At 39.6% G+C, this 72,089-nt stretch overlaps 1 protein-coding gene across 4 annotated transcripts; it reads right to left on the bottom strand.

Moving 5' to 3' along the window:
- Window positions 1-5,731: 5,731 nt before the first annotated feature.
- On the bottom strand, window positions 5,732-40,909 carry CPSF6 (cleavage and polyadenylation specific factor 6). Of its 4 annotated transcripts, none has more exons than XM_084878896.1 (11): window positions 40,765-40,909; window positions 31,579-31,788; window positions 28,934-29,037; window positions 25,116-25,261; window positions 24,035-24,208; window positions 23,795-23,905; window positions 22,854-23,358; window positions 21,430-21,545; window positions 20,397-20,550; window positions 17,742-17,931; window positions 5,732-10,529 (listed from the first exon to the last, which is right to left on the bottom strand). In XM_084878896.1, exons 1-10 carry the CDS (start codon window positions 40,822-40,824, stop codon window positions 17,745-17,747), a joined length of 1,767 nt encoding a protein of 588 aa, XP_084735022.1. In that variant the 5' UTR covers window positions 40,825-40,909; the 3' UTR covers window positions 5,732-10,529; window positions 17,742-17,744. The 4 variants fall into 4 exon arrangements, with proteins under 4 accessions (XP_084735022.1, XP_084735021.1, XP_084735024.1 ...); XM_084878895.1 differs by having other exon boundaries at window positions 17,742-17,934; XM_084878898.1 differs by lacking the exon at window positions 23,795-23,905 and having other exon boundaries at window positions 40,765-40,908.
- Window positions 40,910-72,089: the final 31,180 nt, after the last annotated feature.

Here is a 72,089-nt window from a genome sequence, read left to right on the forward strand (position 1 = left end):
AACATTATTCACTATAGCCAAAAGGTGAAAACCCAAATGTTCACAGGTAGATAGAAAAATGAAACTTGGTAATATACATACTATAGATTATTATTGAGCCATAAAAATAAAATTGATACATGCTACATAGATGACCCTTGAAAACATTATGCTAAGTGAAATAAGCTGGCCACATAGGAACAGATATTGTAGGCTTCTCCTTAGGTACATGAGGTACTTAGAAGAGGCAAATCCTATCTAATAGAGAGGGAATATGCTGATCATCTCTCCATCACAAAGATGGCTGCACCCACAGCTGAGGCCAAGTTCCCATAAGGAGCCTTAACGAGCAATCAGCAGGGACCTGAGGTTTCGCCCTCCCCCACTCCCTTGGAGTTAACAAGGGACCTCAGGCCATGTCCCCACCCAGCAGGGCTTGACAGGGGACCTCAAGGTGTGCTTCCCGTCCTGGTGTTGGGCTAGGGAACCTGAGGCCACGCCCCTGGCCTGGCAGGGCTTGACAAGGGTGGGACTGGCAAGGTCTGGATCTAGCCCAATGGGGTGGGGGAACCAACTGGGGCTGGGGTCTCACACAATTTTGAGGTGCATGTGGGTTGGCGGGGACTTGAGTCTGGGTCCCATGGTGAGCCCAACTCTTGACAGGAAGGTTTTTATATACATTTCATTAATTTTCTTTAACCTCTTGACAGTTCTATTATAGAGAAAGGGCGGATATTGTTTCCTCTAATTAATCCCTGTTTAATATGCACAAATTTTGTGTACCGGGTCACTTGTGTACCACCTCACACCCGTCAGAACAGCTATCATCAACAGTAAAGGTTGGCAGTAGTGAGGAGAGAGACAAGAATGGGAAATTACTGCTTAATGAGAACTTGAAAGTTCCCAGCCTGTCATGGTGCCTGCCTCCAGAGTTCCCCAGGCCCTGCAAGCAAACCTCAGATGGTGGATGCCCAGGGCCAGCCAAGGCTTGCGCTGCCGGCAGTGGCAGCAGCAGAGGTGTGATTTTTTGCATCGCCTTGCCATGATCACTGGGTCACCTCCTGCCCATGAGGGCTCCTGGACTGTGAGAGGGAACAGGCTGGGCTGAGGGACAACCCCCCCCCCCCCTCCATTGCATGAATTTTCATGCACCAGGCCTCCAGTTAATACATAAAAGCTATGAACAGGAAGAGTGCCAAGAAATTAAGATTAAACTTAAAAGGTTAGAGGAGACACAGGATGCATGAAATAATGAAAATGATTCCTAACTTTACCTGACTATTTATGCTAATGGATCAACTTCTGATAAGAGCACGTTTTAGTCTCAATAGTCATGTAAGCAGGGACTGAGGTAAAAATTGGTGGAAGATAACTTTAGGTAGATTACTGCCAGGTACTCTCAAAAGGAACGAGACAAGTATTCCACAACAGATACACTATTAACATGTTAAACGCCCAGCCTGTTTTGCCTTCCGGACGGAAAGTATAGTGTCAGACACCAGTGACTGACATGGTGCTTAATTAACTATAAAAATAGCCATCTGTGAATCACATTCTGCAAAATCACTTTCTAATAAACTGAGCATATTTTTGGATGCTTAAGAATTCTTATGTTTTCATCTAAGGTGATTTCTACCCCTACTTGGGGGAAAGCTGAAGATAGAGGTAATAATGTAAAATGACTCACCAGTTTATGGTTTTGATTTTTTGTTTTTGTTTTTTTCGTGGCAGGGGGAAGTAGGGAGGGCAGAGAACTCAAGTGTCATACAGTGGTATTCAGGTTTCTAAACCGTAATGGGGTGGGGCCCAATTCCTGAGTCAATGACAAAATTTTCTTTTCACAAAGTTGAACTACTTATAAGATAGCTATTATGTAAGTAGAACCTGAGCAAGTTATCTATGAGACATTTAAAAAAAGCCTGGCCCTAGCTGGTTTGGCTCAATGGATAGAGCATCAGCATGCGGACTGAAGGGTCCCAGGTTCGATTTGGGGCATATGCCCAGGTTGCAGGCTTGATTCCCAGTAGGGATGTGCAGGAGGTGGCCGATCAATGATTCTCATCATTGATCTCTCATCTCTCTTCCTTCCTCCTTGAAATTAAAATAAATAAATAAATAAATAAATAAATAAATAAATAAATAAATAAATAAAATAAAGTGCAGCCACTGTGGCTCAGAGGCTGAGCATTATAACAGGTCATGGTTAGATTCCCTGTCAGAGCACATACCCAGGTTGCGGACTCCATCCTTAATAGGCGGTGTGCAGGAGGGAGCAGATAAATGGTTTTCTCATCAATGTTTCTCTCCCTCCAACCTCTTCTCTGAAGTCAACAGAAATAGTTTAAAATAAAATTAACAAGATGCCACTGAAGTTACAATGGCCTGCCGAAACCGAGGCTCAGTGGCTAGAGCCTCGGTCTGCAGACTGAAAGGTCCCAGGTTCGATTCCAGTCAAGGGCATGTACCTTGGTTGGGGGCACATCCCCAGTAGGGGGTGTGCAAGAGGCAGCTGATCAATGTTTCTCTCTCATAAATGTTTCTAAATCTCTATCCCTCTCCTTTCCTCTCTGTAAAAAAAAAAAAAAAAAAAAAAAAAAATCAATAAAACATAAAATGTAAAACAAAAGCTAATGGATTAACACACACAAAAAAAAATACACAGAAACCATATGGCCACACAACTACTTGCTATTTCTTGGATTTCAAACATACTACATCCTGCCTCCACATCTTTTCCTAGTATCCCATTTCAGTTGATGACAAACCATTTAAGTCATTCTTTGTGCCTTGTTGTATCCAAATTTCCACTTAATTTATCAACTGTGCTTAAGTCTTTCACGAAGTTAATTTTTCTCTCTATTATCCCCTTATCACCTGTGATTGGAGACTAAGTTTTACTGGTTTACCTCATTTATTCTTTCCTTGGTTAAATATAAATAAAAGCATCAAGGTAATCTTCGATTCTGGTCAAGGGCATTTAAACTTGGTTGCGGACACATCCCCAGTAAGGGGTGTGCAGGAGATCGATGTTTCTAACTCCCTATCCCTTTTCCTTCTCTGCAGCGAAGAATTCTTAAATGTTATTACTTATGACAATCTTGTTTAAAAGCTTTTGGTTTCAGAGAATGGAAGAGAAACATTAATGATGACCATTAATAAGCTGCCTCTTTCAAGCCCCCAACTGGGGACCGAGCCTGAAACCCAGGCATGTGCCCTTGACCGGAATAGAACCCTTCAGACCATAGGCTGACGTTCTGTCCAATGAGCCAAAACAGCTACAGTGAGACTGTCTTGAATGTGACTTATGAGCCCTGAAGAGTCCGGACTCTTGCCTTTTTCTTCAGCCCCATGCACAGGCTATGACAGTCATTCCCTACATCAGCCTAACTGGCATTCTTCTTGTTCCGACTAATATGCTAGTCCCTCCTGTGTGTGAGGTAATTCCCTTCCATATGCACCAAGTCTTGTTTTTTCTTTAGGTACAAACATAACACTAAAGACACATTAAGGAAATAAACTCTAATTTCTGAATGTAGCTTTTTGAAAGCCAAAAAATGTATATATCCTTTACCTGACACTGACGGCTGATTAGAACAGATGTAACATAAAAATGCATAAACTGTTAGCAATAGAAGACACTTTGTCCTGTGCCTGTCTCATACATTTGGTAAACCATTTCTAGTACTTATTTGTTTCATGGTAATTGTTAGGAAATAAAACTGAGACTGGAAAAATAAAAAATAAAAAATAATAAAAAAAAGTGTGTATAACTCCTTCAAAAAAAACCTTATACTAAATCAGGCCTTGACTGACTTTATAAAAAAATATATATATTTCATTGATATTTTACAGAGAGGGAGAGGGAGGTAGAAACATCAGAGAGAGAAACATCGATCAGCTGCCTCCTGCACACACCTTATTGGGGATATGCCTGAAACCAGGGTACATGCCCTTGACTAGAATCAAACCTGGGACACTATCCACTGTTGACTCATGAAATTTTGTGTGGCATCTGCCTTAAAGATTAGTAATAATCTTTTTTTATTAATCCCATTTTTAAGAGAGTAGAAGAAAAACATCAACATGAGACATCTATTTGGCTACCTCCTGCATGCTCCCCACCCCAGCCCCTTATGCCGGGATGGAGCTTACAACCAAGGTATGTGTCCTTGACCAGAATCGGGGGACCCTTCAGTCTATAGGCTTATGCTCTAGGGCCCTAATAATCTTTTCTTTCAAAGAGTCTCAATTAATTCAATCTCAATGAATGGAATCTTCTTAAAAATGTAAATATATAACAAAAAATTATAGAGAAAAACTAACAAAACCTGAACCACAATTTGAATTGGAATATGAAAAAGAATCCCTATAATGATAATTTGTTATTTCTCATGGTCATTTCACCTTGAACATACTTTGAAACAACAATTTTAAGAAATTTGGGGCCTGTATTATAATACACAGAACTGAAAAAAACCTCATTGAAATCACAAATTTTCTAATCTTTATTGTTAAATTACACGTTTCCTTTTATCCCATGACCCCTTCTAGCCTGCCCTGTCCTCTGCCCCAGCCCTTGACCACACTATTCTCTGAAGCCATGGGTCATGCACTGAAATAAAAATGTTAGTTTTAAAAGTTTCTATATTGCCGAAACTGGTTTGGCTCAATGGATAGAGCATCGACTTGGGGACTGAAGGGACCTGGGTTCGATTCCGGTCAAGGGCATGTACCTTGGTTGCGGGCACATCCCGAGTAGGGGGTGTGCAAGAGGCAGCTGATCGATGACTCTCTCTCATCGATGTTTCTAGCTCTCTCTCTCCCTTCCTCTCTGTACAAAATCAATAAAATATATTTTTAAAAAAGTTTTTTTTAAAAAAGTAGTCTATATTACCTTCAAGCTAGCTGGTGAAATGTTTTTGCTGTTCTACATTTATTTGATTAAAATCTAGTAAGATTAATAATCACGTAAAACTAGACAAATGGCTCTAACTAGTTTGGTTCAGTGGTTAGAGCTTTGGCCCGTGGACTGAAGGGTCCCAGGTTCGATTTTGATCAAGGGCATGTAAACTTGGTTGTGGGCATATCCCCAGTAAGGGGTATGTATGAGGCAACCGATTGTTTCTAACTCCCTATCCCTCTTCCTTCTTCTCTGTAAAAAATAAAAAATCAACTCAATATATATAAATAAAAAACTCAAGAAATGTTTACTGAACTTTATATTTGACAAAAGAGCCCAGAAATCTTTTAGGTTTCTAAATCTTCATTTCAGTCAGATACCATCGCTTTAAGGACCACCAAATGCCAATACAGATGAAAATAAATCACTTATCTAGGAGGCTGGCTTAAAGACAAAAAGTCTGACCTTTGTTATATTACATACTAGAGGCCCGGTGCACAAAATTCATCCACTCGGGGGTTGGGGGTCCCTCAGCCAGGCCTGTGCCTTCGCAGGAGCCCTTGGGGAATGTGACTGCTTCGGAGGTGGGAGACGCTCCAGCCACCGCAGCTGAGCAGCACTCCTGGTGGGAGCACAATGACCACCAGGGGGCAGCTCCTGTGTTGAGCATCTGCCCCCCACCCCAACCCAGTGGTCAGTGCACGTCACAGTGACTGGTGGTTCTGCCACTTGATCAATTTGCATATTAGCTTTTTATTATATAGGATAGAATGGCCAATAGATAAAAATTCTTCAAACCATTATACAATGGTTAATAAATTATAAATCAAGCAAAAAGAACAAACTGCAAAGTATTATAAAAACTGGTTTATTTTCAATACAAGATAAATACCATGCTTGTTATTAATGCAGTTTAAGGCCAACAATGGCCATATAGTAAACTGCTGAACAATCACCTAAATGCTAAAGAAAGAAAAGACAGAAAGTAAACATTAAACACAAAATTGCAATTACAAACACTTTAATAAAATGGAATGAACTTTCTAGTAGAAGCAAATATGGAAGTCTAGTTATCATGGACACCAAAAATATGTCATTTGATTACCTTACCTTTTGCACAGAAACCTTATTGTGTGAAGTCACCATAGAGTCTCAATAGCTAAAATTTCAAGACTATCTTTGGCCTTCTGGTATTAGACAAATTATTTACAAACCATGGATACTGGAATATGATACAATAATTTTGTTAAGGTCTTTCCATCAAAATTGTGAAACAACTTTGTAAGGCTGTACAAGGCTGTAAACTACTTTGCTAATATACCAATGGATGAAGAGGAAGAAGGAATAATAGACCTGTTTTAAGGCTAAAGTCATCAATGTTATAGATGCATTCCTTGGAATACACTATTACCCCAAAAATTCCTTTCCCATTAAATACCACCTGAGTACTTCAATTTTCAACATAAAAAAATAAACATGAATCCACCATTGTATTTTAAAATAACTTACAAAATGCTGAGAAGTGTTACATAGTAACAATGTAACAAGAAAAATCTTCAAAATGAAATGTTTACTTTCATTTGAGTCTAATTATGAAATTAATGTAAAACATTTACAACCATGGCAGAGTTTTGGAATACTACTCACACATGGAATGGAAAACTCTCTGTAGTACATACTATCTGCAGAAAACGTTTTAAAATTTGTGTGATTTCAATAAAATCCTACCTAATATTTTAAAAGACTCCCATTACAATTTTAATATAGCAGGAAGTTTTAAAAACTTTAAAAACCATACTAGCTGAATACTCAAAGTGATTGCCAAAAACCTGAAATTTAAAAAAAACATTGGTTAAGACAAATCTAAATCTGAACAGGATACAATTGCCTCAATATTCTGAATATTCATAAAAGTTCATATTGCTTCTTTCTAATGCCAAGAAAGAAGAGTATAGGAACTTCCTCCCAGAAGCCTAGACATTTAAGCACATTTTCTATTTCAATTTAATGAAACTTTAATCCTGAATCTTCTGATTTCTCTAAATTAAAACTCTCATATTACTACACAAAGAATGCTATATGTAAGGCCACATTTTAATAAATTTATAATTTTTGGTTGAGTATTTATTTAAAAATTAGTCTAAGGCTTCTAAGAGTCAAGTTGCTAAAAAATAAAAAAATAAAAAAATAAAAATACACCAGTGTTTAAACTGAAAATTAATGTAAAAAAAAAAAAAATAGTAAAACACCACCACACACACTTTAAGAACAGAAAAATAGAATGTAAAATCCCCACTTAATGTATTTTAGCACAAAAATGTCAGATACGTACAATGGATAAGCGTGCAATTAAGTACATACAACTGTGGGAAACATTTACAGATGGCTATGGGATGCAAATGAACTTAATGGATTAAAATTTAAAGGGTAGGTATTTGCAAAGTGCCAAGAACTTTAATACTATATTCTTGGTAAAGAATCAGAACATAAACTTCCTCTAAAAATAACAAGCTGAACCTTAAACACAAAATTGGGGCCATCTTATAAGATACAGAAAATGCAAAGATCATTCAGGTAAAAAAAAACAAAAACACAAAATGTCGAGAGCACTCTAACAGAAAGTCTTGTAGTAGCATCTCATTGTACAAAACAGTATGTATTTATTTAATTATTGGCACATTTAAATACGTAAGGGAAAGTCTTTACCCTTCCAACAATTTCCCCCTTCACTATAAAATGTTATTCAACATTAAAACCTGCGTTTAAGAACTGAACTTAAACTAATTTAAAAACAAAAACGCAATGTTCTCCATAGGAGAATTAAATTAAAAAAATACTTTAAGCTACAATCCATAAGTTACTTGTGAACTCCAAATTGTAGTTAACTGCTTAAGAATATCCGAGGTAAAGGGAACATTAGATGAACTAAACTATGATCACCAGCCACCTCAATGTAGTCCAAATCTTGCTTATCAAAACTGACAAAATAAACTGGAATATCTTTTCTACAACAAATGTCCTTTAACTAAAAGCAGCACACTTCAATTCAAAGTGTTGTTTCAAGAAGCAATACTATTCAGGTGCTGTCATCACACACATAACTTTACTGACTAAAAGGAATGTGGTTGCATAGCATTAATAAATGCTGTGGTTTAAAATTAAACTCAGATTTGTTTTCATATCCACTGTAACTAAGAAAAAATTGAAGGGTCTATGGACACACACACTTTTTTTTGTGTGTGTGTGTGTCTATGTCAATCAAGATTTATCTCTTTGGATTGTTTTTATACATAAATTTTGTTTCTTTCAAATCACATCAGCCCATAGACAACAGAAAGAATATGAATAAAACAAGGATTGAAATTTTCACCTTTACATCTGTACATTCATATGTTATCAGGCAGAACAAGACTGTGAAATTTAATTAGTAAAACCAAAAAGTTATTTACTTCTGATGACACTTAAAAAATAATGAAATAGTAGCAATTAATTCTAGTACACTCACACTGTCTGCAATAAGTCACACAATGAGATAAGACATGTAGGGAGAAGAGTGACATAGATGAGCAATTAAAGGGTTCCACTGATAAAAAGTGAGAAAGTAAATGAAGGATTTAATTAGCATAAAATTTCCAGTTTCATTTCAAGTTCAAACATCGATTTCTATGATTCCATTTTAACAATTTTCAGAGAAATGTTTATTCTCATGGATATTTACTTACCTTTTTAAGATTACTATTAACTAATTCCCCTTGTAATAGATTTATGTCCGTACTTTGCATTAGGACATTATAATTAAAATATAAAAAACTAGGAAATGACAAAAAGGAAAAACCACCTATATACAAAACAAGAAAATCGATTTTGATACAACTCTCAAATAACGTTTGATACAACTCTCAAATAATGTGCATTTCAACAAGATAAAACACTTTTAAGAATTTGAGAGCAAAGAGTTCTGATAAACACCAATGATCCCATGCATAAAAACTCAACAAAATGTTTTAAAATAAAACTGGCAGTAATATGGTATAAATCATTTGAAACAGTTAATTTTGAAAGAACTAGTGTGACAGCACACAGATTAAGTGAAGAACTGCAGTGCAAATCTCAGGAGGGTTCTACAGTTGCACATGACATAATATCTAGGGCACCTAAACTTTAAGCATTGTCCTAAAATTTGGCGATACTCTTAAAAAACCAATGTGTATTATCAGAAAACTTCTCAAACTTTAAAAATATTAAAAGCAATTTATAACCTGCTTAAGGATTTTCACTCAAGTTTCTGTAGTGATTCAGAATAACCTTTCTATAAAATAACTAATCAAGGTGACACTGCCTATGCTAATTTTGCAATTAAGAAGATATGCTAGGCAAGTGCTTACACTGTGGGCCTTTATGCAAGGCAGATTTTGGGGGAAAATTCTTTGATTAACTAAGTAACTCTAGCATGAATCATCAGGTTGCATAAAAATACATAGAATTCTTTAACTATGAAGATAGATAGGGTTTACCTATAATCTCCCATTACACACATGGGAGAATACAACCTGATGTTAATAAACATTATACCCTTCAGAAATCTATATAGTAACCAGAAAATAAAACTAAGGCTCTCTTTACTCAAATTTGTCTGCTGCATGACTGTATTTACACTGCCCATGGCTTCAAAAATTAACCATTAGCACTATCAATATAAAACCACAAGTAATTGCCGCATCAAATAGAAATTGTCAAAATATTTCTTCAATGCCTTAAGTTTACAATTAAGCATTTCAGTACATTTGTGTTGTACTGTTGCTGTATTACTATAGCAAATAATGCATGGATTTTAACTAAAATGTTAAAACCACAAAACTGTTTTGACCCCAACACGCTGCCTGAATTGCTATGTCTGTGAAATTTCAGTTTATAGGTTTACATACCATTCAGCAAAACCACAAGCTAACTAGGTAAAAAGAGCTAGAAAAGCAGAATATAGAAATATTAAATGTCCGTGTAATTACCTATCCTAATATCAAACTAAGGGCAACAGACACTTAATTAGTATGTTTAATTCACTGAATGCAAGATTAGATTGATGCATATCCAAAAATGCTATTGCAATGCCTTTTTAGAGGACAGTATAAATGTCATAATAACATTATCTTTAGATATTGCTAAACACAAGACTTTCCCTGAGGTGTAAACATCAAATAACTTGAACAGCTTTACACATCAGCCCCATTAAACAGTTTATTACAACACTACATCTATTGTAATCAAAGTGGTGCTGTTTACAGACATTATCATATGAACATTTTTAACAAGAACAAACTACTATAAAAACAAGCATTTACTTGACATTTGTTTCAATTGCTTGCACATTATAATAGCCAAAAAGTATATAACCAGTAATAAAGTTGCAAAAGCTATAACTTTTAAATCACACAGGTTTTCCTCAAATAAAAACAGTTAAGCAACATAAAAAATAAAAGGAGAGCTACTGGTTACCATTTATGCAGATTTGCTTTATTCAGATCTATTCCTGTTCATTTTATCCATGAATCCTTACAGGTTCAGTTCAATCACAAGAAGCAAACTGCTGGACAAGCGTCATGTTTCCCTCATGAAGACTGCTTTGTCTTGGAAGGTGTTCCTCTTCCTTCAGCTGTAATGTGTCAAAATTTGTGATGTAGATTTTGCTATTCCCCATATACACAGAAAAACGCTGGCTTAACTATACAAACACAAGTCGTGCATCTATTTCACTGTTATGTATTCTAACACAAAGTAAGAATTAATTGAAACAGTAGCTGCCTTTGTGGTGGAGAAATGTTCCCAATATATGTGATGATTAAAACTTGAAGACATACTGATTTCATTATTTTTGGACCTTAAGTCTTATAAATTTAATGACTAAAACAGAAAAGAAAAAAATATAGCAGCTACTGTTTCTGTGACGCTAGAAACATGTCATTTTCTAAAATATGCATACTACAAAAGTAATTTTTCAATGCTTGATTTTAATGTAAATATTTTCATCCAAACACATATCAATTCTATAGAATGGATTAACAATTAAATGCGAAGTGAATATAAAATGCAATAAATTATTTTACAAATTAGTTGTATTTATTTGACAGTGTACAGGAACTTTTGCAAATGTTATCAACCAAAGGGTCCTCCATGTTACAAAATTTATAAATATATAGCTTAGTATGCACATTTAAATAAAGATAACATCCATGTACAAATTTTGACATAATACAAATTTAAAACATTTACTTTACTTTCACTCTAATCCTCCTATATATTTAAATATCTAATGGAATAAACTAACCAAAAACAAGCTAAATAGGGATCCACAATAAATTTCATTGAAAACGCACATAAAGAAAAACCAAATTTGATAAACTAAAATTTTAAGAATACATAAATGTGCACACTTCAAGTAGAGATTCACAAAAAAGCCATTCAATTTACTTGGATAAGTGATCACTGAAACATCAGTTATTTAAAATATAAACCCCACAAGAGCACTTCAATAATCAGAGGCAAAAGAGCACAATATTTAGTGATATTTTGCCATAAGAAAAATTTTTGCTGTATAATTATGAGTACTTAATATTCTATCAAACTATAAATTTTATTTATGTTCTATCCTCTCCACTAGGCTCTAAGAATTTTAAGAGCATCAGTACACATATCACATTCACACTGCCTAGCAGTAAAAACCTAAATTGTATAACTGCAAAAGGAAAAAGCAATGTTATAATCTTGAACTTTTTGTTTTAAATAGTTTCTATTTGCCCGTTTTTCAAAGAGATAATTACGCCATTTCTAATGTTACCTGTTACAGTACCCTTATCTTATTGTTGATGAACCTTTTGATGGAATTATTTCATGAAAAAAAAATCTAGAAAGGCAGCTTTAATATTTTATTTTTATTATTTGCAATGCACTTTTAAAAACTAGTATAGTTTTAAAGAGACAAGGAATATATATATATAAAAAAAAGATTACTGAAAAAGTAATAAATCTTATTGCAAAAAAATGCTATCACCCTATATTTTTATTATTCTGGGAGAGATGAATCATTAAGAGGGAAAAGTTATTTAAGGTCACAGTGAACAAAATAAAAACAACCAACCCATCCAAATATCATAATATACACTGCAACTTTATATCATTCATCACTCCCAATGGAGAATTTTACTGCTTTTAATGTAGAAAATTCCGTTCATGAAATTTTAACATACACCTTTATCTAGGACGAATGCACTCATCTTTTGCATAATTATACTTTATAGCTAGATCTTTACTATTAGTAAGTTTCTCAGTTTCACCATACAGACATAAAATCTGGGGGATACTCTAACAGTTTTTATTTCTATTTCTAAACACTTTACAGTTATCCATTTAGAAATACAAAATATACAATCCCAAATGAAAGCAAATTTGAAGGCAATACAACCCATTTCCAATAATCTGATTCCATATTATAGTCTCAAATTTCTATGTAGACATCTACATAAACAAAGGTATCAAAAAGAAGCTTAAAAGCGACAAATACATTCAATGCTTTTGTTTTGAGAATAACATTTGGTCAAATCTTTTCATGTCAAAGCCACACAATTACTTGCTTTATCAGTTATAAAATTTCAATAGAGAAGCATCTGCATTTTGAGATTAATGTAAAATTAAGTCAATAGTAAAAACTCAAATTATGAATGTTTGTTAGAAACTAGGCAGATTTGTTACCATCAGTATCTTAAACCCATGGCAAATTCATCTGTCAAGTAAAAGATGCAAGTGTATATTTGATATGGCTCTTTTATAAGTTTTTACATTAGTATATTTAATTTAAAGAATGCTAATATGCCCTAGCTGGTTTGGCTCAGTGGACAGAGCATCGGCCTGGGGACTGAAGGGTCCCGAGTTAGATTCTGGTCAAGGGCACATGCCTGGATTGCAGGCTCGATCCCTAGCAGGGGGCATGCACGAGGCAGCCAATCAATGAGTCCCTCTCATCATTGATATTTCTATCTTTCTCCCTCTCCCTTTCTCTCTGAAATAAATAATACTTTTTAAAAAGAATGCTAATATAATTTTAGAGAACCACTTTTAATTAACCCAGTGAAATTAAATTCACTTTTACCTCAAAAATTTTCCTTAATGAGAGGAATGAACAAAAAAGAAGTCTCTAAATATAAGTTAAATCATTTTAAAAATAAAATTCATTCCTGCATTGACATAGATATATCATACAAAATTCTGTCTACTGTAGATGTTTTCAAAAAGTTCCCTTACTACCAAAACATTTCATATTTTTGGCTTTCTACCTTTAGAGTTGGTACTTACCTCATTTAAACTAAAGCCTTTTATTACACTATAAAACCTTTATATGATGTTAATCTAGGCAGTTCACTAAATAGTAGAAATGAACTTTACCACAAACAAAACTCAGCTTTGTCCTCAAAATTTCACAAAATGGACATTTCAAAATAAGCTTATGTCATTTAGAATTCACTGTGAGAGTTAAAACATGCTACCACAGAAAGCAAATTAGTAAATTTGGATAGCATATATGGCAAACTTAGCCCTTTATTGGTTATTAAGTTCTTGTTAAACAATGCTAACTAAATATTCATTCAAAACCATCTAATTTACAAACTAAAACAATGATAATAAATTCCACATTAAAATGGAAAGAGCAAAGCCACTCACATTGGCATGGATTTTTTTTTTTTTAAAGAGGGACACTATTTGTAAACAACCAAATTCTTAGACCACAATGAGCAAAAACATACTATATACCCATTCAAGAGATCACTTCCTACCCTCCTGAACTTTAGACAGCTGGTAGTCAGACAGGTTTTACAAATAATAATAAAAGCAAAGAAAATTAGAGTGAAAGAAATGAGAACTAGCATATCCAAAACCAGCAGTAAGGATATACAGGAAATCTCAAAGAAAACACAGGGCTGGACAGTACAAGGCAAACCTTAGATGACCTAAGAGTCGCAGAAATAATTTTAAAATTTCATTATCACCAGCATCATTCATCAGATAATTAAGAGAATTTTAATTTCCACATAAGCCTTAAAATTAACACTCTTAAGATGAAACATCTTGCCTAGCTGGTTTGGTTCACTGGATAGAGCATCAACCTGTGGACTGAAGGGTTCTGGGTTTGATTCTGGTCAAGTGCACATGCCCAGGTTGGGGGCTTGATCCCCAGTGGGGGTTGTGCAGAAGACAGCCGATCAATGATTCTCAGATGTTTGTTTCTTTCTCTCTCTCTCTCTCTCTCTCTCTCTCTCTCTCTCGCTCTCGCTCTCGCTCTCGCTCTCTCGCTCTCGCTCTCGCTCTCGCTCTCGCTCTCTCTCTCTCTCTGTTTTCCCCAAATTAATGAAAAGCTATATAAACTGAATAAGAAATGCAAAGTGCCCTAAATCTTATGCAATAACATTTAAGATCATGATATTTATGGCAGAAGTAATCACTCAGCAAAAAGAAAGTGGTTATTTAACCCATATTCCATACATGATGCTTAAATTTTTTTATCAAAGAAATGGATAATGATTTGAGAATATGTGAAACTCATTTATCAGGGAAAGATGAATAAAGAGTATATAAAAAAAATAATTTGGGCCCAAACTGTGTAGTTCAGTGGTTGAACATCGACCTATGAACCAGGAGATCATGGTTCAATTCCAGTCAGGGCGCATGCCTGTGTTACAAGTAGGGGGCATGCAGAAGGCAGCCCATAAATGATTCTCTCTTGTTGCTATTTCTATCTCTCCCTCTTCCTTCCTCTTTGATTTCAGTAAAAATATATTTAAAAATAATAATTTGGTTTCAACTCTTCAGTACATAAAGAGAAACTGAATTCTTAACAGAAATAATAAGTGGAATACAACCTAAAAGAAAGTAACTATGAAAGTAAAATTTTTTCTCTAAGTGTACAATCTTACAACACTGAAATGCTTTTGTTTTGCTCAGAGTGGTCTGAAAAATAAAAAATTACAGCATATAAAGCACAATGTATTTACATACCAAAATTTACAATACTGATATTTCATTGAAATATTATCTATTTAAACCTAGATATTGTATGCTTTTAGAAAAACTAATACATTTTTTAAATGAGAATGCAATTAACATTACCAACAATTCAAACACAAAAAATTAAAATAAGACAGACATTAACAGCTTGCCAACATCATAATGTTTCCAGTTAAATTAAGAATTTGCTCTTTTAGGCATTCATCACCATTTTAATAATAGATTACATTATTTTATTTGTACACAGACTTTCTGACATTCATTTCAGCTTCCAAGTTACTCTTATTCCATTTAGTCAAATTTAAGATTTACCTGAAAGCTCAAAAGGACCCATATTTAAAAACTTCTAAAAAGGTCAACAGACCTTAAAATAAAGGTGATTAAATGTGCAGATACTGTTTATTTTTAAAAGTTTTTCACTTGATTATATTTAATCCCACTTCCCATCCCTACATCAACAATAAGTTTGGTATATAGCAACGATATATTCCAGAAAAACAGAAATGTTTGCACTAGAAATGCTTATGTAAAAATATTGTTTGGATGAAGGCACATAACAATATTGCAACTCAATTTTGATTAATGTACAAACAAAACATGAAGATTCTGGTATGGTACACATCAGTGATTAAGAAAAATGTCAACAATAGTTTGCAAGTTAGCAATTCACAGTTAATGTCTGACTCTAACGAAATTCAAGGCATGATATAGTTAGGTGTACCCATTACTGGAATGTAATGTTAGTTAATTAAAAGTATTTAAAATCAACAATGAACTTTTCAAGGAGTTTACTTGGCCGACTATGCTAGTTTAAATAGAACTAGTATGAAAACTCATTAAAAATCTAACTTGTAGGACCTATACTTTACTATAAAATGAAATGGCTGATAAGCATTCACGTAATAAGTTGGCCACAATTTATCTTAAGCAATTGATGGAAACTGAGAATTTTTTCATAAGATGAAATAATATCTGTTCAACCCAGGGGTATCAAAACCTGTATCTCTTAAAATTTAATATTTAAATTTACATGATAAAAGTATTCAATTCTTACTCATCCAAAAAACATTTATCCACTTTAATAAGCCTAATTTTAAAAGTGAAAGATGTTTTACATCATGCCAAACCAGTTTGGCTCAGTGGATAGACTGTAAGGTCTCAGGTTCAATTCCAGTCAAGGGCATGTACCTTGGGTGCGGGCACATCCCCGGTAGGGGGTGTGCAAGAGGCAGCTGATCGATGATTCTCTCTCATCAATGTTTCTAACTCTCTATCCCTCTCCCTTCCTCTCTGTAAAAAGTCAATAAAATATATTAAAAAAAAAAAAAAATGTTTTACATCATATAAAAGAGACATTTTGAGAACTATTTATATTAAGTTCTATAATACAATACATGAAGGGCTATTTTAAAATTGAAATTTTGATAAATATAATACATATTTTGAATGCCCTAAGACTCCTAAAGTCATTAAATGTCAGGGTTAGGGTATTGAAATGCAAGAAAAAGTATTAAAACTGGCTGTCACTTCAAAGAGCTCTTAAAATAATGCAATAGATTATTAGGCACCATAAAAATAAGATTGACATGCTTATTTACTAAATTACCAAAAAAAAGTATCAGTTCCTAAAACATATTAAACTGCTCTTCCATCACAAAATTATACATTGATAAAGTCTTTAATTCTGTCCATAACAGTTTAAATACTAATAATTACCATCACTGAATTTTCAATGTTTCCCATGATTATGGGAAATAACTATGTAAAGAGTAGTTACCTATAAAGGTAAGTTTTAGTCTAATTCAAGTATGCCATCAACAAATATAGAAAAAAATATTTGTTTACAGAATAACCTTTGTGTCACATGCACAAGCATTTATAGTGCCCTCCTCCCACTTTTCACATGAATAAATGCTGTTCACAATATAAAAATAAAATTACACGTGAAAATGAAGTAGAAACAGACAACTCTTACTGCTTTATGAAAAAAATGTACACAAGAAAGTTTTAAAATACAGAAAAAAAAAGACAATGATTATGATTATGAATGAAACATCAAAGAAAATTATTTCACGGTTATTCTAACCTGGGATGAATAATTTGACACAATTAAAAATTTTTATATATAAAGTATCCCGAACCCATTTTAATTGAGTAAGTTTCATATCTTCTTTGCAAATTAAATTAAAGAGTACCATGTTTTGTTTTTTTCTTTTAAAAACAAAAACCAGGTGCTAGGAAAAGTGTCTTTACTAAAAATTGGGGTTTTTTTTATGTCGTTGTTTTTAAGTAGAAAAGCTCTTTCAATGTTGAGAAACCATCCTGTATTTTTTAAAGTTTTAGGGATGAATGAATGAAGTTAGTTCCAGAAGAGAAATTGTAAAATTTACTTTTTAAAAATTTACTTTTTAAAAGTCCAAGCACATTTTATGTATATATGAAGAATATATGAAATAATCCCTTTATTTTATATTTTAAGTCATATGCAAATTATGTGGTTAAGAGAATTCCAATTTTTGGATTTTAGAAGTAGAAAATGAGTCCTCTTGATTATTTTCTTGCTTCCTTAAGATCCTTAACAATCTGAAAACTAAACGTTATAACTCAGCGATACAATATTCAAAGATAAGAGGTCAAATTTACCTGTCATTACTCACCTGTCATTTGTCTCAGATGGTTCCAGAAGATTAAACTCAGAACAAGTAGTTGGACCATTTAAAATGTAGGTATATACTGTATAAACAATGGCCTCGGAGTTATAATTACTGTTAATAATGCATATACTAAATATAATAGGTCAAGGAATACCCACCTTCTAACGGTGACGATACTCGCGCTCTCGGTCGCGCTCTCGGTCTCGGTCCCTATCTCGGTCACGGTGTCTCTCTCTTTCTCTGCTTCTCTCTCTATAATAATCATCATGACGATCTCTACTGCGAGATTTATGACGCCGACTCTTTTCTCGTGATCTACTATGGTCCCTCTCTCTTGATCGTTCACGTCTTCTAAAAAAAATTACTGGATTAATGCTCTCCATAACTGTATAACTTAAGATTCTCAATATTCGGTGTTTGGGGACTTTCCCTCCCTCCCCATGTGGGAGTCTGTGCTGTTGAGATTTTTTTTAAAATATATTTTATTGATTCTCTACAGAGAGGAAGGGAGAGGAATAGAGTTAGAAACATTGATCAGCTGCCTCCTGCACACTCCCCACTGGGGATATGCCTGCAACCAAGGAATATGCCCTGGACCAGAATCAAACCTGGGACCTTTCAGTCCACAGGCCAACGCTCTATCCACCGAGCCAAACCGGCTTCGGCTGTGCTGTGAGATTCTTTCCCTTTTCCTATGTGGGAGTCTATACTGGTTCTTCATAAATTTTCATCTTTGATATATATATATTAATTCCAGTATTTAAAAATATCTAAGGCCAAAAAAAAATATCTAAGGCCAAAAACATTTAATAGGCCTAATTCAGATTTATGATATCCTGAACTATCAATGACTTACAAACACACCTATAAGCATAAATTAGAAATTCCATTTTAAAAAATGCCCAAATATTAGGAACCTGGCACACATCATGTTTTATCTATTATAATTGGTAGTCTAAAACAGACATATATTGTTCACTGAATAATAAACAGGAAGGTAAGCCCTAGCTAGTTTGGCTCAGTGAACAGTATTGGCCCACAGACTGAAGGGTCCTGGGTTTGAATCAGGTTAAGGGCAAATATCTTGATAGCAGGCTCGATCCCCAGCCCTGTCAGGGCTTGTGTGGGAGGCAACCAATCCATGAGTCTCTCCCATCAATGTTTCTCTGTGTGTGTCTCTCTCCCTTCTACTCTCTCTAAAAATCAATGGGAAAATAGCCTCAGGTGAGGATTAACTTAAGTAAACAAACAAAGGTAAAAGAGAAAATTTCAAAGGACTTCTTTTTCAAGCTAAAGAACATACAGAAGGTAGTTCTGCAGATATAAAATTCATGAAATCACTCGATATACAATGGGACCTAAATATAAGAAATTACCACCTATTGCCTGGCTGGTGTGGCTCAGTGGATTGAGCATCATCCCCAGTAAATGGGTATGTGGGAAACAGCCAATTGATATTTCTATCTCTTTCTCCCTCTCCCTTTCTTGTCTCTAAAATCAATAAAAACATCTTTCTTTTTAAGTTTAAAAAATTACCATCTATTAACACAGGTTACCTAAACCCATACATAAATATCCATTTTACCTTTATAGCTAAAAAAATGTTATATATTATTAGAAAGTTTCTTAGGAGTGACATGTTTCTTGGGAGGGCTGAGAAGAGTGGTGGGAAGCAAAGAAGAAAACCCACTAATTACGATCACTAGTAAAAATTGGGACACTATTCACATTGTTACTTAATGAAAAGAAGTGTTCCAAGGACCACTTAAAAAACAAGCAAAACAAAAACCCCACAGGTAATTTAACCAAGTATGCTGCCTAAAATACTTTTAAAAATTATATTCTAAATTTGAAATTCATTATTAGGTGCTTATTTTGGACTTAAAATGTTTAAAAGAAGATTCCATGAGATGTGGTTACCAAAAGGGTAAGAGGGTCAGGGGATTTTGAAGGTAAAGGGGATCAAATAAATAGTGATAAAAGGACACTAAGCCCTAACTGGTTTGGCTCAGTGGATAGAGCATCAGCCTGTGGACTGCAGGGTCCCAGGTTCGATTCTGGTCAAGGGCATGTACCCTGGAGGCAGCTGATCGAGGATTCTTTCTAATTGATGTTTCTAATTCCCTATCCCTCTCCCTTCCTCTGTAAAAAAAAAAAAAAAAAAAAAAAAAAAATCAATAAAATTTATTTTTAAAAAGAGACTAGACTTTTGATGGTGAACAAACACAGAATGCAATGTGCAGATGATGTTTTATACAATTGCACACTTGAATCTGTCACCCCAAGAAATTTCTTAGAAGAAATATTGTGATGAATAGGATGGATAAGGCCCCTTCCACCTTTCAATGTGTACAGTGAAAAGAAATATAAATTAATAATAAATAGGAATAGATTATAATAAGTACTATTAGAGAAATAACAAAACCTGACAAAACGTCCTGGGAGAAGACTCCTGCTATAAGTTAGACTGAGTTGAGGCAGGAAAAACATAAGCCATGCCCTGGCCAGTGTGGCTCAGTTGGTTGAGCAGCATCCCATTCAATTCCTGATCAGGGCATATGCCCGGGTTGCAGGCTCGATCCCCAGTAGGGGACATATAAGAGGCAGGCAGCCCATGGATATCTCTTGGTCTTTCTCTTTCCCTCTTGGATCAATAAAAATATTTTTTCAGGAAAAGGGCTCCTAACAAAAAATATATAAAGTATAAAAACAGTGAGATGATCAAGCGTAAACATAATCAAAGCCCTATTTAAAGTACATATTTTTCCCATTTGTAAGCAGGTTTGAATAGAAATGAGACAGGAAATTTTTACCTTGATCCAGAACCATAAGACTTGGATTCAATTCCATGAAGGCAATCTTGCAAAGAGCTAATAAGAACTTTGCAACGATCATCAGCAGATACTTTGGATTGTTTAATTAAAGAAATTGCAGTTACCAATGTCTCAATTGCACTCCCATAATCACCTGTGAGGGGAAGAAGAGGGATTGAAGACAAATTTCATTTTCAAAATACCACCAAACCATCTCTGCAGAAAGAGTATAAAGCATTTTACAAAAGGAGTGAACTTCAAAATGACCACAGGAGATTTCTTAGTTTTGTTTTTTAGTATTTTACCATTTGCAAAAGGCTTTTCTGTGCATAAAATCAGCAGTTTGTTATTATTATACCTATATGAAGCAGGTTACCATTTTGTAAATATGACTAGAAGCCCAGGGCATGCACTGGAGAGGGGGGATGGTTCCCTCAGCCCAGCCTGCCCTCTCTCACAGTCCAGGAGCCCTCAGGGGCAGGAGGCAACCTGGTGATCAAGGGAAGGTGACGCCCCATCACACCTCTGCTGCTGCCACTGCTGGCAGTGCAATTCTTGGACAGCCCTGGGTGGCGGGGGCTGAGGGACCCTGGAGGCAGGCGCAGAGAGCAGCTGGGCCACCTGGGAGCAAGCCCAGCCTTGCTGTGCACCTGTTACCCAGGTGGGACTGAGTGCCACCATCTTCAAGGGCATGGCAATTAGCACATTCCCTACTTATTAGCTGTGGGTGCCGCCATCTTTGAGGTGGGACAGTCAATTAGCATATTCCCTCCTTATTTCCTCTTTTATTAGATAGGATAATAAATGAGTGGCCCTAAGGTGCCTCAGTCATTAAATGTCAGGGTTAAGATTTAGCCCTACATCTAAAAATTTTAAATTAGGGGCTTTTCCATTACACTGTGACACACAGCTTTGTTCTATATCTTTTAAATAAAGGACCGACAATAATTTGAGAATATATAAATAACTACTATACATAAATGGTCATTCTTAATAACATAAATAAGTATAATACAGAAAGAAATACACAAACCAGCACTGGCATCAGACACAGCTCTTGAAATAGCACTGCTTGAGATTGCCCTATTTCTATTCATGATTTCTTCAAACTCAGCTTCACTCAGTGGAGTTCTTGCTGTATCCATTTCCCTATAAAATCAGAATAAACCTTAACTCATACACAACACATTTCTAACTTAGTCTCAATAGTATATTAAGCAATTTATATTGGTTGTTTTTGAGAAGTGCCTTTAAGCTAGTATTTATTTTTCAAATTGAAGCATGCTATTTTCTCCTACTAAGAAAGCCAATCTAATAAGCAAAGTTATCTAATATCACGATCTTACAGATGAAATGAAGTAGCAGCTTAGAAATCTTGTGTTTCTGAAGGCCAGAAATGATATTTTTACATATCTACAATATGACATTTTTAATTCTCACAAAAACAGGTAAGAAATTTTTTGATGAATACACACACAAAATGTTGAGTGCAAAAAATATAGCCTACACAATCAAGGACAGGAATTCGGTTTCATTACGTTTAGATACTCCAGGCAGAGGGTCCAACTCACAACTGAAGGATAATAAATGTCTGATTAACAGAATTTCAGGACAGACAAGACTATAGACTATGCTGTTTGCCACTAAATCCTAGAAAAGTATCTGGAAAATAAAAGATACTCAGTGCAAATATTGGTTAGAAATAATGAGTAGTATTTTCTAAAGCTTGACAACTTTGAAAATTGTACATGAAGCCCTAGCCAGCGTGGCTGTTAGTTGAGCATTGTCCCATGCATTGAGAGGTCACCGTTTCAATTCCAGTTAGGACATATGCTCGAGCTACGGGCTCGATCCCCACTAGGGGGTGTGCAAGAGGCAGCCAATTGATGAGTGATATTTCTCTTTCATCAATGTTTCTATCACTCTCAATCTCTCTCTCCCTACACTTCTCTCTTAAAAAACAAAAATCAATAAAAACATATTTAAAAATATATATGGCCCTAGCTGGTTTGGCTCAGGATAGAGCATCGGCCTGTAGACTGAAGGGTCCCAGGTTCAATTCCAGTCAAGGGCACATGCCTGGCTTGAGGGCTCAATCCCCAGTAGGGGGTGTGCAGGAGGCAGCCAATCAATGATTCTTTCTCATCATTGATGTTTAACTCTCCCTTCCTCTCTATTATATATATATATATATATGAAGGAAATTAATCTCCAAGGATTTAGTAACCTGCCCTAAATTACATGGCTATGCAAGTAGCAGAGCTGGATTATTCCCAACCCTGTTCTGTGTATCTTTTTACCATACCATACCACCTTTTCTATAATAATAAGAGAAAATAACACAGAAAATTAAGTACTTGGGGAAAGGCAATAACGTTTTTAAAAACTTCAATGATGAAACATAGAATATCTTTTACCAAATACCAAGTCTACATTCAAAGATACATACTAACTTACCTTCCAGGAGGCCCATAGTCACCCCTATCATATGGCGGAGGTCGGCCATATGGATCTGTTGGTGGTGGACCACGACTATCTGATGTAGGCATGCCGCTGTTAGTTGGTGGAGGAAAGAAAGCTGGGTTCACATGTGGAGCAGGCGGTGGGGCCCCTGGAGGTGGTCCAGGAAGATGCGGAGGAGGAGCAAGTGTAAGGGGTGGCCCAAGAGGACCAGGTGGACGAGGTGGAAAGGGACCTGGAGGTGGAGGTGGTCCCTGTTGTGGAGGTGGTGGACCAGGAGGGGGGCCGTAGCCTGGAACCGGAGGTGGAGGACCAGGAGGAAGCGGACCCAAAGGAGGCTGCCCAAAAGGTTGTCCAGGAAAAAGAACTGGCGGTGGAGGGCGATCTCCTCGGTTAGGAGGCCCAGCTAAAGGAGGAGGCAGAACCTGACCAGGTGGAGGTGGACCTGGTGGACCAGGCGGGCCTGGAGGACCTAAGGGTGGACGAGGTGGAGTCTGTCCAGCTATAAAGGGGAGAGAGAGAGAAAGAAAAAACACACTTCAATAAAGTATTTTAACTTTCATGCCAAGATTATACTTTTAAAGCATAACTCATAGACCAAGATTCTTTCTCGTTAAATAAAACCCATATGGTAAATGCTATACTAACAACTACAAAGATAAAGTATATCCTTACAAATTTAACTTCCTTAATTTATGCTTAAGAAAATTTATTAAAAACTTTATACTAAAGATAATTATACTTAGCGATAGTTTCCATCTTTCAGCATACACACATTTCTCACATTGAAATCACCCACCTTATATTCTACTCTGATGCCAAGCTAGAAAGTGAAACAAGGAAAAATTGTCTTGAAAGAATTTTTTAAGAGGTAAGAAAATAAGACGGATGTAAATATTCTATATATAAGTCAAGCAAGTTTGGAGAAAAATAAAGACCTTTTAGGCCAAAAATGGGTATTTCCTCTATGCTGTGCCCCATATGCCATGGAATCCTAGTTTCCAGGAACAAAGGCCGAGTTCCTTTAACAAGATGCTTGATCAAATTTCCTGGATTCCAAAAATAGCATAACAAGGAGAGTAAGTCACATCAATAATGCATTACTTGAAAAGAGAGAAAAGGAAAAGAGGTATTAGATAGACACATTTTACACATGGTAATTTTTTAAAAATTTTTACCTGGAAAAGGTGGGGGTGGACCTCCTGGTCCTGCTGGCCCAGGAAATCTGTCCCCACCGGGAACAGCCCCTGGAAAACGGCCCCGTCCTCTACCACCTTGTGGAAATGCTGCACGTGAACTGCCTCCTGGAGGACCAGCTTTACCTTCCCCAGACATTTGTCCTGATTGTGTAGCTGCAAATATCCAAATACTCATAAATAGCACTTATTAAAATAGTTCTCTGAAATGTAACCATTATTATTAGAAACAACATTTCAAAGATCATTTATACTATACACTAATTTGCAGATGCCATGGGCCTTTCCAAACTACTTGAAAAGTATTGATTAGGGAAACATTCACATTTATTTATGTTCTTTTGAAGTCTCAAAATATTCAGGTACATATGCATTTCCAATAAATAAATATGAGTTACTTTCAAAATACAGTACTCTCTGCAGCAGCCAAGACCAAATTCTCCAATAGAAATCTGAATTTCATTAAGCATAAATCATCTAAATTTTGTAACATTCTCTTGTTAATTAAGCCTTGAGTGCTAAAACATTAAAAAAAAAATACCAACCACTTGAATTTCTGTTTAATACATAATCATCATCTTATCTCTTTAAGTGATAGCATTCATAAGTGGGCAATGGCAAATCTTTTCTATAGTCACTTTACCAAGTGGTGAAAGGTCTTGGTGCCAAGCAGAAATCAACGAATATTTTCTGGTTATCAGTGGTTTCTCCACCACCATAACACACATCCACATAAGTTTCCTTCAATCTAAGGATTAGAATGTAGTTTCTTCCTTTCTCTAGGATGGGAATGACAGGACAAGAATGGCAGGGCTACAGAACTTGCACACTGTTGAATAATATTGGGTTTGTGACACCTAGAGAAAAATGCGAGTAGGTTTCCAGTATACAGGATCACAGTCATAACCAGTAATTAAATCAAATGCAAAGTATGGACTTTCTAAAATGGATTCTCCAACAAACTAAATATTAAGGTGACTTTCCTAGAATAATATATAATAAATGCTAGCAACAATGATAAAAATATACATCTTTTAATAAAAGCCTCAGAGGAATTGCTTACTTTTCCTGGACTGCATTTCAAATTGACTCAGGAACTGTTTATTGCATGGAGTTACAACAGGATTCTGACCATGAAGTTCTCTTTTAGGCAACAAATCCATTAACTTTTTTGAAGATGCTTCAGATCCAACACCAACAAGGGCAAACCTAAAAGATGTTTAAGGGGATGGAAATAGAAAGTGAGTAGAGATTAATGTTACTATTATTAAAAAGAAAATAGCCTAAACCCCATTTAATCTAAGAAAACAAAATACTTGTTAAAATTATACAAGTTCAACTTTCATCTTTAACTTTTTAAATAACATAATAACAATTCACTCATTTAGTGTACAGTTCAGTGATTTTTAGCACATTCCCAGTTTTTCAACCATCAACACAATCAGTTTTAAAACATTTCACCACACCAACATAGAACTTCATACCCATTTCCTCTCATTGCCCAACCCTAAGCAACCTCTAATCCACTTTCTTTATGGATTTGCCTATTTTAGACATTTCATATAAATGGAATCATATAATATTTAGTCTTTGTGACTGGCTTCCTTCACTTAGCATGTTTTCAAGGTTTATGCATGCTCTAGTATAAGGAATTAAGTCTGGACAGATTACCCAGACTTAATTTCTTTTTATGGCTGAATAATATTCCATTATATGGATTCTAAACACATTTAAAAAATCCATTCATTGATGGACATTTGAGTTGTTTCCACTTTTTGGTTACTGTGAATAATGACACTACAAAAATATGCTCAACATCATTAACTGTCAGGGAAATGTAAATCAAAAACACAGTAAGATACCGTTCCGCACCCACTAGGGTAGTTTCTTTTTTAAAATATATTTTTATTGATTTCAGAAAAAAAGGGAGAAGGAAAGATAGAAACATCAAGGACAAGAGAGAATCATTGATTGGCTGCCTCTTGCACACCCCATACCAGAGATCAAGCTATACAAACCAGGCAAGTGCCCTGATCGGGAATCAAACTGTGACCTCCTGGTTCATAGGTCAATATTCAACCACTAAGCCATACCAGCTGGGCCCCACTAGACTAGCTTTAATAAAAAAGACAATTAACAAATATTGGTGAGGATGAGAAACTGAAACCTTCATACACTGCTGATAGGAATGTAATATGGCACAGCCACTTTGACAATCAGGCAGTTTCTCAAAAAATTAAATGTAGTTAACAATAATCCAATAATTCCTATATATATGCTGAAGAATTGAAAATATATGTTCACACAAAGTTGGCACATGAATATTCATAGGGGCATTATTCACAATTAGCAAAAGTAGAAACAACCCAATATCCACTGAGTAAATAAAGAGGGTACATCTATTTAATAAAATATGTGGCCATGAAAATCTATACTAATAAAAGCCTAGGTGGCCCTCGCGCGTGTTTCACAAGATGGCCATGTGCACAGCAGAGGCGGGGCCCAGAGGCAGCTCCCTGCAGTGAGGTCTGGGGGTCCCGAGCTCCACGTGGCGCAGAGAGGCTAGTCCCAGAGTCTATACCATCTTGCACAAAGGACAGTTGTGGGCAATCAGGCCATTAAGGGAGAGGTTAGGGGGCGATCAAGCTGGCAGGCAGATGAGCAGTTAGGAGCCAGTGGTCCCCAATTGTGAGAGGGATGTCTCAGGCCTAAACCGGCAGTTGGACATCCCCCAAGAGGTCCCAGGGTGCAGGCTGGGCTGAGGGACAACCCCCCTGCCCCCGTACATGAATTTCATGCACCAGGCCACTAGTAATTAAATATGGATACATGCTACACCATGGATGAACCTTGAAAGCCTTGTGCTAAATGAAAGAAGTCAGTCACATGGGACCACTTATTGTATGATTCCATTCATATAGAATGTTCAGAATAAGCCAATCCATAGAGATAGATAGCTAATGGATATGAGATTTCTTTTTGGGGGTGATGAAATGTTCTGGAATGAAACAGTGGTAACAACTTTGTAATATACTAAAAAAAACAACACTGAACACTTTAAAATTGTGAATTTTTTGGTATGTGAATTACATTGCAGTTTAAAAAAATTTTAAACAAAAAAAGATCAACAATTTTGCACAGCTATAGGATATTCTAAATTATCAGGACTTTCAGGAGCTTAGAACCCTTTTCTCACTAATATTCAAAATAGTTGTTAACTAGAACCACTATTCCAGTTTTTTTGTTGTAAAAAATTCTGCTATTGTGAGTTAAAATTAAATTTAGCAAAAATTTAATGAATTCATTAATTTAACATCTATTTATTGAGCAATACACCAACTCCTACATACCAGGCACCATCCCTAAGGCTAGGGATACAAGAGTTAACTAAAACAAAATCTCTGCTTGCATGGAGCTTATAATGTAGTGGGAACAGGGCAATAAGCAAGTAAAAATACACCAGTAACAGAAAAAATAAATAAGACAGGAAAAGTGATGGAAAGAGAAGGTGCTATTTTGCACAAGATGGTCAGGAAAAGAACTCTTTAAAACAGAGTTCAGAAGGAAATTAGATCCATGTGAACACTGGGGGGAAAAGTAAACCAGAAGAGGAAGCACCTAGTGTAAGGTCCTAAGTAGGAATGTATTTGAGGAACAACAAACAGTCTAATATGGCTGTAACAACAGCATAATAAAGTAAAAAATGGTTAAGAGATGTCAGAGAGGTTGTGGGGAAACAGATCACATATAATTTGTAGGCCATAGTAAATATTCTGGTTTTCACTGTGAGATAGAAGCCATTAGAAGATTCTGAACAAACTAATATTGCTGTCACTTTTTTACAACTTCTACTATGTGTATATACTTTAGGAGATTAGAGTGAAAGCAGAAACACCTAGTAGGCAGCTACTGCAAAAATTCAGAAGGTAGTTTTATATAGAATGATTCTTGCTGTAACATAGTTATAATAGGCAAAAACTGGAAACAACCGAAATGACCAAAATAAGAATGGTTAAATTACAGAAGCATACAAGGAATGATGAAAAGAATTAGACATTAGAAGAGAATATGTACTTATTGATACTTGTTTTACTCCTTGTATCAAGCATGTTATAAAACACATGAATTGTAACCTATGTTTTTAGGGTTTTGTTTTTGGTTTTTTTGTTGTTGTTGTTTTTTGTTTGTTTGTTTTTTCAGTAAAAACACAAAGCACTATGAAGAAACCTGAAAGTATAGTCACTTAAATGTTAAGAGTGATAATCTATGGATGGTTAGATTATGGCTTTCATTAAATTTTGAATATGTGGCCCTTAACCGGTTTGGCTCAGTGGATAGAACGTCGGCATGCGGACTGAAGGGTCCCAGGTTTAATTCCAATCAAGGGCATGGACCTTGGTGGCGGACACATCCCCAGTGGGGGATGTGCAGGAGGCAGCTGATCAATGTTTCTCTCTCATCGATGTTTCTAACTCTTTATCTCTCCCCCATCCTCTCTGTAAAAAAAAAAAAATCAATAAAATATATTTTAAAAATAAGTAAATAAAGCAAAACATCCTTCTATTGCCCATCTCCTTGACCCTTTAATCCCAGGGATAGTAAGGTTTCTTTAAACTGTCATCTCAATAATTTCAGCCATAGATGGAGAAAACTTAGGAAAATTAAAGAATAGACACAATCTGTCCACACTTGCAATCTGTCCACTAGTTTTAGTGAGCTGGATCACAGGACAAATGAAGTACAAATCTTTTCCCAAGAACCTCCTGCCAATGTGGATAACACAGCATCCTACACATGTGAACAGTAAGCATTAACTTGAAGGAAACTTAACATCAAAACTGAATCACTAGCTACTAACTAACTTAGAGGGAAAAATCTTACCCTTTTGACTGGCCATTTGCCCGGTTTTCAAAAAATTTTATCTCCAAAATATCATTTACTCCCAAAGAATGCACTGCTTCAGTTAAGTCTTCATCAGTTGTCCACTGCAAGACATTTCCCCCTCATTAGCCATTAAAACATATCCAAGATTTTGATTGTTTCAATTGTTTAAGGGTAAACTCAAAATAAAGAAAATTAATGCTCAGTTCAAATCTAAATGCAGTTGCTGCAAATCAGTCTTCAGTGTTTAAGTAGCACAAAAAGTACCTGAGGGCAAAATGCATTTCTTGATAATTTTCAGAAATTAAGAATATACAAATCTTCAGAGATAGGATAGTGGGTTGTTGTTTTAATCTTAAAAAGTTTCTGGTCTTTTCCAACATTAAACTGCAAAAATTTTAAATAAAATTAGTATCACTTGTCACTTCCTCTCCTTAAAGGCAACCATGAAGACAAAAAGAAAAAAATAACATGTACTGAGTCCCTGACGTGTACTTTATATCAAATATTTAGCTCTTAAACAGTCTTACAAGTCCTATTATTATTATTATTATTATTATTCCCATTTCACATAAGATGAAAGAGAGGTTAACAAGCTCGCCTAATATCACAAAACTAATAGATGGAGGAGTCCAGATTCAAAGACTTAATTATCAACCACTCTCCATTACTATACTGTTACTGTCTCCAATCTTATAAAACTTCTCAGATTGGGTGGTAGATCAATCAATTTGTGTGTTTTAATGTAAAAATTTTAAAAGAAAATACTATTTAGGAAGTTGAAGAGTGACAAGTATTTTTTTTTTATTTGAATTTATTGGGGTGGTATTGGTTAATAAAATTATACAGGTTTCAAATGTACAATTCTGTAATACATCATCTGTATATTGCAATGATTTTCAACCTTTTTCATCTCAAAAACTACCAAAATTCTATAGCACACCAAAATATATGCTTTCTTCTGATCTGTCAAAAAGGGATTATTTTTTGGGTTATTCGCACCAGATGGCTATTGTTGTGTTGGCTGTTGTCTTTGTCATATCTTTCCTTTGACAAAGTCAAGTTTCCTTCTGTGGAGCGAAAACTTTTGATTTCTAGACTATTTTTTAAACTTTCCAGTACATGTAATATACGTTTCAAAGTAGAGATAAAAATTCTATAGGATTGCTCTAGCATTTAAAATTTAATGCTAATAAAATTATAACTAGCTACATTAAACATCCAGTTAATAAAACTCCCAACCGCTAATTTTAAAGTCCCATAAATGCAAATTAAGATACAATGTATATATAGCAGTATTTCCATAAATCAGATTAAAAATTTAAGAGCAGCCCTGGCCAATTTGGCTAAGTGGATAGAGCGATCAGTGGATAGATAAAGCATCGGCCTGCAGACCAGTCCTGGGTTGAATTCCGGTCAAGGGTATGTACTTTGGTTGCAGCCCTGGTAGGGGCTTGCTCGTGCAGGAGGTACGGTAACCGATCGATGTTTCTCTCACATTAATATTTGTCTTTCCCTCTCTCTTCCACGCTCTAAAAAAAAAAAAAAAAAAAAATCAATGGAGCCCTAACTGGTTTGGCTCAGTGGATAAAGTGTCAGCCTACAGACTCAAGGGTCCCAGATTCGATTCTGGTCAAGGGCATGTACCTTGGTTGTGGCCACATCCCTAGTAAGGGGTGTACAGGAGGCAGCTGACTGATGTTTCTCTCTCATTGATGTTTCTAACTCTCCCTATCTCTTGCTCTCTATAAATAATCAATAAAATATACTTTAAAAAATTTTTTTAAATTAAAAATCAATAGAAAAATATCCTGTGAGGATTTTTTTAAAAGGTAATAAAATAAATTGTACTTCTATATACTAGCAACCAGCAACTGGAAATTACACATTAAAAAAAAAATTTAAGATCAGAATTTAGCATGCTCCCCCCTTCTGTGAGTATGCCAGCATTTTCCCCTTCCCTCTTCTTCCTCCACAGGTTACTAAATTCTACAAGACCTAAACTCTAAGAGACGCCCCCCACCCCAAGTCTTGCAACCATGGGAACAAAGGGCAGTTTATCAGCTCGTCCAGTAGCCCCCTGAACATGTCCCCAAAGCCCCTTTTCCTGACTTCTCAATGAACCAAAGCAGCCCATCCTAGGTTCTCTCCTGTTGCTTCTTCTATCCTAAGCACCTTCTTGATTCCATCCCCAGCTTTGATAAATGTACTCAAAAAAAAAAAAAAAAAAAAAAAGAGCAGAAATTAAAACTCTGCAAGTTTGTAACAGGAATCAGATAATGAAAACTTTAAAACCAGGAGTCATACTGTGTCTCTCTCTTGCAGTTCTGAATCCTGGTTTTAGCCCTTATGTAGATATTTTTCCTTTGTATTGTAAAATTGAGATAGCTGAAATCTAGGAATAGGTAAAAAGAATAACTGATTAGAAGACAAAATCATTGAACTATATTTAATTGGAATGTCTACCAAAATAAGTTTAATGACTACAAAATTAAAAACTAGAAGATCTGGAATTTGTTTTAAAGGTACTATTATTGTCCTCCTCATTGCATAAGCAAGCATATAGAAAATTCAATTTAGTAACTTCAAAGTTAACTGCTAGAATAACTCAAACTCAATTACCAATTCATATGACGTTTACTTACCCACGTTAGATTTCCAATGTATAATGCAATCCTCTTTCCCGTATATGTATAGACAACATTTGGTGCTGCTCCTTTACCCACATCATCACCAACAGTTGGTGGGAGAGTATCCATGTAATCCCGGTCTTCTGGGGCATCTCCATTATTTGCGGATGGAGAGATGACATCATCATACAAATCTATCTGATCATGCCCACCATATTCAGCTTCCTGGATACAAAAATAATGCTTGTAAGTCATACAATAGTCAGACTACTACACCAAAGAGATTTAAATACAAATTCATATAACTATTAATTTTTTAAAAAACACACAATTTAATTTAACTATTTGTTTTTAAAGTTCTAGATCAAAAAAAAGGAAAAGACCAAAAATATCAGCAAAAATCTTCTCTCACTTTATGCCACGCATTTGTTTTTTAATTTATTGATTTCCATTTATTTATGCATTCATTGATTGCTCCTAGTATGTGTCCTGACCGGGGAGTGAACCCACAACCTTGGACAGAGAACTAAGCTACCCAGCCAGGGCCAAACTTGTATTCTTAAACAGTACCTATAAAGTAAATGTCTATACAGTAAAAGTTATTTTTCCACTATTTATTATAACATAGAAAATAATGTTCCTCTGGGAAAAGAATGACATGGACTCAAAGTACTAATGTAAAAGTTTCCTTGAAAGTAAAATACTCTTTAAGTGAAAGTAATAATACATGAATTAATACAAATAGATGAGCTTTTTTAAAAAATTAACACAAAAAAGACAAAAAAAATTGACACAAAAATCAGAATTACAAATATTTAACTGGAAAAAAAATACAACTATTCTTTTCTATGGCATTCAAGATCTTTTTTCCTAGCCCTGTGAAATCTATTAGTTTTTTGGGGGAAAGCTTAGACAGCTAAGCATAGGTAATGATGAAACATGGGTATGTAAATAATTCGGAAAATTATAACAAATGAACAAGGGAAAGATAAACAATACATAGAGACAACTAAAACTATTCAAATTAGTGTCTAGCAATAGTTTTATTATTCTCAGTAAACAAGGAGTTAATGCTTACCCAACTTGTTAGATTATCTAGTCCAGTGACTGTCAAGCTATGCCTCGACCCTTTAAATACAGGTTCCTTCTGTTGTGGTGACACCCAACCATAAAGTTATTTTTGTTGCTACTTCGTAACTGTAATTTTGTTACTGTTAATGAATTGTAATGTAAATATCTGTGTTTTCTGATGGTCTTAGGCTCTACAGCAGCGACGAAGTAGCAAGGAAAATAATTTTATGGTTGGGGGTCACAACTCGAGAACTGTATTAAAGGGTCAAGGCATTAGAAAGCTTGAGAACCACTGATCTAGTCAATTAGCAAGAGAAAATGGACCTATGAAAGTTGTCACTAACAGAATTAAAGCAATGCTAGTAGATGCCACTTACATATCTAAATAAGCAAGGAAGAGGGAAAAGAAACATATATAGAGAAAAATGAAAAGGGAGGGTTCAATTTGTAAATAAACACCCCCACCTCTCACCCCAGCCATTAAGTACAGCTATTGGCAGAACACTCAACACCATTTAAAATTGCCTTTGGTTTCCTAGCTGATTTGGCTCAGTGGATAGACAGAATGTCAGCCTGCAGACTGAAGGGTCCCAGGTTCAATTCTAGTCAAGGGCACATGCCCTTGTTGCAGGCTCAATCCCCAGTAGGCGATGTACAGGAAGCAGCTGATCAATGATTCTCATCATTGATGTTTCTATCTCTGCTTTTCCCTTCTTCTCTGAAATCAATAAAAATATACTTAAAAAATAAAATAAAACTGCCTTTGATAACCATTACTGGGCCACAAGCTTAACTAATCTTCATCAGAGGAAAACCTATTTCATCTTTCTTTCTACCAAGTACCTAAAATCAACGTGAACTATTTTATTCTAATGATGTAGATTGCTGCAAAAGTAGGTTTACAGTTGTTTGTATGGAAACTACAGTAATTAATCAATAATAATCCTATATAAAAAAGATATAATATGCAAATGGTCGTTACATAGTGAAGTGTAATGACCAGATCACTGATCAGCAGGAGGTTGGGGCAAGCTACAAGCAGGGCAGCAGAGAGTACAAGGCAGCAAACTAAGGGGGGAAGAGGGAGGAAGGAGCTTCATGAGGGCTGGGCAGCGGGCAGAGAACTACTGGAGGCCAGAGAGTTACTGGAGGGCGGCTGCAAGCTACTGGTGAGCTACTGCTGCATGGTTTCATGCGAGGGACTACTAGTACAAGAATAAAACCTTTTACATACTCACAACTGTAAACCTATTTTGCCACACCCCGTATTTGTTATAACAGTCTATCAGTTATAAAACAAAAAACTCAGATGTAACTCATATCCTCCCTCATTAATAAAATTTATTAAGGATGAACTGTTATACAAATGGCACATTAGAGGAGCAAAGTTTTAGGGACTATTTACATGGATAGAGAATGACCTAGAGAGCATTCATAAAGTGACTGTTAACAGATTAACAAAGTATTGTTATTATAAGCCCTATAGGAACATAGCTATTACTTTGTTGTTCAGAGAAAGCTAGACCAAAACTTTTTTAAAAAGAGAAAAAGAAAACCTAGACAGGGAAATACCATATATACACATAGCCAAAGGGACCTGAAATTTGTCAAGTCTAATCTGCATAACAAAGTTAGCCAATTTACCAATTATTTCCTCTAATCCTTCTAATGTGCACGAATTTGATTCACCAGACCACTAGTATAATAATAGTAATAACAACAGTAATAATAATATTAGTATTATTATTATACAAAGGGAGTTATGTTTGCTCAGCAGAGCCTACAATCACAATATAAGGCCTGAGGGAGAATAGTTTATACTTTCACCAAACATGTTAACACATTTGATTTTTCATTAGTTATAAATCCAGGAAAATATTAACATAAATAAACAATTCCTTACAGGCATAATTGCAGCTACACTAACCTATAGTGAATCACAATCACTATTTTTGTCCTTCCATGAATTCCTACATTGACACCAACCAATTTTCCACATTGATATGATTTCCAATATTTTAGGATCTGCCACTTTGTCTGGTTGGACTGCTTCCAACTGGTTCAAGTATGATGCTAATTGAGACCACGGTCCTGGGGTTCAATTTCCATGTTGACTAGTTAACTTTGCTATTTCGAAGCCACAATCTATACCTCTAGCCCCAAAGGTACACATTTAGATATGGCGAAAAAATACTAGGAATCTAAATACATTTGTCGCTCTTACCAAAATTCAGCTGAAATCACATACTCTTTTTGTAGGATTAGTAATCTTCCTTTTCAGCTTCAGCATCACACTTAACCTCCACTCCACATTAAAAAATAATTCAGAACATAGCCCTGGGTGGTTTTGCTCAGTGGACAGTGTCAATCTGCAGACTGAAGGGTCCCAGGTTCTGGTCAATAGCACATGCCCAGGTTTCAGGCTTGATCCCCAGTGGAGGACATGCAGGAGGCAGCCAATCAATGATTCTCATCATTGATGTTTCTCTCTCTCCCTCTCTGAAATCAATAAACATTAAAAAAAAATAATAATACAGAACATATCCTACTTTTTGTTCCCAGTTTAAAAAGAGGAGAAACAAGCATATTCTGAAATTACGCAAAATGTGCTTCATGGGTCATACCTTAAAGAAAGTGCTGCAAGTCTACTTGATCAAAAAATGCCTTTTACTTTGTCTAAGAGAAATGGTCAACAATGTCAGGTGCTACTTATGCAAAATCTTTTCAATCATCTTTAGAAAATTTTAGTAACATTCAAAAACAAGAAAATATCAACATTACTCCCGATTGTTTGATACCAAATGCTGCCCAATCTTATCTTTTTTTCATAGTAGATAATCACCAATAGAGTTGTGCATTACATATAACTTCCAATAATTAACAGAGCCCCTAGAATTTATTTCAAAAATGCACTAAGCAATTTTTTTTTTTCATTCCCTGCATTCTAAATCACTACAATTCATTCTACCGGCTAGGTATCCTCTCAAGATTTTACACTTCCAAGATTATATTCTATTATATATGATATGTAAGTAGTTATTGCCAAGTCATAACTTAGTAGCCAAAATTTTATTAGTTCCTTTTTAATTATTTTGTGACCATTTTTCATTAGCAGCACCTCCTCCCTCCAAAGTTATTTTTAAAGATATTTCCCTAATCACCTCCCATAAAATCAGTATCAGATATACTGTATATACTGAATACCATTATTTGGATGACCATAGTATAGCTGTGCTATATATAGTAATTATACAGCTAAATTCTTCATTCTTCCTGATAGGACCGAGACTGCTTCTGGTCCTAAAATTGTAGTAATATCATTCCTGCATATGATACTACCAGTAACAGCACAGCAAAGGCCATTTGTTTCAAAGATCCTCCTATTTATTTATTTATTTAAATACATTTTATTGATCTTTTTTTAATATATAGAGAGGAAGAGGGATAGAAAGCTAGAAACATCGATCAACTGCCTCTTGCACACCCCCTATCGGGGATGTGACCGCAAACAAGGTACATGCCCTTAACCAGAATAGAACCCGGGACCTTTCAGTCCGCAGGCTGACACTCTATCCACTGAGCCAAACCGGTTTTGGCAAAGCTCCTCTATTTAAAAGTAAATAAACAAATAAAAGGAATTTAATAGTCATTTTCACTTAGAGAAATATAAGCAGGGAAATTTTATATTTTGCATTTACAAAATGTATTCTAGCTCCCCTAAACACTTCTACCCAAGTTTCTGAATCAATCTCGACCTACCTCATTCTCAACCAACCCTAAACCCTTATCTGAGAGGGTTTTTTATTACATATAAATTTATCAGAAATAAGGTATTACTGATATTTGTCTAATAAACTCATTTTCCAAAACTGGCTAGAGTTAATATACATTATGATTAATCTAGAGCTCCAGTGCACAGATTCATGCATTGGTAGGATTCCTTGGCCTTGCCTGCAGGGATCAAGCTGAAACCGGCTCACCAACTTCCTCCAAGGGGTCCTGGATTGTGAGAGGGCATAGGCCAGAAAGGGTGCAGGCCAGGCAGAGGGACCCTACTGATGCACCATCGGAACTGGGAGGGGAGGGACTGCAGGACGGCTCCAGGGCATGATGGGCCGTCTCACCTAGTCCTGGCCAGCTGAACCCCAGCAGCAAGCTAACCTACCGGTGGGAACATCTTCCCCCTGGTGGTAAGTGCGCATCATAGAGACTGGTCAAATGGTCAAATGGTCAGACACTTAGCATATTAGGCTTTTCTTATATAGGATATAAAGTATAAGGACTCATGAAATAAACCTGACTTCCAAGGATGTCTAGGTCTGTAACATCTAAATGAATTTTTTTCCTGGCCACAACTACCTATGCATATTTTCATTGTAAAGTTGAGTAGTCAGATCAATAACTTAATTCTACCTTAGGAGCTTTTGATCTCCAAATAAGCAAAATACACACTACTTCAATGCATACAATATCAGCTTTCCTCTTCCTTAACAACAATTCTACAGATACAGATATACACATAAAGGAGTGGATTATACAATACACAACCTATCAATGTTACAATTATGTGTGGGTGCCTCTCACCAAACACTAGTGCACTATATCTAAACTTTGTATTCCTCCTTGTTGGCATATAACAAAAACTCAAGAATGTATTTTGAGCAACTGAATTTTTTAAAATTCCATTATTTTAGTCAAAATAGAAGTCCATAATTATTAAATATTAGATAAGCAACACTATATTTGAGTACAAATTCCAGTTTAAATTCAACTGATACACCCTACAGACTAAAACAAAACAACTTTCTTTTCAACACCAAAATCAAATAATGTAGAGGTTTGGAAGTAGTTCAAATTCTCCTTCCACTGGAACAACTGTTCTCAGTTTGGCTATATCCAAAGACCTTCAACTTAAGTACACATAAAGAATAGCCCAGTCCCTTGTGCCTTCTCCCATTCAACTTTATTCTTTATTCTAAATTCTTCTGGTGAAGAAAGGGACTTTACTATAGTTTTATTTATTCTTACCCTATTTCCAATTTGAAGTTTCTTCTAAGACAGTTAACATTTAATACTTTATGAAATAGGTTTATTCAGTGTTTTTCCAAAATACACATTAAGAAAAAAAAGTGCTTCATAAAAGTATGACTATTTAAAATGCAAGAAATAGGAAATACATAGACTATGAAGAACTTCAAAGTACACAAATTCAATGAAAACTGCAGCTCCCATTAAAGAACAAAGATTTATAAATGTTTACAGCAGTTTAAAAGCTAAAATAGTCAAGACTGTTTATTCTTAGTAAAATATTTTCCTCAACTACAACAAAAAAATGATAGTTTATTTCAGCAACCAATACAAATAATGGCACTAGCTAATGATATAGTGGCAAAATAACTAAATCAGTAGTGATTTTGTAGTTGCCTCTAATTCTGGTAAAATTACAGGACAAAAAAAAGTCAATAATACTAACATTTTAAAAAACAGAATGAACGTTGCAAAACAACTATCCTTTGTGGCTTCGATTTAATACCTTTCATCAATTCAAAAATATAGCTACTTTACTGATAAAATTACACAACTATGTGTGAGATAAAATGCTGTAGGTACAAGTCAAAAGTTACACTTTAAAAAGATTACTATAAAATAGTCCCACATCAGGGCCACAAAATTTAATCTCTTCTTACCTCCTGCTGTCAACAGTAGTTACAGCAGAGATAAACAAGTATCACTTCATCCAGCTATATTAAGAGAAATGTCCATAATCATATTAAGTCTGTAAATGCCTAAAATATTTCTCAAAGAGATCCTGAAGAAAGCTCAACTTCTAAAGGGAGAAACATCAATGATAAAAATCATTGATGGGCTGCCTCTTGCACGCCCCCAACAGGGGATCCAACTGGCGACCTCTTGGCAATGCTCAACCACTCAGTCGATCCAGGTGGGACAAATGTATACTCTTGTAAGAAAAGCTAATAAAGATAGTCTTGAACACTTGTAAGTATTGTTCCTTACTTGTAAGTATGGCCCGCTTTGGGATGAAATTATAAAGGGGGGAGGGGGGGAAATTCCTGGGGATCTTTATCTAATTACCTTAAAAGTATTAGGTCTGACTATGTAGCACTCAAGATAATAGTCACTGACAACTAAGGCATCATATATTCAAAATTTAAGCACACAAAAAGAACAATTTTAAAACTTAAAGTTTGATTACAATGGTTTACATTTAAGCATATCCAGTTTTAACATAGTAGGAAACATTTAAAGCTAACTGAACATTGTTTTCCTAATATTGAAACCGGGGGCACAAAGTCATTCCTGAAAAAAACAGAATGATACAGATTTCTAGCTTTCCCAATTAAAAAAATAAAATAAAATCTTGAGCTCCTATTCACACATAAAATCCCTAATTGGGGAGGGGGGCGGGCGGGAGGGAATCAAACACATTAACCAGTAGAATAATCTTATTAAGTTTCTCATACAGACTTGGAAAAACATAAAAATAAAGCTTTTAGATACACTGCAGTTAGGCACAACTTGATTATTTTTAAACGTATTACTACAGCGTGCTCCCGCATTCCTTTATCCCTTCCTCTTCTTCCCTCGAAGGCCTGCCTTTCCTACATTCCAAGGGATCCCACCAGACTTGCAACTAAAGGGGCAGTGCATCTCGTCCAGGGCTAATAACCCCCGACCCTGTCCTTCAAGGCACCCTCCCTTTCCTGACTTCTCAGTGAGGCACAGCAGCCCGCCTAGGCTCTCTCCTGTTGCTTCCTCTACCCTTAAACCACCTTGCATCCCTGGCCCCAGCTCTAATAACGTACTCCCAAAAACCAATAAAAAAAAAAAAAAAAAAAAGAGTGTGTTACTACATAAAAGGCGGTGAAGACTGCACAGCAGGCCCAGAGTCCCAACGGCACCACTCTTCATAACAAACGAGATCTTCTGCAAGGATGCCCAGCACCGGGCATCCTGCATCCGCAGCCAGCTCCAGGCCCACGGCGGCCTGCGAGGGACCGGGGAAAGCCTGTGTCCTCACTTTCTCCAACGCTTCAAAACATGCAGCATGTCTCTCGGGGGACATGTAGCATTTTGCTTTGGGAAACAAACAAACAGGTCGTGTCTACAATCCCTCTATTTTTTTAAACAGTATCTTCAGGATTTCAGGGGAACGTTTTTTTTTTTTATCACTCCTCTGATCTCTTGGTGAGCTACCATCTTTTTTTTGTTTGTTTGTTTGTTCCATCCAACCATCCCCGCTTCCAAGTCTTCCTTTTGGCCCCAGACCACCCATCTTTCCAGATAATTTTCACCGAAAAGGCCACCACGAACAGCCGGGGCCGCAAGCCCTCGACCACCACGGCGACGCCAGGGCACCGACGTTTTTTGTTTGTTTTTTTTTTAACACGATCCACGGGTCCAAAAGTCAAAGGACTTGTTGCAAACGCGCCCACACCCCCGCCGCCGCCGCCATGTGTGAGAGGAGGAGGAGGGAAGCGCCCCGCCGACAGCCGCCGCCAACGCGCGGGGAGAGCCCGGGCAGCCCGGCGCGCGGGATACAAAGGGCGGTGAACGCGGCCTTCCATGAGGCGGCCGCCCGCGGCCGGGAGACAAAATGGAGCGAAGAGAGGAATCGGAGCCCGAGCGGCGCGGCCGGGGAGGGGGCGGCGGCGGGCGGCGCGCGCCTCGCCGGGCTTCCTCCTCCTCGGCCCCGCGGCCGGGGAGGGGGCGCGGCGGCGGCGGCCCGCTCTCCGCGCCGCACGCACACGCGGCCCCCGGCCCGGGCCTAGCGCGGCGGGAAGCGCCCGCCGGCCGCCGCCGCCAACAATGGGGAGGGAGCGAGGCGGCGGCGGCGCGGGGGGAGGAGCCAGAGGCGGCAGCCTTTGCGGCCCGCGGCCGCGCTCGGGGCCCCCGCGGCGGGTCGCGCTGCCCGCGGCCCCGCGAAACGACGCGGTAGAACGAGGGGCGAGGGGGGTCGTGGCGCCGGGGTCGGGGCACGGCCCACGGCGGCAAACGCGCACGGGCTGCAGCGGCGCAGGCTCAGCAGCCCGCGGCGGGCCCAGGGGCCTGCGTCTCTCGGGCCGCAGCGCCGCCCGCTCCGGCGGCCTGGGCCCCGGGGCCCTCACGAACCTGGTTGAACTCTTCGCCTACATCCGCGTAAATGTCTATGTGGTCCACACCGTCCGCCATCTTCCCTGGGCCTCGGCCGCCGCCGCCGCCTCCTGCAGGTCCGCCCGCAGCGGCAGCAGCAGCCGAACTAGCGGCGGGGGCGGGGCGATACGTCACTTCCGCGGCGGCGGGGGGCGGGGCCGGGACGGCGCCTCCGCGGGCGGCGGGAGCGGCCAGCCGGGTCCCTGGGGCCGGAGGCGGTTTCTTTTGTGTCTTCGTGAGGCTCCGGGGACGGAGGGAGCCCGGGCAGCCTTCGGAGGCGGCGTTTCCTCGCACACGCCGCCGGTTTTGCCGTACTCAGCCGCTCGGTGCTTCCTAACGCCTGTCACAGCCGGGGCCTCTGGAGGGGCGGGAGCTGTCTGCCCGCGACGACGAAATGCAACGCGAAGCCCAGGATCGTCAGCGCCAGAAGCGCGGGAACAGGGTCCTGCCCCTGCACGCTCCTCGCTCAGACCCGCCGCGTTTCATTTGACCCGTAAACCCTGGGTCCCCGCGGACGGTCGTTATCTTTGAGTGTTTGCATGCTATTTAGGTGATTTGCATTGCATTCATGTTTCCGGCTCCATCTCCTGCCACGAGTCGTCTTCTTTCATCTCTTCTTCCCTCCGTACACAGCCCTGCTTTTCTTTTTTCCTGGCTGGATCCGCAATGGTTTTTCTCGAAAACAGTCCAGGTGCCTCCGACCTGAATGCAGGCATCCGAGAGCCCACCCACCCGACATGGTGGAGGCATCCTGAGGCTGGGGGGCTTCTCCCTGGAATCCTAGAATGCCCCTTCCCCTGCGGGGCGGGGTGGGAGGAGGGACGGGAATAACGAGGAAAAGGGTGTTATTAGGTCCACACATCTCAATTTACTGATGGGGGAGAGGAGGCCTATAAAATAGAAGGGATTTGACGTTGTTGTCAATGAAGAAAGCTGTTATCACCAATACTTTATTCAATAATGTTGTCGCCAAAACCGGTTTGGCTCAGTGGATAGAGCGTCGGCCTGCGGACTGAAGAGTCCCAGGTTCGATTCCGGTCAAGTGCATGTACCTTGGTTGTGGGCACATCCCCTGTAGGAGGTGAGCAGGAGCCAGCTGATCCATGTTTCTCTCTGGTCGATGTTTCTAACTATCTCTCTCCTTTCCTCTCTGTAAAAAAATCAATAAAATAGCCGAAACCGGTTTGGCTCAGTGGTAGAGCGTTGGTATGCGGATTTTAAAGGTCCCGGGTTCAATTCCGGTCAAGGGCATGTACCTTGGTTGCGGGCACATCCAAGAGGCAGCTGGTCGATGTTTCTCTCTCATCGACGTTTCTAGCTCTCTATCTCTCTCCCTTCCTCTCTGTAAAAAATCAATAAAATATATTTTTTTAAAAACTCAATAAAATGTATTTTTAAATGTCATTAAAAAAATTAAAAGTTGAGTCCTAAAATAAATAAATAAATATTTTTAAAATGTTGTCACAGTTTGAAACCTTCCCCCATTCTTTATTTCTTTCCCACCAAATTAAAGTGTGTTTCCTAAGAACCCGACTGACCAGAAATCATTCATACAATTGATAAACAAAGCAATATTTGTTCTAGGTATAAGGGAAGTGGGGGGAAGCATGGTTGGAGTCGTAGAAACCAATCTGGTGACCCGGATACAAATTACTCAGACACTTTATCAGCTTTATCAAAGACACTTTAACCTCAGTCAAGTTACCTCATTTCTCTCATGTTCAATATCAGAATCCTTAAAATGGGAGCAATAACATTTACCTCACCAAGGTCAAAGGTTGATGGTAGTTTTAAATGAGGTAGTATGCAAAATTCCCCATCCTTTTCTGCTTCTTGAAAATACTGTGCTGAATTCATTTATTTCCTTGGGGCTTTATGATAAAAGATGTTAATGTGGCCCTAACGGGTTTGGCTCAGTGGATAGAGCGTCTACCTGCAGACTGAAGGGTCCCAGGTTTGATTCCAGTCAAGGGCATGTTCCTTGGTTTCAGGCACATCCCCAGTAGGGGTGTGCAGGAAGCAGCTGACTGATGTTTCTCTCTCATAGATGTTTCTAACTATTCCTCTCTATAAAAAATTTAAAAATGTTTTTTAAAAAAGGTGGTAATGCGCTAGGCACAAAAATGGCCCATTATTGATGGCCATGTGCCAATCATCAGAACCTATGCATATGTTACCTTCAGATGAAAAAGGGATTTTTCGGATCTGATTCGAGGAAAGGAGATTATCCTTGATTTCCTGGTGGGTCCATAGCAGTCACAAGCGAAAGAAAGCTGAAGGGTCAGAGAAGAGGATTTGATAACAGAAACAATTTATATTTTTGTTTTGTTTTTGTTAATCCTCACTTGATATTATTTGATTTTTTTAGAGAGAATTGGAAGGGGAGAGACAGAGACAGAGAGAGAAACATCTGCTAGGAGAGACTCGTGGATACTGATGCCTCCCTCACATAGCCAGACCGCCTAATGCCCTGGACCAGACGGAGCCTGAGGTACTTGCAGAATTTAGCCACTACAGTCTGAACGCCCACACTTTAACCACTGAACAAACGCTAGGGCTATTCTTTTTTTCAGTACACTTAAAAATAATTTCAAGATTCTGACTTCTGTTGTTGCCTTTGAAAAATCAGCTGTTAGTGTGGCTGTTTCTTTGAAGATCATCAGGTTATTTCCCCCCCTAGCTGCTTTTGAGATTTTTTTTTTCTCTTAGAACTTGGTTTTCTGCTCTTTCACTGTTTCTTAATTTATTTTTTAAAATTGATTTTTAGAGAGAAAGGAAGGGAGAGAGAAACATTGATGAGAGCAGAACATCAATCTACTGTGTCCTGTACTCCTCTCCCCTCCACTCTCCAACTAGGGATCAAGCCCAAAACCAGCATATGCCCTGACCTGGAATTGAACTGGCAACCTTTCAGTGCACAGGACTGTAACCGGACAATCAATGGGTCTGTGCTCCCTGTCACTACTTGAGTCAATTAAGCAGAGATGGGATTGAATCATACTGCTGGCTGTATGGAGAGCAGCAGGTCACCCATAAAAATCTGCTCTACAGCCCCCCATAAACCAGCTGCTTATATAGGGTAGGACAAGAATTACATAGGGAAGTAGGGATTATAATAGGGTAGGATAAGGATTACATGGTAATGTGGTAGGCACAAAAATGGCCCATTATTGATGGCCATATGCCAATCATCAGAAACTGCATATGGGAAGTTCCAAGGTTGACTCCCATGTCCTGGTGACATACAACTCCTAGCCAGGTCAGAATGTCCTTTCTTTAACCAACACAAGGCAATCGTGGTTAACAGAGCATGGTTAATATTTCCCACAACCATAGCTAGTCCCCAATATTCTATTTTTGCTCTTAACAGTATGACGCCCAACTAACTGAGTCACACCGCCCAGGGCTTTATTGATTTTATATAGAGATAAGCCTTGATTTGTTTCTCTTATTATGTATTCATTGGTTGAGTCTTCTGTCCTGACCTGGGATTGAATCTGCAATCTTTGTGTATCAGGATGATGTTCCTACCAACTGAGCTAAGCCGCCAAGGCTTTCACTACGTATGTTTAGAAGTGCATTGCTTTTTATTTTTAATGTTTGGGTCTATTGTTAGTTATTTGTTCTAGTTATTTGTTGTTTATGCTGATTCTTACTCATGTTGTCACCTGACTATGTGCACGAGATTGTAATTGAAACGCTTGAAAAAATAATGGGAGACATGTATGTGTGTGTCTGTATGGAGACATTATATATGTAATTATAAATTACATATATAATTTAGTTTCTTCTGGCAGGACCTTGGGGTACCAACAAACAGCATCACCCTAATCTAGATGATTGGGAACCCTGGGGGTGATTGATTTAGCTTTGTTCACCCTTACCTCCACGGGTGCTGTCCTTCTGAGGACCAGCACAAAGCATGGTTTACCAAAGTCACCACCCTTGATAGGTCCTAGACTCCATATTTTGGTTCCCTAGAAGTCACAAGTGCAGCTCAACCTCTCAACCATATTGCTTGAATCTGAAAATGCCCCCGAGGGCAAAAGCACTCTGAATGTAGTAACAGACCCCAAATGGAGTCACTTGTAGTCCTACCAAGACTGAATGCCTAACCTAACTGCAGGAGTGGAATTTTAAGTCAGTCTGGAATTTCATGGTTAGCACGAGGTAATCTGACTGGTAGATCCTCTTACTTCTGCTAAGGAGAGGTGACCTTGCCTGAAATAATCCACTCTAACTTTTTTTTTTTGTCTCATCCTATTTCTGCCTGTAAAAGCCCATTTCATACAGCTCTTTGGAACACCTTTCTGTTTCCTAGATGAGATGCTGCCCAATTCATAGATCATTCAATAAAGCCAATTAGGTCTTTAAATTTACTCAGTTGAATCTTTGGTTCTTTAACACATGATACCTCCTTACTTGGCAGTGTTTAAAAAAATGAAATATTATAGATTACAAAAAAACATATAATCATAATGATGACAACAAAAACTCTACCACTTATTGAATACCTTTTATGTGCTAGCCTTTTTGTTATAGTCATCTTATAGTCAGTAAAGTACATAGATGAAAGATTGGAGGTTTTGGTTCTTGTCCTGGCTTTACTACTGAATAGCCAAGTAACCTTAGACAAGTCCTTTACCTTAAGTCCTCCATGAAGGTCCCCCTCAATTCTGAAATTCTATTATCCAACTCTACCTAGAATTGGAAGTCGAAAGTACCATGGGAGGAATTTGACAGTTGTCTTGCTGAGGAATTTCCTTCTAGCCCACTGCCACAAATTTAGTGGCTTGAAATGACATAAATTTAGTATCTTACAGTTCCAGGAATCAGAAGTCGAGAACAGATTGAATCGGGCTAAAATTAAAGTGTTGGCAGAACTGAATTGCTTCTGGAGGCTCTCGAGGAGATTCCATTTTCCTGACTTTTCCAGCTTCTAGAGGAAGAGGTGGTCCGCATTCTTTGGCTGTGGCCCACTTCCCACAATCGTATCACTTCAACAATATAAGCAATATCAAATCAAAATGTTTAAAAAGAGCCGTAAAAGGGTTGGAAAGGAGTAAATAATGTCCTAAAGTCCTCTGTACATCTACTTCTCTGTATAGAGGAACAATCTCTCCTTTTCATGCACATGTCTATGCTCCAGAGTTTAAATTGCCACCATACAAGAAAATGGAGTATACTGGCCATCTGTCTTAGTTTAAATTACAAAATATAAAAGGAAAGCAACTCAGTTTAAAAAAACAATATTTTTTCATTGCTTTTCAGAGAGGAAGGGAGAGGGGGTAAGAGAGAGAGAAACATCAATGTGTGAGTGAAACATTGATTGGCTGCTCCCCCAACCCCCACTGAAAATTGAGCTGCAAACCAGTCATCGTGTGCCTTGTCCAAGATTCAAATAGGCAACCTTTTGGTGCACAGGAAATGCTCAGTCAACTGAGCCACACCGGCCAAGGTACTGACTTAGTCTTTATAGAAGCCTTAGTCCAAGCAAGATTACCAACGGGGACAGGGTCACATAGTCAAGATATGGCTTACAAATTCTATTCTGAATTTGAAAAGGGTAGAAAATTGTCAGTGAAAGATGATTACTTTGAGCTAAGAAGACACCCCAAAGGTTGTCTAACACATTTCACCTATTGGATGACAACACATAGACAAAGGCCTGATGGTTGGAGAAAATCTATACGTAACCCACAAATATTTAACACATGCTATCCTTCTAACTTACTCCAAATAAATAAATGCCATAATCTCTGTAGGAACATGACTTTGGTTGTAACCCACTACAGGCTATAGTTTAGCTTTTTATTTATTGATTTATATATCTGTTTTTTGGTTAATCCTTACCTGAGAATATTTTTCCACTGATTTTTTTATTTTTAAATATATTATTTATTTATTTTTAAATATATTTTATTGATTTTTTTATAGAGAGGAAGAGAGAGGGATAGAGAGTTAGAAACATTGATGAGAATCATCGATCAGCTGCCTCTTGCACACCCCCTACTGGGGATGTGCAAGCAACCAACGTACATGCCCTTGACTGGAATTGAACCTGGGACCTTCCAGTCCGTAGGCTGACGCTCTATCCACTGAGCCAAACCGGTTTCGGCTGATTTTATTTTTTTAAGGAGAGAGTGGAAGGGAGGGGGAGAGACACACAGAGAGAAACATCTATATAAGAGAAACACATTCATTTGTTGTCTCTCACATGCGCCCTGACCAGGGCTGGGAATTGAGCCTGCAACTGAGGAACTCCTCAGACTGTGGGTGAGTGCTCTATCTCCTGAGTCAAACCACCTAGGGCAAGACTTTTAAAATATACTCACCTATATTAGTATAACATTTATAAAGATGTAATCATAATATATGAAAATGTAGACATTACTTTATTAAAGTGTTCTATTAACATTTTCATACCATGAATACACATACAAATATAAAATTTTAGAGGATGAAATAAATAAGATTTTTATTTATTTATTTATTTATTTATTTATTATTTATTTTTTTAAATATATTTTATTGATTTTACACAGAGAGGAATTGAGAGGGACAGAGAGTCAGAAACATCATGAGAGAGAAACATCGACCAGCTGCCTCCTGCACGCCCCCACTGGGGATGTGCCCGCAACCAAGGTACATGCCCTTGACCGGAATCGAACCCGGGGACCCCTCAGTCCGCAGGCTGACGCTCTATCCACTGAGCCAAACCGGTCCCGGCAAAATAAATAAGATTTTTAAATGTCTTGCTAATCATAACCTCATGTCATCTTTAGTAGATATAAACGCATATTTTCAAGTAGACTTCTTGAAATTTTGGGACCAACTCTTGTCAGATCTCATTACATCGTCATTATTTTCATCTTATTATGTGGCTAACAAGAATTCATACTAGAAGTAGACAAGGATTGGCTCTGCCGTTTTCTTATCTTTCACTTGTACTCACATTATTACTAGTAGCTGTGAACCAGGGTTTCTTAGGATTCTTTTTAAGACACGTGCGCATTTTGTGATGGTTAGCTTAGTTAAAGCTAGAAAATAGACGTGTAAGCCTATGTAATGGGGCTCTCATAAACTGCAAGTGAAGTATGTTGAGTGCCTGTGTGAGGTACTCTTTTTAGAATCCTCTCCATTAGGGAAGAAATCTCCCTCTTTTCTCTGGATTGCCCCAACAAGGGCGACTATGTGGGAAGCAAAAAGAGTTAATGATTCAAAGGCCCTCCTCCCCCATCTCATGGGCTCCTTGCACAATTTGTTTGAGACCACTATTCCTTTCCACCACTGATCTTTCTGTCATCTACCCCTGCCTCATGTCAGATAGGAATTGGAGTATGCTGGCCATCTTTTTGGATCTTAATAGAAGTTGAATGAAGGGTATATTTAGTTTGTGTGTAACGGAAAACACTTATGTGTAAATTATTGTTAGCCAACCTAGTATTAGGAATGCTTTCCAGGAATATTTTTATTGCCACTGTTACGACTTACTTAACTTCTGATACAAACATGCAAGGCCAGAGTTCATATCATGATCTAAGTGAATCCAACCATGTTAGGCACTGGAGGTACATGGGTAGTGGAAGAGAAACAAAGTTTGAAATCTATGAAATCAGATGCTATTCTTTAGGAAATTAGTCTAAAGAGAATTGTAAGTGGAAGATTTGGTTTTCATTGATGGCTAGATAAAATGGAAGATCTTACTGGAAAACACTAAATAATGAGGCATATAAAATTATCAACTCACTATACCTTTTTCCTCTTTATGAGAAAATCATAGGAGATTTAAATTCCTGTTTCTTTTCATCTTCCAAATAACAATTTGCCTTCATACATTATTTTGTATTCATAAATTTTTGTTCCTTTAAGAAAGCTCCCAAAATATAGATATATCAGGCCTCAGAAAACCTAGAGTCATGCCTGTCACAAACCTTAGTGACATAAAACCATTTGACATATGAACTGAGTTGAGAACACTAATGTCAATCCCTATATTAAAATATTAGTTAAGGTTGTACCCAGCCGGTGTTGCTCAGTGGTTGAGCATTGACGCATGAACCAAGAGGTCTTCACTTCAATTCCCAATCAGGGCACATGCCCAGATTTCAGGCTCTATCCCCAGTCAGGGTGCATACTGGAGACAACCGACCAATGTTTCTCTTTCACATCATGTTTCTTCCCCACTTGCTCTTTCCCTTTCCCTTCCTCTCTCACTTAAAAAAAATTTAAAAAAAAAATGGGTCAATAACATCCACCTCAAATGGAATATTTTTGTGAGAGAAATGGAAAGGAGCCAACATATAGTAATATGTGCCATCCCTGAGATAAATGCTTTATGAGCATCAAATTGAATTAGAAAGTATACGTACAATGTGGGAGATGGGGTTGCGGGGAGTTCTTAGAAAAGCACAGATATTACTTTGGCATTCTCTGGAACGATGTGTCTCCGTCAGAATCTGGCAGGAAGGAAATGGCACACTCGACAGGGAAAATGAAGTAGGATTTGTTGGAGTAACCATTATGAAGATGTGAGCAGGGTTAAGAGAAACTAATAAAGAAAGGCTGCTGAAGCACTGTGGGGTGAGCCTGAGGGAAGGAAGGGAGCAATCGGTTAATAAAGCTCAGAGAGAAAGCTTTAACTGTGAGAGAAGCCACCTGACTCAGCGGCAGCCTCAGGAGAGGCAGACAGTGGACAAAGCCTGGAAAATGAATATAGTAGTCTCCTTTCTTGCCGGTTTTGCTTCCCATTGTTTCAATTACCTGCAGTCAACTGCAATATGAAAAAATTAAATTTAAAGGTTCAGAAAAAAACAATTCATAAGTTTTGTATTGCACACCGTGGTAAGTAGTGTGACGAAATCGCCCTCTGTCTTGCTCTCTCCAGCCCATTATGTGAATCATCCGTTCGCCCAGTGTATCCAGGCTGTACATACTCCCCGCCCTTTAGTCATGTAGTAATCTCAGCAAATTGGCTGCCATGGTATAACAGTGCTTGTGTTCAAGTAACCCTTATTTTACTTAACCATGACCCCCAAAGAGTATCGATGCTGGAAATTTGGATATGCCAAAGAAAAGTCATCAAAACATGGTAAAAAATCAGCAGAGCTGTGAAAGTTGGGTACTGTGTTTTGTTTCTGAGTGTGGGCATTCTAGTGATTGTCCTGATTATGGTGAGGGCAGACCCACAGCACTGACAGGGAGCTGCAGAAGGTGTCACCGTAACCTCTGGCAGTTCCTCTCTCACCCTTCCCCAATCCTGTCGAATATTTGAAATAGTCAGTGATGTGGGACCTTGAGAAATCTTTCCATGTGTTCATTCTCTGCTGGTACTTTAGTCAGAACCTCATGAAAATATGTCACCTAAAATCCTACACAGGAAGGTCTCCATGAACAATGGGAAGCTTTGTTTTGTTTTGTTTTGTTTTGTTTTGTTTTTAAGTATATATATTTTATTGATTTTTTTACAGAGAAGAAGGGAGAGGGATAGAGAGTTAGAAACATCAATGAGAGAGAACATCAATAAGCTGCCTCCTGCACACTCCCTACTGGGGATATGCCCACAACCAAGGTACATGCCCTTGACCGGAATTGTACCTGGGACCCTTGAGTCTGCAGGCCAATGCTTTATCCACTGAGCCAAATCAGTTAGGGCTCCATTGATTTTTTTTTAGAGAGTGGAAGAGAGAGGGAAAGACAAGTATTGATGTGAGAGAAACATCGATTGGTTACCAATTTGGCTCCGTGGGTAGAGTGTCCGCCTGCGGATTAAACCTGCAACCTCGGAATATGCCTGGACCAGGTATTGAACCTGCCACTTTTCGGTGTATGGGAATGATACTCAACCAACTGAGCCACACTAGCCGAAGCTGATATTACTCATTTTTTAAAATACTATATTTTTATTGATTTTAGAGAGGAAAGGCGAAGGAGAGAGAGATGGAAACATCAATGATGAGAGAGAATCATTGATTGGCTGCCGCTTGCACACCCCCTCCTGGGATCACGCCCAAAACCCGGGCATGTGCCCTTGATCAGAATCAAACCCGAGACCCTTCAGTCTGCAGGCCAACACTCGGTCTACTGAGCCAAACTCTCTAGGGATATTACTCCTCTTTTGATCTTACATCTCTTGGGAGGGCCTCCCATTGCTTGAACTCAACTGGAATTCAGAGGGGAAGATATGGTCCTCCCACTGGACTGGGAGCAGAGTGGAGATGGTGGAAAGAATATGGAGGGGCAAAGATTATTTAGCACAGAAAGTGTAGAAATGAGCAAATGTTATTTCCCACGTATGTTCATTTGTGGGATCAAAAAGCTTTAATACACCTTTTTAGAGACCAGGGGCTCCAGAGAAGGGATCTTCCAGGCTAAGCTTACTTCAGAACCTGCCTTGTTCTTAATTCTAGCTCAAGTGTAAAGAGATTAAAGTGTATGTATTGATGCATTCTATCAAGCCTCTACATGGCTAATTCAATGATTAAATTGTTCAACCGTGAGCACATGAATTTTTTATTTCTTTTTTTGGCAGTTATGCTTTGCTTCATTTTTTAAAAATATGTATTTTATTGATTTTTTTAGGGAGAGAGAAAGGGATGGGGAGAGATAGAAACATTGATTGGCTGCATCCTGCATGCCTCATACTGGGGATAGAGACATGTGCCCTGTCTAGAAATAGAACCAGCTACCTCTTGGTACATGGGACAGTGCTCAACCAACTGAGCCACACTGGCCAGGGTGGCTATGGTTTAATTGTGTGTGTTGTTGTTTTTTAAATTTTTTAATGATTTTATTTTTGAGAGAGATAAACATCAATTTTGTTGTTCCACTTATTTATGCATTCATTGGTTGAGTTTTGTATGTGCCCTGACCAGAGATTGAATCTGCAACCTTGGCTTACCAGGATGATGTTTTAACCAACTGAGCTACCTGGCCAGAGTCACATACAAATTCTTTAAAAATGTTCCCTCAGGACAGGGGAATGTGGGAAGAGACTGAACATAAACTGTGCACCTATGGATGAGGACAATGGGGGTTGGGGAAAGGGCAGAGGGTGGGGTGGGAAGGGGGCGGAAAAAGAACACTTGTAATAATATGAACAATAAAAATTTATTTTAAAAAAAAAATAAAAATAAAAAATAAAATAAAAATAAAATAAAAAATATAAGACACACACACAAAAAAATAAAATAAAAATAAAAATAAAAATGTTCCCTCATCACTCAAAGTGAAGAAGAAATGTTTAATCTCAAGAGCTAGGTAAGCTATTTTGGGGCATGGGATCTGACTAGCAAGTTACTGTAGCCCCAATTCCATCTGGTTTTCATGGACTCTCCCACAGTGAAGCTGATGCTCCCACTCACTCATTTTTCTATATGCTGCCTCCCTTCTCTAAGAGAATACTTGGAGCCAGGAATGGAAATACCTAGTGTGAAATGCAAACTATCACTTCATGAGGCTCCAACTATGTTAAGATTAACCTTGGAGGCAAGCAGACCTGAAAAAAAGAACATAGGTAATGATGATGATGATGATGATAAACCCTTGTATCACACTATTATACTGTGAATCCCTTGAGGTAAGTAAACATATTTTTTTACCTCTATGTTTCATAGCATCTGGAAGGGTGCCTTAGTTGTATAGAATATTTAATGAATGCTCGCTGAATGGAATTGTTAAAAACCAATAAACTTCAGGACCAAAAGGATCAATGAATCCAAATCTCCCCCACTTTTCTTTTTACACACACACACACACACACACACACACACACACACACACACAAAATGAATCCTAAGCAGGATGGTGGTAAAGCAGTGCTGGTCATACCGCATAAATCTTCAAATAAAAACATTTGGAACTGAGATATGGGTATTTACTAGAAGGGTTGAAAAATGTGAAAAGAAAAATGCAAATTATGGAAAAGCCTGGGCTCATTCAGTCTCAAACCTGTTGAATTTCCCTTTAAATATTTCTCAAATAGTTTCTACTCTACTATTATTATCCTAACCCATATCTTCATCACCACACATCATCAACAAAGATAATCTAATCCAATTATGTTAATTTTACAGTGAGGAAAGTGACTTGCTGCAGATATTAGTTAGAAAGGATGTATTTTGTTCTCTTTCTGAGCCATTTTCAAATGTTGCCTGAAGTGTGAAGGAATCCTCATCTATTGGTAAACACTTTGTTGCCTTAGTTTTCCTAGCTTCTGTTATAGCTAGGATAGCACTGTAATTTGGTTCTGGTCAATGCAATCTTGTTGGAATTCTGCTAGTTAGAATATGGGACAATTTTTACTTTCTTTTTAAAAAAATATATTTTATTGAGATTTTTTACAGAGAGGAAGGGAGAGGGATAGAGAGTTCGAAACATCGATCAGCTACCTCCTGCACACTACCTACTGGGTATGTGCCCGCCACCAAGGTACATGCCCTTGACTGGAATCGAACCTGGGATCCTTGAGTCTGCAGGTGGAAGCTCTATCCACTGAGCCAAACCAGTTAGGGCAATTTTTACTTTATTAATAAGAATAGCTATAACCTTTCTCTCCACCCCATTTCTTTTTTCTGCCTAAAATATAAATGTGATACCTAATGAAGTTTATTGTAATCATACTGCAACCATGAGGCAATAAATGTGATGTCAAAAGCCAGCATAATAAAGATGGTAGAATAAATAGAAATAGCCTGTGCTGCCCTCGTTGGTATGGCTCACTTGATTGGGCATCATCCCATGCATGGAAAGGCTGTGGTTTGATTCCAGGTCAGGGTGCATGCCTGGATTGGGAGCTTGATCTCTGGCAGGGGACATGCAGGAGGCAGCCAAGTGATGTTTCACTCTCACGTTGATGTTTCTCTCTATCTCGCACCCTTTCTCTCTATATATAAATCAACAAAAATATTTTTTTAAAAGGAAGTAGCCTGTGAAAGAACTATTGAATAACTTCAGATATTGTTAGAAAAAAAACACATATGTTAAGTTGCTATCTATGTTAAATATGTTACTCGAAAAATTAAAGGTAACCTCCAAAATCAGAGAGACATAATACATAGCCTTTACACCTGGGAGAAAAAAGGTGGGAGATATAAATTTTTTGTTAATCTAACAGGAACTAGGAAAACAGAAAAGAAATAAAAACAAAAGTATATATAGAAAACACAAAACAAGATGGTAACTTATGTCCGAAACATCAGGACACCCAATGCATATCAAATTAAACTCACCAATTAAAAGACCTCAATTGTCAGAGTTAATATGGTCTTGAAATTATACTCTAGAAAACATATCTAAACAAAGACTTACAGAAGGGTTAAAAATAAAGGGATACAAAAAGGTGTAGAAAGTAAGTACAGGCCAAAAAAAGCTGGCTTAGCTATATTAATATCAGATAAAAGACAATTTAACCATTAATAAAAATAAACATAGTGCCTGGCTGGTGTGGCTCAGTAGTTGAGCATCGATCCACAGGCTGAAGTTAAAGAATAATGCTGAAAAACAAACAAATAAATAAAATAATAATTTTTAAAAATATTTTATTGATTTTTTACAGAGAGGAAGAAAGAGGGATAGAGAGCTAGAAACATCGATGAGAGAGAACATCAACCAGCTGCCTCCTGCACACTCCCTACTGGGGATGTGCCCGCAGCCAATGTACATCCCTTGACTGGAATCGAACCTGGGACATCTCAGTCTGCAGACCGACGCTCTATCCATTGAGCCAAACCGGTTTCGGCAATAATAGAGTAAATTTTTTTTTTTTTTTTTTTTTTTAAAGAATGATGTTGAGGCATATTCTCATCTTACTTCTTCCCTTACCTACTCCCCACGTTACCCTCCCACCTAAACTTGGAACTAATAAAAATGTATCTAAATTCTAAGATCTAGTAGCAACGAAAAAAGTGACTTATTTTAACATGTCTGGAAGCCTAACACTTATCTTTTGATCCATGGCAGCACATCTGGTCTAAGACAGACTCTCTCCGTGATTTATTCATACAATTTAAGTATTTATGAGAATTTCCATTACTGCATAGTCAGTGAGGAGTTTGTTATTTTTTTCAATCTGAAAAATTCCATAGTGGAACACTTAATCAGAATGAAGGAGGAGAGTTTCACTAAAGAAGAACACTTTGAGGTAGATTTCAGGTGATGTCATCTGTTTAGTGAGTAACACGAATCAGCAGAAGATCAATTTGGATATATTACAGAGAACAAGAAAATGAGCTATTTTCTTCACCTTGCCAACAGGACAATAATTTCCTCATGATATCTGATGGTTGAATAGTGTGTCTAAATATGTACTAGTAGCTTAATTATTTCAAAGTTAATATGAGATTTGTTTTATTTTATGATGTTTCAAGAAATCTACTGAATGTTTTTCAAAAATTTTTAAAAATATATTTTTATTGATTTCAGAGAGGAAGGAAGAGGGACAGATAGAAACACCAATGATGAGAGAATAATTGATCAACTGCCTCCTGTATGCCCCCTAATGGGGATCACGCCCACAACCTGGGCATGTGCCCTGACCGGGAATTGAACTGTGACCTCCTGGTTTATAGGTGGACACTGAGCTATGCTGGCTCAAGTTGTTTTTTTTTTTTTTTTTTTGATTTAACAGTTAAATTTTATTTTATTTATTTATTTATTTTTTTAAATCAATCTTTATTGTTCATATTATTACAAAGGTTCCTCATTTCTTCCCCCCTCCACCAGGTTCCCACCCCACCCTCTGCCCCCTCCCCATCCCCCATTGTCCTCATCCATAGGTGCACAGTTTATGTTCAGTCTCTTCCTCCCTCCCTCTCCCCGATAGTAAATCCCTTTTCAGATAGTAAATCTGTTACTTAGCATTTTCTCATATCAATAATACCTCCACATGCCCAATGATACTTCACACAAAAGACATTTCCAAATAGGTCAACCAGCCTCATCCAGGCCCCACCCAAGGCACTCACAGATCAACACCCCAGCGCTATACTAACTCAACACATCCAGATCTAAGCCTTCATCACTTGATTCAGCAGACCCTCAAGTTCCCGCAAAAGTTTCCAGCCATGTCTGAGAGGCAGCCGTGGGCAGGTACAGGCGAGGAGCGAGCTGTTTCGGGCCTGGCTGCTCCGGGCCTGGCCTCTGTTGCTCTGGTTCGTTCCACAACCAGCTGCTCCGGGTCTGGTCACTGCCGCTCCCGACCTAGTTGCTCTGGACTTGGCTGTTGCTGCTACAGGCCTGGCCGCACCCGACCCGGCTGCTCTGGGACCAGTTGCTCCGGTCCCAGCCGCTCCGGGCCTGGCCGCTCCCAGCCTGGCAGCCATTGCTCCTGGCCTGGCCGCACCAGACCCTGCTGCTCCGGGCCTGGCCGCTCCCAGCCTGGCAGCTGCTGCTCCGGGCCTGGCCGCTCCCAGCCTGGCAGCCGCTGCTCCAGGCCTGGCCGCACCAGACCCGGCTGCTCCGGGCCTGGCCGCTCCCAGCCTGGCAGTCGCTGCTCCGGGCCTGGCCGCACTAGACTCGGCTGCTCCGGGCCTGGCCGCTCCCAGCCTGGCAGCTGCTGCTCCGGGCCTGGCCGCTCCCAGCCTGGCAGCCGCTGCTCCTGGCCTGGCAGCACCAGACCCGGCTGCTTCGGGCCTGGCCGCTCCCAGCCTGGCAGTCGCTGCTCCGGGCCTGGCCACACCAGACCCGGCTGCTCCGGGCCTGGCCGCTCCCAGCCTGGCAGCTGCTGCTCCGGGCCTGGCCGTTCCCAGCCTGGCAGCCGCTGCTCCGGGCCTGGCCGCTCCCAGCCTGGCAGCCGCTGCTCCGGGCCTGGCCGCACCAGACCCGGCTGCTCCGGGCCTGGCCGCTCCCAGCCCGGCATCTGCTGCTCCGGGTCTGGCCGCTCCCAGCCTGGCAGCTGCTGCTCCGGGCCTGGCCGCACAAGACCCGGCTGCTCCGGGCCTGGCCGCTCCCAGCCTGGCAGCCGCTTCTCCAGGCCTGGCCACTCCCAGCCTGGCAGCCGCTGCTCCGGGCCTGGCCGCACCAGACCCGGCTGCTCCGGGCCTGGCCGCTCCCAGCCTGGCAGCCGCTGCTCCGGGCCTGGCCGCTCCCAGCCTGGCAGCCGCTGCTCCTGGCCTGGCCGCACCAGACCCGGCTGCTCCGGGCCTGGCCGCTCCCAGCCTGGCAGCCGCTGCTCCGGGCCTGGCCGCTCCCAGCCTGGCAGCTGCTGCTCCGGGCCTGGCCGCTCCCAGCCTGGCAGCCGCTGCTCCAGGCCTGGCCGCACCAGACCCGGCTGCTCCGGGCCTGGCCGCTCCCAGCCTGGCAGCCGCTGCTCCTGGCCTGGCCGCACCAGACCCGGCTGCTCCGGGCCTGGCCGCTCCCAGCCTGGCAGCCGCTGCTCCGGGCCTGGCCGCTCCCAGCCTGGCAGCCGCTGCTCCTGGCCTGGCCGCACCAGACCCGGCTGCTCCGGGCCTGGCCGCTCCCAGCCTGGCAGCTGCTGCTCTGGGCCTGGCCGCACCAGACCCGGCTGCTCCAGGCCTGGCCGCTCCCAGCCTGGCAGCCGCTGCTCCGTGCCTGGCCGCACCAGACCCGGCTGCTCCGGGCCTGGCCGCTCCCAGCCTGGCAGCTGTTGCTCTGGGCCTGGCCGCTCCCAGCCTGGCAGCCGCTGCTCCAGGCCTGGCCACACAAGACCCAGCTGCTCCGGGCCTGGCCGCTCCCAGCCTGGCCGCCACTGCTCCAGGCCTGGCCGCACCCGACCCGGCTGCTCCGAGCCTGGCCGCTCCCAGCCTGGATGCTCCGTGCTTGGCTACTGCTGTTCTGGGCCTGGCTGCTCCCAACCCGGCTGCTCTGGGCCGGGCTTCTCCGGGCCCAGCCACTCCGTGTCTGGGTGTTCCTGGACTGGCCACCCTGGGCTTGGCCGCCTCTGCCTCAGGCCTGGCTGCCACTGCCCCAGGTCTGGCTGCTCCAGTGCTGGCCGTTGATGCTCTTGTTCTAGCTGCTGCTGCTCTGGGGCCTGGCCACTGCTGCTCCGGGCCCAGCTGCCACTGCCTTGTGCCTGGCCACTCTAGGCCTGGTCGTCGCTGTTCCAACATTCTGTCCCTTTTTTCTATTTTTCTTTTTCTTTTAAAAAAACAAAACAAAACGCATTTATGTTGCAATGTTGGCTGGTGCGTTGAGTTCTGACTAGTCTTTGATTTTTCAAGATCTTCTTTGTATTCTTTCTTAAGTAATTTTACTATCATTTGCTCTCACTTGATTTCTTCACATTGAGAACTTCTTTGGTTTCTTCCTTCTTGTCCTGGGAGCTCAGCAGGTTGGCCTGTGGCACCCCTTTGTTCTCCGCGGGCTCCCGCGCTGCTCCAGCCTGTTGCCGGGGTCGGCGCCGCCCAGGAAGCAGCCCCCGTCCTTGGCTCCGTTGCCAGCGCTCAGCAGTCGAAGGCTCAGGGGCACCCCCCCCACTGGGGGCCCCGTCGCCCGGCTCCTTGCTGGCGCCCGGCTGGCCGGTGTCCGGCAGGGGCTCCTGCTCCTCGTGGCGTTCCTCCAGTCTGGGGCTTTCTTTCTCCCTCCCACTAGGGGAGTCCAGGATCAGAGTCAACAGACTGTCCTCTGCGCACAGTGTGCGCGACTCCGGGGGCTCGGCCTTTCGCTGCGCTCCCAGGACTCCACCTCACAGCTCCGTCTCCCCCTGCCCGAGCCTGGGTCCCCAGGGACTGGCCCAGACCTGGAGTTCGGGGCGGTCTGGACTGAGGCTCAGAGCTGCCGCCGGAGGCTTTGTTTCTTCCGGCTAGGGTAATCCAGCATCAGAGTCAACATTCAGTCCTCTGCGCGCCATGTGCGCGCGACTCCGGGGGCCCCGCATTTCGCCGTCCCCCGGGATTGTCTCCCCCTGCCGGAGCCTGGGTCCCCAGGGTCTGGCACATAACTTGGGGCTCAGCGCTGCCGGTTCGGGGGTTCAGCCCAGGCTGGGGGTTCTATTTCCTTCCTGCTAGGGAACGCCAGGCAGCACCCAGCCCTCTCCTCCTCTCCGGCTGCGACCTCTCCGCGCGCTCGTGCGTGCGAGCGCGCAGCATGTCTCCGTACCTTAGGCTTTTTTTCAGCTCCTCTGATTTTCCTTCTGGTTTTCTCCCTCCTTCCTATTGTAGAGTTTTCAGTCAGTCGACTACCTGTAGCTCTGGGCAATGTCCACTCTACATTTTAGTTGTATTCCCTTGAAATTGTTGTGAGCTGCTGCGGCTAGGTGTATACCCGAGCAGCCATCTTGGATCCTCCTCAAGTTGTTTTTGATGGATCTGTCCTTTGGGAAGATTTATTTTTATATACTTCTGGGCTTCTGGCCAACACTTTGATAGGGTGACAACTCAAACTTGACTTGGCCTGGTTTCTAAGAAAGATTCCCCTTACTCTAAAAGCAAATGAGGGGGGCAAAAAAAAAAATCAATAAAATATGTAAAAATAAATAAATAAATAAAAATTAAAAAATAAATTTAAAAAAAAATAAAAGCAAACGAACTCTGTGTCTCTCACTGCCCTCTATTAGTGGGAGCAAAAGGTGTGGCTCAAGTGGAATTGTTCCTCTAGCTCTGTGGTGGGCCAACTGCTGCTCGCGAGCCACATGTGGCTTTTTGGCTCCTTGAGTGTGGCTCTTCCACAAAATATCACGGCCTGGGCGAGACTATTTTGAAGAAGTGGCATTAGAAGAAGTTTAAATTTAAAAAATTTGGCTCTCAAAAGAAATTTTAATTGTTGTACTGTTGATATTTGGCTCTATTGACTAATGAGTTTGCCGACCACTGTATCTATCTAATGATAGATGTCCAAGGCACTTAGCTCCATACAGTTTACCTCCAGAATAGTTTGACTTAGAAGATTTGACAGCAAGATTAGTTGGCAGCCACCATGCAGTGTGGTGGTGTGTGAGGACCCCCACAAATACTTCTGGAGATGAACCCATAGCAAAACACCTGCAGAGCCCTGGATGGAAAGCTCAGTTGGTTAGAGTGCCATCCCCACATGCCAAGATTGCAGGTTCAATCCCTAGTCAGGGCACATACAAGAATCAACTAATGAATGTATATATAAGTGGAACAACAAATTGATGTTTCTCTCTCTTTCCACTCTCTCTGAAATCAATAAACGACAACTGCAAAGGCATTATTTCCTCTTGCTATAATAGCATCCCAAAAGATTAACAAGCAGTATAAGCTGAACTCCACACAAATTTGATTTAAAATTTTGTGTTTGCCTCACATTGCTTCTTGTTCATATATTAAAGCAGGTGTGAGGTCCTTTTACCACAACATGATTTCTTCTGCCTAGTACTTTTTTCACTTTCCTAGGTTAAAAAAATCTTTGGTAACTACTCATTTTTAAAAATATACGTATATATTTTATTGATTTTTTTTTTACAGAGAGGAAGGGAGAGAGATAGAGAGCCAGAAACATCGAGCAGCTGCCTCCTGCACACCCCCTACCGGGGATGTGCCCGCAATCATGTACATGCCCCTGACCCGAATCGAACCTGGGACCCTTCAGTCCGCAGACCGACGCTCCACCACTGAGCCAAACCGGCTTCGGCACTACTCATTTTTCATAGTAGGATGTCACTAAATGTTTTTTTAGTAGTGATAAAACAGAAGAGATTATATAGAGGTAGCAGTCAGAAAAATAAAGGCAGAAATAGTTTAAAGGTGGTTACCAAATGGGAGGGAAGCTAGAAATGGGGTGAGGAGGCAGAGAGGAAACTTTTACTTTGATTAGACTCTTTAATTATTTTTTTATTTTTATTGATTTCAGAGAGGAAGGGAGAGGGAGAGAGAGATAGAAACATCAATGATGACAGAGAATCACTGATTGGTTGCCTCTTGCACACCCCACACTGGAGATCAAGCCCGCAACCCAGGCACATGCGCTGACCGGGAATCAAACCTTGACCTTCGGTTCCTAGGTTGACACTCAGCCACCGAGCCACGCTGGCAGGGCTAGACTCTTTAATTTTTTACATGTCCATATATTAATTTTATAATTGTCTTTCTAAACTTTCAAGTCTTTTATAAATAGTATGATTTAGAGACACCTGGAAAATAATCTCTGTGTCTGGGCAATGGTAAGGTGTTGTGGTGGGTAAATTAGTTAGGGTAGACTAGATGCTCTAATAACATAACCCCCAAATGTATAATGGCTCAAACACCATAGATGAAGTTTATTTGTCTCCCTCAGAGCAGGGTAGTTCCAAGGGTGAGGGGAGACTGGGGGAATGAGAGAAGAGGGAGTAAGAGAGGCTATGTTTGAACAGTCATTCAAGGACCGAGCCGGCAGAGACTCTGCTATCTTTAACACGTGGTTTCAGAGGTCACCTGAGTATCAACACTGAGACAGCAGAAATGGACAGAACATGGAGAAATATGCCTGGGAGGGTTTTTAAAAGGCCAGGCCTGATAGTGAGAGCATTTTATTTCTGCTTACATTTCATTGGTTGGAACTCAGTGAGTTGACCACACCTAACTGCAAGGGAGGCTTGGAAACATAGGCCAGCAGAATACCCAGGAAGAGAAGATGGATTTTTGGTTAGCAGAAACCAGCTCTGCCACAGAGGATTACCATATATACTTCTAGAATTCCTGATTTTTCAGGACCTACAGTCAAGTCTAATGATAAAACCCTTACCCCAAAGAGAAGATGATATTCAACACATCCCCTCAGCCCACGTCTGTTTTCTCTCTCAGAGCAGGGTAGTCCAGGGGTGAGGGAGATTGGAGGAATGTGAACAGTTTCCACGCTCACTGCCAATGCCCCACATTGTGTGCCCCTGTTTCTTAGCCATTCTGCCTCTGGGGTATTTCTGAAGCCACAGAGTTCCTCCATCCCTTGTACAGAATAACCCAAAAGCACAGGGAAATTAACCGACTTGGCACAACCTCAACCAATAGTGGGAAAAGCAGGTGCACTCTAAGACACATCCTACCTGGGTTTTCAGTGGGTTGAGCCCCAGTCACGTGTGGTTGTAATGAGCCAAATAGTGCACCACTTACTGACCTTTTCCTCCTCTCCTGTGTCACTCTCTTGCTCCCTCCTTAATTCAAGTGCTTGTCCCAGGCTTTGTTTTGGGGAGGAACAGCCCAAATTAAAACAGATGAGTTAAACAATTCCTCTAACTTCTCAAGAAAGGGAACTCTAGGAACTTAGGAACCCACCCTGAGAAAGGATTGAGAATGGCTTTCAGAATCCTAGGTTAGAATCTGCAGAAGACATTGCTGGACCACTTGGAAGTGTGCTTAACAGAGTGACACCTGGCTGAACTTTCAAACACTTGCTAACACTCCTTAACAGAGAAAATTGTGTACTTGAGAGAATAAGGGCCCTTTTAGGACTGCAAAATCACAGAGTGTAGGTGATTTGTTTGCAAGAAACAAATGTGGCTTAAAGAGTTTTACTATGAGAAGATAGGGGACTTCCAAGGAACTCAAAGGCAGTCAAGTATAGTCAGGCCATATGGTACCTGGAAATCATCAGACAGCTACCTCTGTCTCTCTGGGACAGCATGTTCCCTGAGCTCTTCTATATATTCATGTCAGTCTCTGAAGTCTGGCTTCTGGACAAGGCTTTCCTTTTTGCTCCTTCATAGCATCACATTTTATGTGGGTTTGCATTAAAAACACACACACACACACACACACACACACACACACACTTCTAGTTCAAACACTACATAATCGTAATCTAGTGCCTACCTCTTCATTTGGAGCTTGTTATATGTGAGGTTGGGGAGATAGAAATCAAAGTGGAAAGGGAAGGTGGGCATAGCAGGAAAATTGAGGTGGATAAGGTTTTGAGGTGGAAACTTAGGGCAGAATGAACTTAGAAGAAAGGATCAATTTAGTTTATTAAAGGCCAAAGCAAGTTAAAATGAGAGCTGGAGGAGGTTTCCAGTGTCTAAGATGAAAGGCAGATTAAGGCTAGAGCTGGGTGATGGAAGGAACGGATGTGAGTTATGGCACAGGTGTTAGAGAGCATTGGTGTCATGGCAAGAAATCTACACTTATATGGCTACAAGAAATGGAATCTCCCAGGATGGCTTAAACAATAGGATATTTAATTATGTCACACAATAAACGTGAACATAGGCCATTCCAAAACTGGTTAATAAAGGGACTCAAAGATGGCAGGGCTCTGAGTTGGCTGTCTGTCATTCTCTGGATACTACCCTACATATTTATTAGAACATGGCTGTTGCAGCACCAAATACCATGCACTCCCATATGCAAGGCAGGGAGTTTTCCTTGAAAGTCTCCCTTTTATCAAGGAGAAACAACTTCCCCAGATGTCCACAGCATACTTCCCTTTAGACCCCATTGTCCGGAACCAGTTCACACACCTAATCTCTAGTCAATTACACGCAAAGGAAAATTTATGACAGCAGAGACCGTACTCGTATTCTCAGAGCTGATAATATGTTTGGCACAAAGTAAGCCCTCAGCAAATATTTGCTCAATAAATGAAAAGAACAAAGAATTACCATGATTAGCGTGGATCAATCTGTGACTCATTCCTTGGGGCCGGGGTCCATCTTATCTGAGCATATTGCTGCCCCACAACCATATCCTATTAGGCCTTGACCCCTGCCTTATACCATGCACAAAAAAATCATCCCAAGATGGAGCATACAACTATGTGAAAAAGATAAAACAGTAGAACTTCTAGAAGAAAACAAACATTTGTTAATGACTATGATGACCTTTGGTTATGTCAACTTAACTAGGCTAGAGTCCCCAGTCACTAACCTAGGTGTTAAGGTGAAGGCATTTTGTAGCTGTGATTGAAGTTGACTTTGAGTAAGGGAGATATCCTAGATAATCGAGCTAAGTCTGATTCAGTCAGTGGGAGGAAGGCCTTAAGAAGAGCAAAGCTGAAGTTTTCCTAATAAAGAAATTTTGCCTGCATATAGCAAGTTCAACCCATGCCAAAAGTTCTATCATGTCCTTTCTGACAGCCTGTGCTACAGATTTCGAACTTGTCTAGCAGGTCCCCCACAATCATATAAGACATTTCCTTTCAATAAATCTCTTAATACAATTATATATTATCTAGTGGTTGGACTTCTCTGGTTAAAACTTATTGACTGAAATCATGACATTGGGATAGGCAACGATTTTTTTTTTTTTTAATCCAGGATTCAGAAATCATCACTATAAAGAAAAACCTTGATAAGTTGGATTTCAATAAAATTATTTCCCTAAAAGATATCGTTAATAGAATAAAAAGGCAAATTACACATTGGGAGAACATACTTCCAATACATATTTCTAACAAAGGGTATGTTCAGAATACATAAATAACTCACAAAAATCTTTAAAAAAAAATGAGCCCTGGCTGGTTTGGCTCAGTGCATAGAGTGTTGGCCTGGTACTGAAGGGTCCTGGGTTCGATTCTGGTCAAGGGCCTATACCTGGGTTGTAGGTTCAATACCCAGCCCTGGTCAGGACTCATGTGGGAGGCAACCAATGGATGTGTCTTTCTCACATCGATGTTTCTCTCTGTCTCTACCTCTCCCTTCCATTCTCTCTAAAAATCAATGGAAAAATATCGTCTGGTGAGGATTAACAATAGCAACAACAACAATAACAAAAAAGAACAACTCAGCTAAAAGTGGGCATAAGGCTTGAACAGGCATTTCACAAAACAAGATATCCAAACATCTAATAGCATGTGAAAAGGTGTTCAGCATCATTACTCATCAGGTAAATGCAAATTAAACCACAACAAAACATCACTGGAACTGAGATTCTTATATATTGCTGATGGGAGTTTAAAACGATATGTAATCACTTTGTATATCAATTTAGCATTTTCTGCTAAATCTAAGTGCAGCAGACACCATAATAGCAATTCAAGTTCTGGAAATTTATGCAAGAAAAATGAGTATATATGTCCACAAAGAATGTGCATAAATAAGAATGTTCATCATAGTTTTATTTGTGTTAGCCAAAGTGGAATTGACTCAATGCCCATCAATAGAAAAGTAAATAAATTATGGTGTATGCATAAAATAGAGCCTGGCCAGTGTGGCTCAGTAATAGAGCATCTACCCAGGAACCAGGGGACACGCAAGAGGCAACCGATCAATGATTTTCTCTCGTCATTGATGTTTCTATCTCTCTCTCTCCCTCTCCCTCTCCATTCCTCTCTCTGAAATCAATAAACATACACTTTAAAAAAATAAAATGTTACACAGCAATAAAAAAAAACAAACTACTGGAACATACAACAACATGATGAATCTTATAGATATTGAGTGAAAGGAGCCAGATTTAAAAGGAAACATACTGTGTGATTTCACTTATACAAAATTTAAGAACAGGCCAAACTAGTCAATGATGTTAGAAGTGAGAATAGTGGTGTTGAGATGCCGACTGGGAAGAATCAATAGGGACTCTTTAGAGGTACTGGAAATTTTCTATACTTTGATCTATGTGGCAATGACACAAGTGTATACATGTACAATAACTCCTCAAGCCGTGTACTTAGGTTCATAGTATTCTGTAAAATGTTAACGTTTGTGAAATAATCTATTCTTAGAATAAAAACTGGAGTGGATTCAAGTTTCCCTATGAAAACTTGCCTCATTTAAATGCTAACAGGTGAAGAGAGAGAGAGAGAGAGAGGGAGAGAGAGAGAGAGAGAGAGAGAGAGAGAGAGAGAGAGAGAGAGAGAGAGGGAGAGAAACATGCTTTTGGTGTATGTGTTTTATCCCCCTATAAAAGGTGTTTGTTTGTTTGTTTTTCAAAGAACCACTAGGGGGTTCTGTTCTCAAGAAACTGTTGAGTAAGCAATAAATAACAGAATCTGCCACACCCACTCCAGAAGGTCTGAGGGCAGAGTTCTGGTCTTTCTACCCTCACTGGAGTGCATTTCCCTCAGAGCCTCTGAAAAAGGAGGGTCTAAGGAGCTCCTACTCTCTCAGTGCCTCCACCTGGGAGGCTGGAATCCTGGGAGCTCAAAATTCTAGTCAGTTTTCCTCTGATCATTACTTGGGTTGGTGCCATGGTGTGTAAAAAGAATGCAGAAGGATTAGATGGGACCTCCTCAAATTTAAACCCACGGCCTAAAATTCAATTTCACGAACAGTGTAGGAAACCGGTATTTACTGCCAGAGTCAATAAAGAAAATAGATCTGGAGGCATAGCTGCTTATGCTAAGCACAGATATGCATAAATCTCAGTTGGCGATTGGGAGGGCTCCCTCTCTTCCTGCTGGCATTATCCTAAGATTGCACTGAAATTTATGGTTCCCAAAGTCTTCATTCATTGTTACCCAGGAATATCCTCTCATGTATTTTAACAGGTAGGAAAGTTTAATTTAGATAAGGCAGCAGGTAAAGACTTTCTGCTATAAAAATTATTCAAATCCTGTTTTAAATTACTTCCTCCAAAATGTAGATCCATCTGTTTCTTAAATTCCATTTAAATTTTATACCTAGTTCTTCCTTAAAATATGTCAAACTGAGGATTTCTGGATTGATTATTTTGTGCAAGCTTTAGGGGAGATTCAAGCACAGATACTCTACTATGATCTAATGAAAACAATTATCAAGAATAATATAATGGACTAGAGCCCGAGTGCACGGATTTGTGCACATTGAAAGGAAATTAATTAGAAGGTGGCTGGTGGGGTGGGACTCGGAGAAATGGGCTGGACACACCTTGGAGCCAACCTCCCAAGTCCCTCCCCAGCTGGCCACACCTGGGGTGAGGAGGCTTGAAGGGAGTCTGCGGAGTGAGCGGGGTCCCTTTGGCAGGTGGGGTCTCTTGGCCTGGCCTTCAGGGATCAAGTCAAAACCAGCTCTCCGACATCCTCTGAGGGGTCCCTGATTGAGAGAGGGCGGTTCTCAGGTAATCCACGCTGGAATCTGGCTCCCTCCTCTCTGTTTCCAGGTGCGTCACCCGAGAACCACTGCTGCCAAACCACCACAGCTTGGTAGCTCCTGCATTGAGCATCTGCCCCTGGGTGGTCACTGTAAATCATAGCTACAGGTTGGACAGCTGGACAGTTGCTTAACCATATATATATATAGATTGCTAGTGACCTTGAGAAGGAAACCCCTATTTGTAACAAACTGATGTTTGGAATTTTCTGCTGTTATTCTTAGATAAAATGTTGCTTTCTAGTCTGCTTTAGCCTGTTTGAAGAATGATGATAATAAACTTAGCTGTATGACCTTGTAGGCCAGAGACTGCCCATAATCTTAATGCCATGCCAGGTGCATTTTTTAATTGGATAGAATTGTATTGTTTTCAAGGCCAGCATCGAAATAACCACTAAATGCACATAGGGCTAGCTCTTTAATAAAAAGGAAAGTTTTGCTTGTAGCTTTGCTTAGAATTTGAAATCATTTTCTCTAAGCCCAACGCGTGATGAATAAACTAAATCTCTCCAAACTCTCCTTCTGCATTGTTTGATTGTTCGGGAACTCTGCAACAACCTCACATTCTTGGAATTAAATAAATATTACTTAAAAACTTAAATAAATAAACATAGAGCTATTTTTTTTTCCTTCTTCTTCTTTTTTTTTGAACAACATACCTCTTCTCTACCTTTACCCCTAGACAAGAATGACTTTAGGTTAAGCTTCCTGAGCACAGTATTAACTCCTGGTTATTAGTTCTTAAACCAAAACTACATTTTAGCATCTCAGCAAGAGTTGGTATTAGTATTCTGACAGATCTGTCTCCTGGCAAACCAGATATCTATATTGAGGGGTCTAAAGCAGCCCTATGTTCTTCCTCCTTCCCACACTTCCTTTTTAACTGCTCTCTGACTGCAGGAAACTATTAGATGATCTGGCTGCATTCCCCTTGATGGAGACATGAACTAGGAATGGCTTCAATGTTGCTCAAAACTGGACTTTTCTGGGGAACTTTATGCAGCTTTTTCTATATCTGCAGTGAGTGGTTGATAAAAGCTTCTTTGAAAATCTTCCATCCTAAGTCATCTTGTCTATGCTCTATGATAAAAATGTGGGGGGACTTTAATTTATTCACTTACTGAAGGCTCAGAACAAGTCCTTAAGAATGATCCTGTCTTGCCCTCGCCGGTGTTGCTCAGTGGATAGAGTATCAGCCTTTGGACTGAAGGGTCTCAGGTTCAATTCTGGTCAAGAGCATATCCCCTGCATGGGGCATGCAGGAGGCAGCCAATCAATGATTCTTTCTCATCTGGGTGTTTCCCTCTCCCTTCCTCTCTGAAATCAATAAAAATATATTAAAAAGAGAAAAAAAAAAGAATTATCCTGTCTAGCAGATTTGGCTCAGTGGTTAGACTGTCAGCCCTCAGAATGAAGTGTCGTAGTTTTGATTCTGGTGAAAGGCATGTACCTCAGTTTCGATCCATCGCTGGCCCCAGGTGTATGTGGCAGGCAAACAATTGACGTGTCTCTCTCATATCAATATTTCTCTGCCTCTCCCCCTCCATTGCACTCTCTTTTCTAAAAATCTATGGGAAAATATCCTAGCCGAAACCGTTCGGCTCAGTGGATAGGGCGTTGGCCTGTGGACTGAAAGGTCCCAGGTTCGATTCCGGTCAAGGGCAAGTACCTTAGTTGCGGGCACATCCCCAGTGGGGTGTGTGCAGGAGGCAGCTGATCGATGATTCTCTCTCATCAATGTTTCTGACTCTCTATCCCTCTTTCTTCCTCTCTGTAAAAAATCAATAAAATATATCTTTAAAAGAAAGAAAGAGCCGAAACTGGTTTAGCTCAGTGGTAGAGTGTCTGTCTGTGGACTGAAAGGTCCCAGGTTCGATTCTGGTCAAGGGCATGTACCTTAGTTGCGGGCACATCCCCGGTGGGGGGTGTGCAGGAGGCAGCTGGTCGATGTTTCTCTCTCATCGATGTTTCTAACTCTCTATCCCTCTCTCTTCCTCTCTGTAAAAAATCAATTAAAAAATATATATATGTATATATTAAAGAAAGAAAAATATCCTCATGTAGGATGAACAAAACAAACAAACAAAAAGAATGATTGCTGGAAACCGATCATTGTCCCACTAATAAAGAGATGTGGACAGGGAATCCGGAAGGCTGGTCAACCTTAATTACTGAAAGGTTGGAGCTAATCCCTCATTGTTTAGTTGAGACATTGGTAGTTGAAGTAGCTTCCACCTGTTACTCTTATGTAAATTCTTGCTGATTGGCTATTATTGGAATTTCCTGCCTAAAGGGTATGAGTGTATCCCATAACCTTAATAAAAGGGAGAGCGAAGCCCGAGCAGGGGGTACTGTAGTCCTCTCCTAGAGATCGGCTCCTGCCTGGTCCCCAATATTCCCAAATTAATACTTTTCTAGTCTCTTTCATTTGTGTGCGGCCTTCTCCAGAATCCAAACCCTAAACCTGAACCCTGAACCACATGGGATGTGAAAGGGGTTTCCACAAATGATCTGGTCTTGAGACCAACAAATATCACATGATTTCACTTATATATAGAATCTAAAGAACAAAATAATGAGAAACAAAATAGAACCAAACCCATAAGTGAAATATAGTGGCAACCATACTTTGGTAAAAACTGCTATTTGAATTTTAACCCTTCTATTGATAGTTTGGCCCCTGCATCTGATTAAAACACAGGGAACTTACCTCAGCTTCCAGGTGAAGACCTGGAGGCTAAGGCAATTTTCCCTTCCCTGGGACCAGGACCACAAGAGACTGATTCCCACTGACTCAGTAGCTTCAGGGATAGAAACTGTAGATAACCTGCGGCCCGCAGAGGAGTCTGATCCTGCCCGCCAGGTTTTTTGGGCAGTGAGCGCAGCCGAGGTGTTACAGTAGGAATTAGTAGTTCATATAGTCCGGCCCTCCAGCTCTCTGAGGGACCGTGATCTGGCCCCCACTTTAAAAAGTTTGAGGACCCCTGACTTTAGAGTCTAACCGCTGAGCTCTGCTTCTGTGTTATTGCTATTGCAAGATAGGGCCACATTCCAATGTCCAGCAGGATGTGACTGGGAACCAACCCTGTGGGCTGTCCTCAGTCTTTAGAATTTAGTCTTTAGGATTTAGAATTTAGAACAAAGGAAAATTCCTGTGGTTTGAACCTTTAAAAGGGACTGCCTACCCCTGAAACGGTGCAGTCATGTGGAGACCACCTGCGTGTGGTGCTCTCGCGGCTGTCCTGGCCAGTTTTTATTTCAATAAATCCTTGCCTGCTTTTTTAAATTAATTAATCAGCCTCCGGTGGTCTTATTTTGAACCCAGGGTTCGACCCCACAACAATAAGTATAGAGAACATTTTAATAGTTGCCAGAGGAGTGGAAGGTTGGGAGACTGGGTGAAAAAGGTGAAGGGATTAAGAAGTACATATCAGCACTAGCCACTTTGGCTCAGTGGATAAAGCGTCCCAGGTTCGATTCTGGTTAAGGGCATTTACCTTGGATGGGGGCGCATACCCAGTGGGGGATGTGCAGGAGGCAGCTGATTGATGTTTTTCTCTCATTGATGTTTCTAACTCTCTCTCCCTCTCACTTTCTTTCTGTAAAAAAATCAGTAAAATATATATTAAAAAAAGAAGTACATGTCATATCAGTAGTTACAAAATAGTACAGCATAGGGAATATAGTCAGGTGTGTACCTGAATTATCAGGGGGTCACTTTGTAAGGTATATGATTGTCTAATCACTATGCCACACATCTGAAACTAATGTAAAATAATATTGAATGTAAACTGTAATTGAGAAATAAAATAAAAAAGAAACATAGCTGCAAAGTACATTGAAACTATAAAGACATGCTGTTCTTAAAAAATAAAACAAAACAAAAACATGTTCCTGTCTTGGTTTTAGGTACTTTTTGATGAGTGTTCGAATGAGGAGAGTGTAGAGATTTTACTTTATTTTATAAAAATGGCTCCAATAGTCTTTCTGGTCTCACATGTTCTTTCAAATCCTGCCACTTTCCCCTCAATACCTCCTGGAGTGTGTATCTCCTGCTCTCGAACCTGGACAAACCTTTGTGCATGCCTCAGTCAATAGAGTGTGTTAGAAATGACAATGCATGACTTCCAAGGCTAGGTCATAACAGGTAACATGACTTCCAACTGCCTTCTCTCTCTCTCTCTCTCTCTCTCTCTCTCTCTCTCTCTCTCTCTCTCTCTCTCTCTCTTCTTGAGCCACCATGTAGGAAGTCCAGGTGTCCTGAAACCATGCTGCTGAAAAGACCACTTGCAGAGGCTACACAGAGATAGAGTTACCCAAGGAGCTCAGCTGCTCGGGCCCCCAGATGACTGGGTCTTCTCAACCCGGTACCAGATTTGTGAGTGAGCAGCTCTTCACATAACTCTAGCCCAGGCACTGTGACTGCATGAGGAGAGTTGAGCAAGAACGGCCCAGGTGAACACAGTCAACCCTATAACCATGTGAGATAACAACAGTGGCCATTGTTGTTTTAAGTTGCTAAGTCTTAATGTAGTTTGCTAGGCCTTGTGAAAATTAAAAGACAGAAACCTCACTTAAATGGATTTGGGAGGCTAGAAGGAAAGAACTCTCACAGGGCACTCAACACACACTACTGACACCAACAGGAAGTGTCTGCACCTTGCATCTCCCATGGAAGTGATACTATTTTACTACCTTACCAGGAGGAATAGATTCCTCCTTGCCCAGTAACAGCTCAGCTATAATTCAGCCAATGGAAAGTCACTATAATTTGACTTTCAGTTTCCTCCAATGGACTCTTCATTTACAACAGTCCCACCCAAGTCCATAAAAGAGTGGTCTTCACCTTTGTTTTTCTGGACTTGGCATGGTTTGCCATTAGGCTGAATGTGCCCCATTGCAACTATTTGTTGTTCCCAAATAAACCCGTTTTGCTGGAGAAATATCTAGCTGTCTACCTGTTTCAGGTCAACAGCAACAATAGATAATCACAATAGAGGGCTAGTCATTCATCCTGAAGAAGGTTTTGGTTAAATACCTCAAGTTTTAGAACAGCTTTTAAAAAACCTCATTTGAGCCCTAGCTTGTTTAGCTCAGTGGATGGAGGGTCAGCCCTCAGACTAAAGGGTCCCGGGTTAAATTCTGATCAAGGGCATGTACCTCAATTGCAGGCTCCTCCTTGGCTGGGGCCCTGGTCAGGGCATGTACAGGAGGCAACCAATTGATGTATTTCTCTCACATTGATATTTCTCTCTGTCTGTCCCTCTCTATTCCACTCTCTCTAAAAATCAATGGGAAAATATCCTTGGGTGAGGATTTAATAATAATAATAATAATAATAATAATAATAATAATAAATATGGGGGTAGGGGTGACAGGTGATAGGTCAATGGGAGGAAAGGAGACATATGTA

Source organism: Pipistrellus hanaki, assembly GCF_964339955.1.
Source record: "Pipistrellus hanaki genome assembly, chromosome: 3".
NCBI classification, from domain to species: Eukaryota; Metazoa; Chordata; class Mammalia; order Chiroptera; family Vespertilionidae; genus Pipistrellus; species Pipistrellus hanaki.

Excerpts from the sequence above, each read along its gene's own strand:
- CPSF6 (XM_084878895.1), bottom strand. The coding sequence starts at position 40,824 with ATGGCGGACGGTGTGGACCACATAGACATTTACGCGGATGTAGGCGAA. Across the intron at positions 23,906-24,034 it reads TCCACCCCCACCTTTTCCAG|GAAATTTGATCAAGCATCTT; the intron begins GTAAAAATTTTT and ends TTTGGAATCCAG. Across the intron at positions 21,546-22,853 it reads GACTATGGGCCTCCTGGAAG|GGAAATGGATACAGCAAGAA; the intron begins GTAAGTTAGTAT and ends CTGATTTTATAG.